We start from the raw sequence: 70,974 nt of genomic DNA, 5'->3' as shown, positions 1-70,974 counted from the left end.
GACAGTTCAGAAGGATTTACAGGTGACCTGCAGTAAAGACAGGTCATGGGACTGGCTGGAGCCACGCACCCACACCAAAGCTACCAGCTGGTGGTATGGGGGTTAACCACACCAAGTGATGTTGTCACGTGTGATGCTGTAGTTCTTCATCCTGCAGAAAATAATAAATGGTCTCCTTGTCAGAAAAAAAAAAATTTAAAAGGAAGGCTTTCAATTGACTCTATTTTAATTTATGGGGATTGGTTCTGTTATCTTGCTGTTTTCTTAAAAGATAACGAGTGTAGAGAGTCTGAAAATAGTATATTTGAGCTATTTTGGAATAGCATGTGAAGGAAATGAAGCAGGGTTAAAAAAAAAAAAAAGTCAGCTTTTTTTGTACACTATGTACCAGATATTCAACTTTAGACACCTGACAAGTTTTCAAGAGAGTTTAACCCAATAAACTGCTTACTCTGAGCTTATCTGAAAGGACAAAGGAAGACAAAAATAGTCTTGAACATCAGCTTGCAGCATAGGTAGTGTTTTCAACATAAAGATTTCACAAGAAGTACTAATTTTATCGCTCCCGCAGGAAACTGAGGCTTTTGCATTTAATGAAGCATTTCTTTGAAGTCACGCTAAAATGATGAGCGTGACTGTGGTGCACATCTCCTGTCTGCACAGGGCAGACCATTTCGACTTCCTTTTCTGAGACGCTGCCGGGAGCAGGCCAAGAGTGCTAACGTATTTACCAAAACTTCATCAAGCGAAGATGGAAAAAAGGTGGCTCTTCTCCCTCTTTTGTTTGCTCTCGGTGCCCAGCGTTGCAGGTAAGCGTGTCAGCGGGATGCCTTGACTCAGCTTACGCCGGAGGGTGGTGAGGGGCAGGGTGGCATGTGCAGATGGAGGTTGGTGTGTCTCACCAGGGCAAGCTGTAGCTACTGGTAACAATTTTCTCTTTCCTGACAACTTTCTAATAACCTAGTTATAATGTGCAGCTAGTAAGGAGTAAATGGCTTGTGCTGACTAGCAGATTAGTTTATTCAAAATGCCTAACCTGTTTTCACCAGAATAATCACTGAGATGAGCTCACTTGTATTTAGGGCAACATGTGCTCGTCTCCAATGGGCAAAAAGGAAAACTGCTTTCAAAGAGCAAATAAAAAATATCTCTCTCTTTCTCTCTCTCACACGCACACATACCTGTGTTTGCAGAGAGAGGAAGGGTTGAAACATTTAAAGGCAAGGATAAATTGTGCAGCTGCAACCCCTTAAATAGATTCTTCCTTTTCTCTTCCCCACCCAGCCTTATGTGCTGCAGTAAAGTCTTGAGAAATAAGTTTGCACTTGGGAGTAAAACTTTCAGAAAAGCTGAGTAAGGAGAACTGCATCCCCATCAGAGGGAGTTTAAAACAAAAATGATCTGAGGAAAACCAAGGAAAAGCCTGACGCTCAAAACCCACCTCACCCCACCCCCCCAGACTGACCATGCTAAATGCAGGAGTATTTATTACCAGCTAGGAAGAATTTTGTAGGATATGCCTTTTTCCAGTTAAGAAAGGAAAAAGTTCATGTATTTGACCAGCATGGTAAGATGCATCTTGAAATCTGGCATAGACTGTTCCTCTTTTCTACATCACCGAGGCAAACTGGATTTTAAAAGAAAGGAAAATATTTCATATGTGTATTCATAGAAAACAAAATTTCTCAAATGCAAAGGAAGAACTAGAACCCTCAAGACATGGACATGCAGGAAAGCAGTACTATTTAGGGAAAAATAGGACTGTTGTTTTTTTTCCCCCCGAGGATAAAATCCTCACTGAAGTCACTCAGAAGTGAAAGTGGACACCGCTAGGCTCTTTGTGGAGATCAGACATCTACATGTCTGGGAGTTACTCTATTAAATTTCAAATGGAGCACAATACGGGCTAATGGACACCATTTGATTTGGAAAAATAAAGTTGACATAAAATGAGACTAACTGTATTGAGATGCTAACAAAAAGTTAAGAACACTTTTGCATTAAGGGGTTTCAGGTAAAATAACCTGAAGTGCTAGGCTACTAACAAACAACACAAAATGTTGTTCCTACGTATGTAACTTTTTCATCTTAATCTAAAATATTCAGGTAATTCTTGGTAGGCATTCTTTACATGGTCCTTTGACCTAATACAGCATCAGTATGAATATGAGAGATAACCTGCTAGGTGTCTCTTGCCTGCTAGTCTGATCACAAGATTGCTAATCCCTTTTTACTTAACTTTTACTGATGCAAAACTTGCAGTGAAATCAGTGATCATTTGCTATAATAAGCTCCTTGGACTGACAAAAATAGTTTTTTGTAATTCAGTAATTTTTCTCACAGCACTTGTCACTCAGACTTATTTTTATTTACCCTCTTACATCATCCCATCACTTGGAAGTCAATTAAAAGATGAACAGAGCATGTACAGCAATAAAAACCAGAGATTAATGTTGGCCACGGCCATCCAGTAGCTTTGTTCTCCATGCACCTAGTCTCTACGTGTTCATGTCACACTTCAGTGGTTAGGTACCAAACCTCAGCCAGTCTGCGGGGATGTGGGACTCTGCTTTTTGTTCTTCCTTGTCAAACCAGAGCTGTGGGTGTGCCAGGACCCTGTCTTGCTCCCAGCTGGGCTGGCAGAACATGGGGCATGTTATCCCTTCTGCGGGCACCGTCGAGGCTGCCTGGCCCCTGGCAGGGCATCCGCTGGCTCAGGCGCCCTGGACCCCTGTACCACACGGCAGAGTAGATGTCAAAGCAAAGAAATTGGTACCCTCTTTTTTCAAGTAAAGAAGGTGAGCAGTGTGCACTTGCTGCCATGGGGAGTCAGCGGTATGGCTGGTGGGACTGGGGGGCAAGGTACCAAAGCAAATTTACAGTGATGTTTTGATACACAGGGAGGATAAAATCCAATGGAGATGGGGGGTGACAAGTCCGTACCTAAGAACATCTGCACAAACTCATTTTTTCTGGGGACCTCCATGTCCTTTTAAAAAAGGGCCTTTTTGTGTATGGCTCTGTGAGTGTGATTGATTACTTGTCTCACTATGACTCCCCCGTCCATAAATTCTTCATCTCCTTGAGTTTGTCAGTGCCCTGCATACAGGGGCTTGGGGACTGTGAGCCACTTGTTTATAGGAGGGAGAAAAGGAGAGAAATCAATTTTACTACAGCAGCAGCAAAACCAAGTATACAGGCTCCCGTTGAAAGCCCCTTCATTTCACCGATCCATTACTCCTTTATATGGCACACTAAGGACCGCCAACATGCTTTATGAAATTAATTGAGGAAGAAACCGTACCTACCAGGGCAGCTCGCTCTGACTGAAACGGATGCTTGTCTAGGCCATGCAGGAGCTGTTTAATAATGTGGAGGTAAAAGAACAGCTTTCTCTGTTGAAGCAGCAAAGGCAATGGCAGTGGGCCGGGGGAACAGAGCAGGGCAGAATTAGCCAGCAGGGATAACTCATTTGTTCTTGCAAAAAGAGCTGGGGAATAAGCAGCTTCTGCTTTACTTATATCACTTGAAAGATTTCCATCTTCACAGGGGCCCTCAGAGTTCCCATTTCTCTCCCATGAGTGCAATGGGAGCTCCCCACCCTCTTCCAGATGAGTGTGCGTTTGCTCTCCTGGTTCTCTCTCCACAGTTTGTGCTGTAAAGCTCCTCACTGGAAAGCCTGTTGTCACAGCTGTAGGGTCTTTGTGGTTGTTTGTGGCTAAGGCACCAAAGCATGTCAAAGACAGCTTAGGAGAAAGCTTTGTTTAAACATTACTTGCACTGAAAACAATCCCATTTGTTTTTAAGGAAAGCCTGAAGACATCATTACAGAAACAGAGGTGGTCCGCGCTTTGCCAGGTACTGACGTGACCCTGGTGTGCAGCTTCCCAAAACCACACACCACCTTCATAATACAGACACAGTGGTCCAAGACTGATGACACCCAGCTTACCAGAATAGCTGTTTATCATCCCACTTTTGGCACCCATTACTTCCCATTTCCTGAGGCTTCTTACAACTTTTCGGTGTCCTTCAGCATGAGGAAGTGCTGCAACTGGGATGCTACAGAGGCTTTGTGTTCCCCTGATCCAAACGTCACATCTGAGTGCAATCAGTGGGCTCTGCATATGAAAAATGTTACCGTCTCCCTTAGCGGGCAGTACGAGTGCAGTTTTGCTACTTACCCACATGGGACAAAGGCTGCAAAAATTCAACTTCTTGTCAAGGCAGAAGGTAAGTGATTGCAAATAAAATATTGCTTTTTAGTAACGGGGTGAGGGGGGTGGTGGAATATCAGAACAGATGACCATTTCTTGTCCAGTGATGGTGACTTTTTTGGAGTTTGCAATGGTGCCACTGAATGCTGCTGTCTACAGTTTCCTATTTACCAGGCACTCTTTAGCTGTTGTTATCCAGCTCCTGATTAGGAAACCTTATTTGTTTGGAGGAATATGAAGTTAGAAACCAAGGAAAAAAGGTGGTGAGATGGGCAGTTTCCACATTTTTTGTTTTGGAAAAACACGGTGCAGAGAAGACTGGGCGAGCAGCTCAGGATATGGTGAGACCAAGGATGCTGGATCTCCAGACCACCCTGTGCTGTTGCTATGGGCGTGCAGCACTGGGCACACGAAAGAGAAAACACCCTTGGCTGGTCGAGGCTGAGGGTGGGCATCTGCAGGGCATGCTGGGTGTTAGCTCAATGGAGGGAAGTGTGTCCCCACCGTCAAAAATGAACTGGAGCAAAGTGGGGGATTGCTTAGAATGATGGAATGGAATGGAGACTTGGCTGCTTCTGTCAGCCAAAAGGAAGGTGGAAAGCAGCATGACTGGTCTTGGTAAGTAAACCTCAGGGAAGACTGTGAACTCCAGGGAGGATATTTAAATTATCCTGGCAAAGGAACAAATGGGTTTAAATAGGATGTGAATGGATTTGACTACAAATTAAACATCAGTGGCAACCATTAGTGCAGCAACTTTGGGAACACCTGTTTAATGTCAGCAGTGAGGGCAGAAGTCCAGACTGCCATGAAGATGGAGCTGGGCAGGGATGTTGGGCAAGCTTGTTGTTGTGCGCATGGGGGACTGGATTTGATTGACCCAGAAACCTCTTCCTGACTCAGGTTTCTGTTAACAAGCCAAGAAGGATTAAAGTAAATGCAACAAACCTGGCACGGTTTCAGTTCAGAGCTGCAAGGCCAGCGTCTCACCCTGCTTGTGCCTAGGGCTGTAGATGCAGCACATGTTCAAGGGTTAGGAGCAGGGTGGGTGCAGGTGACTTAAGGGCAGCAGAGCACTGGGGCAGCAGCATCCATGGGCACAGCGCTCCCACCGCCTCTTTGGCCTGCGTTGTGAGGCCAGACCAGTGGCAGGAGGGACATTGGTCCTCATGCTGGATCACAGTGGTCCCGCAGCAAAAGGAGCCTTGACTCCATGGGGTCAGGGCACAGCTCCTCAGCAGCCGCAGCAGTGGCCTCCCTCTGAGGCAAGCTGGCAACTCTGGACAAACAAATTCCGGGTCCTATGCAAGCCTCATATGCAGGGACGTTTAACACAAGCTGCCACCTCATTCCCTGATGGCCCCTTCATGGCAGTGGCTCCAAGCATTTCAGTGCTGTTATCCCAGAGTCATATCTTGGGGGCGACCCAGCGGTACCTTCCTGCCCTGATGAACTTGTAAAGGCAAAATTAGAGCCAGCATCTCTGCTTGTCCCATAGAGGATGGGTGTGTTTAAAAAGTACATTCTGGATAATTGTGTCAAGGATGAAGCTGCTGCTTTACCTGCTGTACAAGGGTGTGCTGTGGTAGTCTCCCCTTTGGGAATTTTCCTGCACGTCACAGGGCAGAGGGGCTGGATCAAGTGGAGAGCAGTGAGGTACAAACAGTGCTGGTAACTGCATGAAACCCTCCCATGCTTCTGTTCTTCACATGATTTTTCTCTGTCTCTTCCTTAATATAGTAATAGTGCTAATCAGGCATTGCTCCTTTTCTCTTGCTGGTGCCATTGGTTGATACTAGCATGTTCAATGCCGTTATTGCTGTCTATATGTTAAATGTGGGCAGATCTTGTTCATATCAGCATCATTGTGGCTCTTTTCAGCAACTGCATGATGTAGCAAGCTGTACTACTGATAACTGCTTCCTAGAGAGAAGTAAAAGATTCAGTTTGCAACATACCTCTTTCAGATTTGTATTTTAAAGTAACCAGATCTTCTGCAATGAACCACTTCCACTTCAAAGAAGGCAAAAGGCCTTAATCCAGCCTGCAAGTGGGATGAAGAAGGGTACTAGTTATTAATGACATACAGCTCCCAACTACATCAAAGTGAAGTGAATCCAGATGGATTCAACTTGTAGATACTGCAAAAAGCCCACAGGGCAGCAGGCCTGCATAGGACTGACAAACACAGAGGACCATTAGCCAACAGGCTGTTAATGGAGATGGGAATCAAAGACGGGGGAAAATAAGCAGCCGGGACATTGTGACTGTGAGAACTGGCAGTGGCTGTTTGAAGGCTGAGCTCCTGGGGAGACCACTCATCTTCATACTTCTTGTATGCCGCACGGCACTTTTGCATGGTAGCTTGTCCCAGCCAAGTCTCCTGTGCAGCTTTCTACCTGGAGAAGCTACAGAGTTGCCTCCTTTGCCCCTTTTTTTTTTTTTATCCCTTCTGCACTATCCAGCCCCTTTAGGGCTTGCGCACTCTGTGTCCCGCTGTGATAGCCGACTCCTCAGCTGCTTCGCTCTGGTACAGAGGGAAGATGAGCTGCTTCTGCTGCTGGGTCTCCTGGGCACCACTCTGGGCGCTGCCTTTCTTCGTGCCCCTGTGGGCCAGATTGTGTGCTAGCACTGTCACTCTGTGCTTGGGTGACAGATATAAAGGAAGTTACAGTCATCAGAAAGTCCCCACTGACAAATAACCTAACAGTCTGGGACTGCTAGATATTCTCCCTCCCCTCAAGATAAAAAATAAATAAAATATGTATCTATTCTACCTCAGCACGCAGCCAGAGCTACCAGGGGAGCAAAGTTCAAGAGTTTCCCTGTGTGCCTGCCCACAGGGAAGAGGGAAGGCAGGTCTGTGCAGCACAGTGGTGGCAGGCAGGCTGCAGCAGGGAGGCTGGCCAGCACGGCAGCCTGCACGGCGCTACCGCACGCCGCCGGGCTGAGGGTTGGAGACCAGCGCTCACCAAGGCACTTGTAGCATCTCCTGGCCATCACTGCTGCTCCTCCTGTTTAAATGCACACATGCATGCAGACCCCATGTTTCGACCACAGCTGGATTCTGTTCAGTGCATTGCTCTGCCCTTCCACAGATGGACTGGAGCCCTGGACTGGGAATGGGTAGGGCAGGACATGCTGAAATGCTTTTTTAAATAGATGACAAAGGAAAGAATGACAAGTTCTCCACTTCTGGTAGCGGGAAGGTTGGAGAATAATAAAAGGAGCACTTACAATGAAAAGTGGGGTTAATCTTAACCTGCCTGACATGCTGAACACCTTGCTTAGTGAAAAACGGTCTGCAGATATCTTCAGAGGAAAGGAAATACAGGTGCACAAAATTGATGTGAAGGTTTATTGCCGCAGGAAAAAAAAGTAAGAGAAAAACTGAATCTTCAAATTATTCTCAGCTCTAAACGGAGACATCTTGATCCTGCAGTTAAGCAAAGGTTTTTATGAATTGCCCAAAAACTCAGGTAAAGCCATGAATTAGAGTCAGGAAACTGCATCTGGAATCAGATGCAGGGCTTTCACTTAAAAAATGGGTCTATGGCTAATGGTTGAAAATTACAGTTCCCTTCTAACCAAAAAAAGTTCCTGTTCCTTGAACAGAAGACTAGTCAGCATTGGTTTTTAAGGCACAATGACCACGATGTTTCTGATTTTCCTTTCTGGGCTTTTTGTTGTTGTTGTTGTTGCAATGACAAAAGAGGAGCAGCACCACGTGAAGGAAGCGCGGTTAAACCAGACTTTAGAAATTCCATGCCTTGAGGACACGACCTCAGAAAATTTGTCCAATTATCCTTTGAAATGGCTAGTGGTAAGTATTTTTCATCTCAGGTATAAATTTCAGAAGGAACTACAGGGTATTTTTGCAGACTGAAATAGAAATATTAGACTTTACTGTGTCCTGCAGAATCTGCTAAAAAAAAGGTATCGGTTGTGTTGGACTGTGATAACAAAGGGAAAAAGTGCAAACATGGTTGTGCAACATAGACATCACAAACTATAGCTGTTAAAGAAACAAAGAGGGAAAATTCCATCTTAATTGCTTTTAATTTTTCAGGACTACATGTAGAGCAGGTCTGTGGAAAGCAGCAAAGAACTTAGCAAATGTAACAGAGCTAAAATATTCCTTGCATTGGATCTCTTGGGGATTTTTGCTGTAGCGAAGCTTCAATATCTCTGAAAAATACACAGTTACTGCGTATGGTAGTGAGATATCAGGCTGCTTTGAAACAGGAAAAAAAAAAAGGGGGCTGACTGTAATGTTTCTGGTTTTGTTAACCTCTGTGTCAAAGACGCACGTCGAAGACAGGCAAACCCAGTTATCTAGCTAACCACATAAAAACTATTTTTAAGCAATTTGCTGCAAGATATAAAGCTTGTTAGATTTTTGTACTGCCTCTCACTTTCTGGATAAATATTTGTATGCATGTTTTAGTGTAACCATTTAGCATTAATTTCAGTCTGTAGAGAAAGGTATCAGCCAGCAGCATCCTTGAGATTTGCCTGTTAATTTCTATCTATTGTCACTGAGGAGCTGTAACTGTTGAGGGTTTTCTAAAGGTGATTTTTCAAATATTTTAGGTTTTTTAGTCTTTTGTCCCAGCTCATCTATTTTGATCCCCTCTTCGCAGTGCATTCTTAATATTAAAAGTCTTAAAATTTTTGTAGGGAACATCCTTCTCCTTACTACTTTTTAGTGTTGCTAGTTCACTCTAAGAAGTAGCAGAGGAAGGGGAAGAAAAAAACCCCAAAGGTCAGCACAATGACATATGTGGGTCGCCATGCGTCATTCGGAGTGTAGCTCGCAAATATGTACGGAGGCACAGATGTCCAGTAAGTGCTGGCTGCACCTATATCTGAGGGTGGCTGGCACACGGGCATTAAGAGATGACTTTTAGCGATTATTATCAGGTTCTCGCTATTTAAAATCTAAAAGAGCAAGGATTTTCTTGGAATGTCAGTCGTATTTAATATGTATGAGATGTTCAGCATAACTTAAAGATTGCTGCAGTGAGAAAGCAGCTCTGTTGCCCTCTCTGCAGGCTACAGAGATCAGGACTCACAAGACACAGCTATTTACTCCATAGTTTATTGGTAAGATGATGACCGCTGTTGGTTTTGAAGTTCTGGGAGAGAATGTATTTGGAAAAAAATAGATGTTGCCAATATCCACTTACTACTACACAATGCTAGGGGTGAGAGGGAAGATTTTCATAGTGGGAATAGAGCTGGTCTACAAAAATATTTGGGGAGGTGTCTGGTCTTCACATGTTGTATGGGTTGCTCTTTTCACAGGGGAAAAACGGCAGGAAAGAGGAACTTGTGACCAAGGAGCCCTCCCGTCCTGCAGTGTACAGGAATGGCAGCGCCCTGTACAGGCAAAGAGTCCGCCTGGGTTTGAATAATGCTCTAAAGATTTTCCCCACCAAAATCATGGATGATGGCAGGGTGTTTTCCTGCCACGTGCTGTACCACCCGGAGAGAGTCCAGAAGAGCAGCACCACCGTGAGAGTATTCGGTAAGGGGCTTATGCCAACTGCCCACTTACTTGCATTTGGAAAGGTAACACTCCTGTCTGGTTCTGAAGGCAATATCTTTTGAAATACACTGGGCTTTTTTATATATACTTATTTACATTGTATTTTTTTCAGCTGCAATGAGTTTAAATGTTAGTAAATCACCCCATAGTTCTTAGGAAGAATTTGAGGCCATTCCTTCAATTTCTGGCATCAAAAACAGTAGATCCATTGTGCATATATCAACACCACCGGCATGCACGTTGCCACTCTCTCACCCTGATGTGTAAGCTTATTGTTGGCACTTTGCGGGTTACAGGCAAGCACCTCCGTCATCAAGATCTTTGTGCCCTGGTTACAAAATGACCGTGCTGCCTGTGGTTAGGCAATCATGGCCAAAATTCAGGAAGCAGCTAAAGAGGTTTGAAACTACCGTCATAAAGTTACATCCTTGAAGGCATGTGATGTTCAACTGCTGCCAAAGGCTCTGGTTCTGAAAAGGAGGTCCTGCCTAGGGGTCTCAAACTGGTCAGGAGTGGCAGGGCCCATGTACCACAAACGTGTGGGCTAGCATTTCATGCTGGAAGCCTTCCCATCTTTAGTTACTTGCTCTGTTCCCTTTCTAGTGGCTTAGGAACTACCCTACAATCGCTGAGGTACAACCGAATAGGAGCGATACTGCCCACTGAAAACCGGGCTGTATTTTCTGCTTATAGAGCAGTGGGTCTGGAAAACATATTTCCACTGCTTCTAAAATGAATGAGTTAAACCGTGGGTCTTTCAACAGTCCCTTGACAGTAGCTGCTTGCCTGAGGAAGCCTGCAGCTCAGGGATGGCACGGCCATGAGAGGATGGTGCTCTGAATGCAAAGAAAGATTCAACAGGGAGCAGAAAAAAGACAAAAAAATATAAAGCAAAACCTGCATTTGGGGCTGTTGGTCACTGACGCAAGAGAAATAAAAATAGAAGTTAATGATCTGAAATTTCCTCTTGCGTTTGCATGATTCGGACATGGGTCTTACTTTTAAAAAACAACATTTGTCAAATAGCTACAGTGTTACCTGGGTAATCATTCAAGTGTACTAACATACTTGAACTCTCCCTCCCCTCCGTCCCTGCTGATGCTCTCACCTTGGTTTGTGTATGTTAGCCTAAGAGGTTGCTTTATTTGGCTTATTCTGTGAATTACTGTGTCCTGTGTAGTTGTCTTATGCGTGCACCCTCATCAGCATATTAGTACAACAGGGAAGAGAGGCAAACAAGCGAAAGCAACCATGGCCCTTGGTGATGAACAGCCTGTGATGCTCCCAGTAAGGGCCGGCTGGCTTTGGACTGGGGTGCTGTGCCATCAGCCTCTCTTGCAAGCGTCCTGAGGGCAGCGTTAGGTGGAGGGGCTCCTTGAGAGCTGGTTTGTGGTGGGTGCTGAGGAAGGTCTCTCAGACCTCAGGCCAATAGAGTCCAGATCTTGGGGGAACTGCATTTTTGTGCTCTTAGCCCTTTCACATCTGATGTTTTGCAGGTAAAATAACTATTTTGCATGCTGTCTCACTTTTTTCTGTTACCATTCATTGAAGTCACACTGCTTACGATTGCATCCTACCAGCTTTTCTCTGTTTACCTCTCTTGTGCTGCAGCGGGCTGGGAGACTGAGAGTAGATGGTCCAGAGCTGCCCCTGTGCCAACCCACACACCCACGCACTGGCAGAGCAGGAGCTGGCAGAGAACAGGCAGGGACAGTGGCCAGAATAATCCAGCAATCTCCAGTTGCCATTTGGGGACAGACAAACAGCCACTTCAGATGACAGCAACTCTGTTGTTCCTTGTGCCAAAGCTGACCAGGGAATGAAGAAATGAACACTTACATCCTAGCAGGTAGACCCAGCCTCAAATGGCCAGGGCAGGATCTAAAGCATGATAGTAAGCATATGCAATGTCAACAGCACATTATATTTGTTATGTCTGTTGTCCTGGCCATTAGAAAGGATATAGCTAGAGAACCAAGGCCAACTGAAACCTGGGGAGATGCTTTAGGTGGCCTGAGTGTGACTGAGAGCTGGGCAGGAGAGGATGGGGAAGGCATGAACAAGTCTCTCAATGAAGTTGAGAGTCTTGATAGGTTGAGTAAAAGCAGACATTCAATCGAGAGAGGTTTTTTTAAGAGGGTACATTTGGACTGAAATGCTTTAAAATATTTCTTTTCTAGAACAGAGTTCTTTTAGATACAAGTTTCTGAGAAAATATATGGCCTTTTCACGTCTAACTTTGCCAAATATTGATTTCTCCTTTTTGTAAGAGTAAAAGCTCAGCAGCAGAAACTGCTATCTAAATATTGAATTTGTGCTAGACCCAAAACATTGGTAAATATCCTAGCAAGACAAATGAATGTCAGCGTGTTAACAGGGGCTGAGATGTTAAATGGAAAAGATCTATTAGGTCAGTCAGAGCTGTGCTTGAAAGCTGCCTGCCAGAATAGTTACTCAGCAAACATGTCTTCTGAGAAAGCAGAGGACAACATCCAATACAGATGTGGAAAAGCATACCCATTCTCATCAAAAAACAAAAGGAAGAGCAGGCACTAGACTAGATGTTACGTAGTCTCCCAGCCAACTTTTAGCTGCGATTAGAAGATCCAGTTTACCAGCCTTTTTCTTATATCTGTAAAAGTATGGTTGTCTTCTGCCAGCCCCACTACAATCTGTACAGTTTTGGCAAGGCAGAAACAAGGGTGAAATCTTGAGACATTCATTTTCTGATAGGAAGAATTTACAAAAAAAGAAAAAAAGGAAATTCCACCCAAAAAGTACCCTAAGTCCGGAAAACTATAAGGCCATGATAATTAAATATAGGTCACTCCCAGGCATAATCCATCAGTAACGCTAGGCAGTTATGGAAATTAAAAAAAAAAAAAAAAGGATGGAAATTAAAAAAAAATGGAAATTAAAAAAAAAAGAAGGTGGGAGAGTCCTTGATGGATTCACTATATAAAACAACAGGGAAACTTGATCAGTTCACCTCAGAAGGGAATGCAGTGAACTGAGGTGACTCTATATCAGTTAACAGGGTTAGGGGAAAAAAAAAAAAGAAAAGAAAATTATCTTAATGGTAGAGATTAGAGTGAGGTTTAGGTGGGAAAGAGAAAGAACTACAGATCTCCTAAGCCATCCAGGGGCTGCACTTGTTTCCAGTCCAGTTTTAAGGCTCAGAAAGGGCCAGAAGCACAATTTATCCAAGGCTTTTGGGATTTGCTATATATTAGCACAGTTTCAACAGTCCTTACTTAACAAGTCAGTTAATATTACTGCAAACCAGTGATCCCAATGGCTAATTTAGAAATGCCAACTTAGAGAGCCTTACGGTATCTCATAGCTCTTATATATAGTCAGCCGTGCCTAGAACCAAAATGCTGCGAAAACACTTTTTCCATTTCTTATGGATGTTGTCATCAGAGACCCACTGCTCTGATGTGAAGGTGAGCTTTGGGTTTCCTGGCAAGGCAGGAAGCATCTGTGGTGTGACACCGTCACACCTCTGCCCAGGCGACAGTGTGTGGAGAGTTGGTACCCAAAACCAAGCAACATTTTTGGCTAAAATGGCTAAAATGGCTAAAGCCTTTGTATATGACTTTGGCAAACACCTGGAGGAACCAACAACTGGGCAGTTTTATTTCAGCAGGCCATGGAAGGGTGGCTTTGCTGCTGGAGCCATGGCTGCAAGATGGTTTGCGCTCGCTTCTCCAGCAAAGCCACCCAAGAGTAGTTTAGATAGGCAGTGAAACACATCACGGATCTTGTGGTAGTAGCTGCTGACAGATGCTTGTAAACCACTTCCTTGACCTTAAATCGGAGCTGTGCAAGCTTTTATCTTGCTAGGTGTGTGGGTGGATGTAGGATTTCATTTTCTCTCTTTTTATGAAACAAGGCTGTTAAGTCTCATTAGAAACTGTTACTGTGACCTTCAGTATCCATTTGACTAATACATTTCTGTTTGCTTTCCAGCCTACCCTGAGATCTCCATTAGCCTGCAAGAGGGCTCAGCTGGCACCTTGCAGAAGGTGAGCAATTTTGGAGCAACCAGTAATGCCCATGACCATCACCGTGCCACCCCAGCAGGGCCAGGCAGGCTAAGCTGAATCAGACACAGGCGGGACCTCCAATCTGACCGACCTCACAGGGCAACAAGCAGGCCAATGAGTTAATGTCAGCCGTTCGTACCCTTTCTTCTGAGCGATTTCCATCCCCGCAGCAGTGAGCTGCTTCAGTGAGCACAAACTGGAGCTAGCTAAGGGCTTCTCCGTGGTTTGGGCAAAATCTGATTTTGCATCAGCTCTTGGTGGTGTTGCAGGGGACTGCAATGCTCCTTTTCCTTCTCCATCTGCTGGCTACCACCCAGCAGCATTGAGTTGCCCTCTCCACATTGCATAAAATCCCTCTCTGAAGAAGGCCACCCGCTACCGGGACGCTGCTGTGAGGGGGTAGGCAGCGGCAGCCCCCGCCTGCCACACAACCCCCCGGGGGACAGGGAGGAGCAGGTGCTGTGGGAGCGCTGCGTGGGGCACCGACGTGGTCTGGTGTGTCGATAGAAAGGTGATGATCTTGTCAGGTGTAATGTGTCATGCTCCAAGCAGAACTCAGCTGGAGCAATCAGATGCTGATGGAGGGACTGGATCTAAGTCTGAGGGTGCCTGTTTATTGCTGAGCACTTAAACATGTGTTGCGGGGCCTTTGTTTCACCACCTGCTTGGCGATGGCAAAACCTAAAAGGAAAGTCTGCTGTACTGCACTGGCCATACTTGGCATAAAACATATTTGTGGCCCATATGTCTGCCTAGCAAGCCACTCTGGCTACTAGCTATGACACTTTTCTTCCTGTTGCATCCATCCAGGTTGAAGCTTTTGATCTGTGAACATCCCAAATAAAGAAAGTTTTCCTTGGAAACAGCACTTGTGGGCAGGCAGAACCTTGTATTAACTGTATCCACCTGTTGTCAGACAAGCCATGAGTCAGTTGGTTCTGCAAAACCACCATTTTCCTGGTGGCCTATTTCCAGGTGTGGTGTTGGACATCGCAGGCCTTTGCCTGCGCTGTCCTGCTGAGCAGAGCAAGGGGTGCTGCTATCATGGGACTGGGCAACGGAAGCTCTTCCAAGAGCCTCTGTCTGTTCTTCACCTCCAAGCAAACACTGATGCCTTTCCTTCTCTTTTCCACCCTTTCTCGCAGGGCTTAAATCTACTTTGGATGTCAGATTTTTATTTCTTCATAGGAAGCATGTATAAAAATATTATGAACGAAAGGTGGCTGAAAAATAAGGGAATAATGAAGAGAAAAAAGGGGAAAGAAATTACACTGCGAGTTCAGAGGTTATTTACTATGGCAAGGAAAGAGTTTCAGCTGGGTAGCTTCAGTCTTCATACTGAATGATTGACTTCTGCTGGCTGCAATGCATCAAGCTTGCTTTCAATTAAATGTGTGAACCAGTTTCTTCCAAAGTGGGAGAAAGAGGGCTTTGTCCTGCATGAGTAGCACATGCTTTTTTCCTTTTTTCTTTTTTTAAACAGACAAGTCAATTTCTCTTAATGCCATAAGCTGCTAAGTAAATGTAATTGGGAACACCTAGGCAGCATGAGGATGAGATCTTCCCATCCTGCTAGTGCCCAACCCGTCATCCAGCCTTGATTTTGAGATCCCTCCAGTCCTTCCTATCTATTGCTTGATGAGTAATTAAATATAAATAAATAAATATAATAATAATAAATAATATAAATAAACAAATACAGACTTTTGGAGCAACTGGCATACAGCCAGGACTACTGCACCTAAAGCATGGAATTCCTTGTGACTTCTGGGAACCTCTTACATATCATGCCCTCTACAAAGGTAGCTGATTTTTTATATTCAAGATATCATTGTGCTAGGCTGTCTTTTTCATGGGATTTGCCTCCTTCTCTGCCTAACGAAGGAAGGATTTATGTAGCAATCAGGAGATGTCTCATTGTCCCCACACACATGTTTCTCCATGTGGGTGTTTGCCCCCAAGGTGCTGGGCTGGGGGCGGGAGTGTGTGGGGGCTCACCTTACCATGGCACAGGACTGGAGGGTGTTGGAGCCCCATCACCCCACACCTGGCCCAGGGTGATGGGAGTGTCCCTGGGCTCTCAGTCAATAGTGTCTCCACCCAGAAAACCTGGGGGGAAACAAATGCAATAAAGAGGAAGCGAGCACTTCCTTCCCAAGTGGGATGGTGAGTAAATAAGCTCTGTAAGGGATTTTGGAAGCCTGCAGCCAGGTGAGAAATGCCAGAGGCTAACGACTGGTTTTTACTGCCCCATAGCCTAACGTGAGCTGCGTCGTGAGGAAAGCATTTCCCAAGCCGAGCCTCCTGTGGTACGTGGACAGAACAAGCCTGACGGAGCAGCCTGGAGGTAATGCAACCAGACAGTGGTGCAGCTGTAGAAGTGTTTCCCAAGAAAAGCGATGGTTTCTCATCCCCTCCTACTGTGAGGAGCCTGTAGGTGTCCATGGGGGTGAAGGGGAGGATCAGACCTCCTCAAAGGGAACAGCTGGCGAACAGCTGTGACCACCGCCCCCTGCAATTGCCAGTGATGGGAACAATGGCTTGGCATAACTGCGCTGTTCTTGCCAATTCTTTGATAGTGGCTCAGCAAAGAAACCTGCAGCCATATGAGCTTGCTTTTCAGTAGCAATATTTTGCGCAGCTCTGATTTATAGTTTGGAGTGTAATGAGAGGGTCTTGCAGTTTTTCTTTTTTTTTCTTTCCCCAAGAAATGTCTGTTGAACAAGAAGACTCACAAGACAGCGAAGGTTTCTATCATCTGAGATCAACGCTAATGTTGCAAGGGACCCACCAGACACATAAGACGTTCTCATGTGCATGTCTGTTTTCCTCTTTTGGGAATGAAACGTGGAATATTTCATCAGAAGAAATACTTGTTTCCCTCGGTAGGTTTTTCATAGATAAGATGCATCTCAAATGTACAATGTTAAGAACATTGAACACACGTATTCTCTGTTATTTAAAATAGTGAAGAAATGCCAAGTGTATGGAAGTTTTTTTTTTTTATACAAGTTCATCACACAGCTTGAACTTTCTGGCAGGTTTTTTAGCTCAAGTCTTTGCTCAAGACTCTAAATGAGCTAAGAAACTTCTGCACAAACATAAGATGCTTGCTGTTTGTTTAGGCAGTATCTTGCTGCAATTCCCATACCCAAAAATACACTAGCTTAGCCACATGGCACCAGTGAGCTATTATAATCATGTGTTTCTCACTGAACACTCCTGGCAGAAAGTCTGCATGTGTGCAACAAAGCTCTGTGGAAAATCAAACCCACAGAGTTAGGGATACGTTGTACATCTTCAGTGAAACCTGCAAAAGGCCTTTAAAACAGTTGCATCACTTTGGGCAATGGAGAACCTCCCCTATAACCCATACTGTAAGAATTAGCTACATGACTAGGGAAGTGTGGGGAAGTACTACCATCTCAAACAGTTGGTGAAAGCAGGAGATGTGGCAGTCCAGAGGTTTATGGCATTTCTGAGGATGCAGGATGGCTGGTGAGAAGGGCAGGCTGATTCCCTTTAGCACTCTCTTGTGCATGCCTCGTCTCCAGGTGCAAATGCACAGTTACACCTGGTTTTTCTACTCCTTGCTGCACAGATAGTACAACTGAACTGCTGCCCCTTGGCAACCTCCAGGGGCACGTCATGTACTGTGGTAACTACTTGCAAGTCAACTGTGTTCACTCGTGGCTGTGGATATGCTTGTTGCTATGTTTTTCCACAAAGAAAGACTACATCAAAAGCCAGAGCTTACTCCCCTGGAAATATAGCTTCAGAGGGAAGGGAGATAAATGATCATTTTTCTCCAAAATGACTCATTTCACCCAATTTGCAGTTTTGTAGAAATGTATTCAAATTGGAGAGCCATCAATTAAAGAAGTCTACATTCTTGCCTGCAGGGTATACTGATGTTAAGATAGATCCACTCTGTATAAAAATGTTAATGTATTTATATGTGACAGAAAGGAAAAAATTAAATTAATTCTCAGCTGTGTTCTATGAAGGTGCCATACTAATGCTCAGTATGACACAAACCCCCAAATAAATTTTCAGCCTTTATAACAAAAGCCCAACTACTTTTAAGAACGGATTTTACCTTTGGGTTTTTTTTTTTTTTTTCTTCACAGACAATAAGTCCAATGAAGCCTCATCCAAAGCTTTTACCACCATGGCTTCAGAAGGTAGTATAAATTAGCGAATGAAATAAACTTGGGTTATGTTAGAGGTGCATCTGTAAATTCCTAAAGAATGGAGAAATGGTTTTGCAAACTTGTTTCTGGATGGGTGGCAAGGTACCCCTTTCTGCAGCTATGACTTCAAAGAAAATACAATAAACAGATATTTTGGTGATGTAATCTATCATAATTAAGCCCAAGCATAATTAAACTCCAGCCTTGAGGAGCACTTAATGTTATTTCTGATGCTTCAGCTGGCATTCGAATATAGCTCTTTCAGCACTGAACTGATAATTAAAAATAACAGCCTGCTAACAGTTCTACCTTCTGCTTAAGTACATAGCCAAGATCCTCAACACTTTTGCCTAATTATAGAACTGATGGGATGTTTCTTAATTTGTGTAAATTTGGTAAATCCGCACTCTGTCCCTGCAAGTTTGTCTTATTATCAGTTTATTGCAGACAGATAAATCGTTCCCTCCACACCTTAGCTGAAGCTCTTTGGAGACACCTCTCCTGGGGCGGCTTGCTCTGCTCCACACAGGAGGCAGCTGCATTTTAAGTGGTGGGTTACATGACCATGTCCAATAAATGCTGTAGACATATGGCATGGAAAGAAGTGTGTCTTTCTGTGCAAGCTTGCTTCTGCGAGTGCAGGTTGAGGCAGACCCTGGGAGTTCAGCCAATACCCTATTGGACACAAGAAAGCCATCCCAGGTACCCAGGGTCCCTGAGAGAGAGGCTTTGTCCTCTGCTGGCCTCTGCAAGGTGATCTCTCAAAGCAGCCCCTGCAGCTTGCGTCAGGTCACCACCCTGCTTTGCCTTGCACACTCTGCAGTAACGTTCTGGGAGCTGGGCACACCTCGAGGTGCCCCACTACCCTGGTTTTAGACCCACGGCGTCTTTGGTAAGGGATCCTCTTATGTTAGCCAGCTACTGCGAAATCCCTGTTAGCACAGGTGAGGCTAAAATGAAGTGCAAATGGAAGAGCAACACTCAAAACAGTCAAAGAAGGTACAAATGCTTGCAAAAGAAAGCAGCTGGAGAGTTGATGATTATCTACTTATGCTAAAATCCTGCCTGCAGAGGGTCAGTCCCTGTCCAGCACCCTCCCAACATGCCTGGCCACACAGAGGTACTTGGGCTGCCCTCCCAGACACATTTTTTATTGAGGTGTGCAGGCTTTCATAGTTCACCTCCTTCATGGAGCCCTTTGGGGAGATTTAATCCTTCCTCCTAACCTACTCAGGGGGTACTTTGCCTCACCTCCTGGCCAAAAAAAAAAAAGTGAGATAACTTTTACTTAGGATGTAAATACTGCTGGGGCAGGACAGTGTCTCTGCTGTGCTTGGCCGGCTGGTTAACAGTCCTTTAATTACAAGGACTAAATCACTCTCTCTCCCCTTCTTTGAGGACTTGGAAAGCACTTTTCAGTGCAAAGTGTCCCTGAAATTTCCTGTCAGGGTTGCAGTCTCTGAAATGCCTCATGGATGGAGCTATGCAGGTGCCACCGCTGGGTCATATATCTTATTTCAACCTGCGTGCCAATAAGATGCCTCTGTTTGTATGGGATAAACCCAAGTAATTCACTTCTGCTTTTTGAGTTGAGGTGCAGACTGGAGGTGCCTGGGGCTCCAAACCTTTTTCCCCCAAGCCTTTGTTTCCCTAGGGATTTCACAGGACAGTTACCTCAGGTGCTTCTTTGTTTTTTGCTGGACCACTTGGTTGGGTTGTGCATTGAAAGATTATTTGGAAATTAAGTGTAATGCACCCTTTCTCACTCTTGAACCCTTGAATGACCCACTTTTCTATAGCAGAATAAACACCTTTCTCACCCTGAGTAAAAGTGTTTGCTTTGATTTGTTATAGACCTTGGAAATTCAGCACTTCCATCAGCTGTCATGACTACGTCAGGTAAGGGGGAAAAAAAAAAAGCCTTTTTTATTACTCAGTCAGTAGATGTATGATCTCTGCTCGACCTGTGCTTAAATGTCATGTACACAGAGCCGGAGACGTGCAGGGAAAGGTCAGTGAGCTCTGGTACTGATGGTACCTGTGTGCTGCTGGATGGGAATTTGCAAGCTATGAAGTTACCCAAGAAGAGATCTGACACAAATCCTGCTAAAAGTGTCATGTTAGGACAGCATGTAAAATGGCATGCTGAATGTCATATATTATTCTTATGCCTTTTTATAAAATGGAATAAAATGCCCTATACAACTATGAATAAATTTGTCCTATTATGACAGTGATGTGCATGCGATAAATAAGTTAAAACCACTGCTTTTCCTTGACCCAACAGTAGCACATCATTCCCATTCATTAATGATATAAGATAAATACTACTGCTTTACCAGAGCGTGCATATGGATAACTATATTAAACTATATCTTCAGCAATTGAGAGGAAAATGCGGAAGAGTAGGTGATCTCCTGGGCTTATACGGCTGCTGCGTGTTGTCAGAACCATTTCTGGCACGGCCCTGGCTAGGTGGGGAGGCACCACCACCAAGTGCATAATCCACCCCACAGCAGTTAAATTGAACCCTGTGTACAAAAACGTAAATAAATAACTCACACAGCTAGCCCACGTGAGAGGGTCTGCCTTAATAAAGTCAGCCATCTCTGGTTGCTCCTCAAATTTGTGGGGTGTTTTGAGCATTTAACTTTAACTCTGATAATGGGATTTCTGCCGCAGAGTCTGCGTTAACCCAACAGCTACTGCAAGCTCTTTGATACAGGTTGTTTTATGATTTATTAATATTATTTTTAAAAGATCCTATCAACTAAATGTGATACCGTTTAATCTGTTTGTCTCAAGAGCATCAGTCAACACCTTTGGCCTCTCTAGATTTCAAAAGTCAAACAAGCTTGCCTCCTGCTTCCACGACACAAGGTAATCAATTCAGCCAAAATGTTTCTTGTATTGTTTCATAGACGTACGAGAAAGATATGTAAACACAATAACTATCTTGAATTTTTTGTAGCAAACTATTTAATGTCCACTGAAGCCCTTTTCCTAGTGCTTACACCCTAGGAATTCCACAGTTCAAAAATAAATATATGCGAAAATGCTGTCGGTTTCATCTTTTTTAATGCTCCATTCAGGATAGATGCATTAGTTTCAGCCAGTGAATAGACATCGAGTATATACCTTTACAATACTTATTCCTTGTATTTCTTTAATGAAATACCATACAGAAATAGAGTGACATTAGAGATGAGTGATAGAAAAAGTGCAATCCAAACATTAGAGTACAAGAGTACAAATACAAAGCACCGATAAACAAAATATTTACAGCAGATGACTCAACTCAGTGATTTCTTCCCGGGGCTGGTGGCACGGGGGCCAGTGGAGGGCAGGGTGACTCACTTAGAGCGGTTTAACCTCGCTTCCCCGGGGAGAGGTACGTGCACCAGCGGCTGGCATGCACTTGGCAGTGCAGCAGCAGCCTGAATCGAGAGCAGGTGAAGCTGTGAACCTCCTGCTTTCTGATCCCAAAATAAAGGGTTGATGCCCGCCAGGCCCAGCAGAGTGCATTTTCTTGCAGCACAGCCTGTCTGCAAATGCTTTTTTCTTTAAAGCCTCCTTCCATTTTGAAGCCCAGCTGTTGATCCCTGTAGGACTGGTAGGTTTTAAGCAGCAGTTAGAAGGGTGTTGGGGCTGCCCTCACTGGCAGCAAGGTGTGCACTTGCTGCCACGTGGCCTGAATAAATGCAGGCATGGCACACGCTCCTATTTCGCAGACAAGACAGCCCATGAGAAACAGCAGCGCAGGCAGCAAGAGGAAGAGGCGATGTGGCAAGTTGTTGTCAAACACTATCTTCCTCTCCATAGCATCACCAAAGCTTTGGCTCGGAAATGATCCACCATTGAGGCAGCAGCTGGCAAGTGTGAATTTGGCCCTTGATGTTTGTGGCAGCCTTGTTCTCCCAAACAAAAAAAATCAATTGCAACAGACTAACTTTCACCAACCTGTGGGGCACTGAACGTCCTCCTTAAGCTGTGCAATTCAATCCTGCAGTCTTCACTTAAAGTAACCTATATTACACTTTAGCAGTATTTACCCAGAGATGCACGAGTAATGCGCTGAGCAGCGTGTGGGGTAATGCTGGAGGAAGACACTGAACACAAGGCTTCGTCCTGCCCCAGCAGAGTGCTGGCTGGGAGCTGAATCACTTAATGTAAGGCCCTGGGGCATGAAGAGGCTAGACCAAGATATGCCAGGGCAGAAACGCAGATTGCAGCCGCACTGAAATTGAAGTTTGCTGCTTCTCAGACTGCCTTCCGCATCCCCGAAGTAGAGAGACTTGCCCAGCCTGGCTGACAGTGGGGCAGCAAAGCGCTTGTCCAAGTGGACTGAAAGCCCTTCTGTCCCAATAAACAATTTCATGACAAAGGCTATAAATACACAATGTGACCAGAGAGGATTCTCCTCACTGGATTATACTTCTTCACTGGTTGAGGAAGTATGAGGTCAAAGTCATACTGTAAGCCAGAGCTGAGCCATTTCTCTTCTGTAAACAGCCCAATAAACATCTGCTTTTTTACCAATGCCCCTGACGTGTGGCAGTCATGGTGTGCTGACCATGGGTTACTGCTTCTCCTCTCTGACCCGCTGCTGGTTCCCACACCGGTGCCACCATCAACTTCTTGAGCAGATCAGTTGGGCTACAGCCAAGTCAGGACGCCAAATCTGCCATTGTAAAAAGGGGGTTGATTCAGTTCCTGTTATTTTGCAAGTTTTTAATGAAAATCCAAGAGACAGCTGGGAAAAGAGTGCACAGATATAGACAGGAGAAGGAGGAGGGGAGAGAAAACCAAGGCTGTTGTTAAAACTGCAGCCTGGTCTTTGCTTAGCTTCCACGATAGCTCCATCTCTGAGCCCAGAGATGCTCAGGCTTTGAGAGCTGGGTTTACAGCTGCATTTCACCTTTTCAGGTTTGTTCAGATGGCTTAATGGTACTTTTCCAAAAATGAGACAGGTGTTAGGAAAGAGGGACTCTTTTTAGTAAATGTGAAATAGTCCTCTTGGGAAAATAGAGGTCTACTTGCTAACCACCATCTGTCTGTGTTTGAATATCAGATAAATAGCTAGTTCAGCTCTAGAATACTTAGCACTTCAGAAAAAAAATTAAAGGAAAATGTTAAATAAGTTGGTATTTGGCGCCAGGCAATGCAGGTGTGACTCCTGTACACTGACTTCTTCAAAATTTCTCTTCACTAGATGGAAAACAGTTTTGTCTCATTGGAGCTGGTGAAACCCTGTTTAAATTCTGATTTATGTACATTTGCTCATCACACTCTATTGGCTTCAGGTCAAAACAAGCCAGTGCACTCAGAACTATTGAGTTTCAGCTGAAACTCAGTTAAAATCCAAAAATGCATGCTTAAATGCCCCATATGTTTTCTCAAAGTTTATTTATCCATCTCACCAAACTCCTCTTGAGTTTCTAGCTTGTGACAGACTAGACACAGAATTTTGTGTACTTGTCTGAGGGAAGCCAGCATCTCAGGTAGTAGGTTACAACTCTTTGACCTCTTTAGTCAGGAAACAGGGAAGAAAGAGGGGAAAATGAAGAACGAGTGATAGGGTCCTCTACAGCAATTTTTACAGGCTTGTGTGTTTTTCAGCAGGAGCACCGACTTCTACCTCAGAGACAAAAAGCTATACCAGTGCCCCAGCATTCAATGAGAGTTTGACAACAGCATGTGAGTAGATGATGCATCTCCTTTGCTTCATAGGACTGTTAACAGGGGAGTTATGTACCTAAATGTAGCTAAATACAAGTGCTGCAAATGTGGCACCAACCCAGCAAGTGTCGGGTTGCAAATCGACAGTGCCCTGGAGTACCTTGCAAAAAATATAGCAGCAAGTACTCAGCTCTACGTGGTCTTCAGTTTGTGATGCCTTTGCCAAGAACATTAGCTCTGCGGTGTTTATTTTCAGCTGCTAGTTGATAGTTATCACATCGCTATGCAAAAATTATTACTAAAGATGGAAAAGTTGTGTCCGAGCAGAGGCCAGAAGTCGTGTGGTATAATCTGTACCAGCTTTTCAGTACTGCACAGAACCAATTCCCCTGCTGCGTTGCACTGAGTTAGAAGATAAAGACTTGAGTCTTCCAAGCCGTCAAGGATTTGCAACAGCAAAAGAGGAACAAAAAGCGTTTGAGTATCCTGGTTTTATCAGACATATTTAATTTAATAATATTAAAATTGAGAAAGTTGCTAGGCAAATGTAGTGAGTACTGAGGGTAGCTTATAGATGAAATAAATTACTGGAGAAGCTAAATAAAATCACAGAGCAGCAATGAAATCATGAGATAATGTGGGGCAATAAAGGCGGGCTAATAGAACATCGAAAGGCGGCCTCATTAAAGATCAATGAATCAATAAAAAAACCCCTAGGGGTGGACCCTTTTTCACAAAGCTTTCCCTTTAGAAAATCTCTGCTCAGCAGCAGAAAGCCAGAAATGATTTTCTTTTTTAACATCTTGGTTTGTCTTTGTGCTTTCAGAACAGGCAGGACCTGTTAATGCACTTCTGCATTTGTATGGCAGTCGTCTTTCGGCTGAAGCGCAAATGTAGCAGCCACTTTCCATTTTCTGAATATATTTGGCAGCACTCTGGTGTTTATTTAGCAGCGTATGATCCACAGCCGCGCGTTTAGACCGAAACCTTGTGACAGCTTCTAAAGCTTCACGATCCTGCTCTTGCACAGCTTGCTGGTTGCAATTTTTGCTAAAAGCATGCTGAATTACGCTACGATTTGCGGGAGGCACCGTGCGTTGCACCACTCATCGGCTTCCCGACAGCCGTGCCTGCCTGACCGCCAGCTGAGGCATGGCCTTCAAGGGTCCTCAGTCCGGCGGCTGTAATTGAGGGCAATTTCAGAGCTCACGGGCACCGGCGCGCCCGCTGAGGCATACCAGTGTGTTCCCCTGTGCCCTCCCAGGGCCACCAGGCTCTTACAACAGGGATTACCTTTATCAGTTCAATCCTCTGAGGCTCTAACTCAAGCCATTATGTAAATAATAATAAGTAGTGCTCGCTGGCATGCTGTATAGAGAGCACTGTTACGGGATCTCTAAGTGTATGTCCTTTTTTTTAATATAACTTTTTAAAACGCCAGATCTACCATGCTTATCCCCGTAAAATTAAACACCTGATAAACAAGGAGAAAAGAAGAACTGAATTGAATTAATCTCCAAAACTCTCAGTGAATTTTTAGAGTGCCCTAAAATTGGACTTATTTTGGTAGGGCTTTTTAATACATACATATATATATATACATATATACACACATGCTTGAGTGGTCAATTTCAATCAGAACAAGCATCACATGAGAAAGAGATTTTCCTGGCTCTGTCCGGTTACTCATTTACATAATTTAAACGATGGATTTTTTTTCTCGGATTTATAAATCAGCAATTATACTAGAGGCTTTCAGGTGTCTCTGTTATTTCATTTGTTGTTTGCATTAGAGAAAAGCAAAGGGTATAAAATAGCCACAGTTAAACCTAATGAAGCAGTCATGTACAGGCTTGTAAGATAATTGAACGATATTATTTCTTTTTGTCCAGATTTGAACGATTCTACCACCGAATCCCCACAAAGCCTCAGGAATGCCACACGCTCCTCTGAGAATACAACCCTGGCGCATCGTAAGTGTCGTGGCAGCTCTGAAAAGATGTGCACTTGTCTAGTCACATATTTTAGCTATTATTTTGATGCAAACATAGAGATGGCTAGAAAAAAACAGGAATGTATCCTTAGGCAGCACTGATCTCAAACGTAGGTAGCTTAGCTGTATTAGGAAAGAGAATATATCTGTCTACAAACAGATGAAATATGATTTTTGTGGTTCAGACACAGTGCTTGACAGAGGAGACTGAGGTTTCACTCAGTCATGGCAGAGGCAGACTCTTTGTGTTGCTGCTAAGCCACTTAGTATCTTTAGCTTTTTCATTACCATCAAAGAGGCAAAAAGCTTATCATTCTTCCAGACTGCTGTGCAGCTCAATGCTGGCTTGCTGGAACGTCTTAATAGATGTTTTCTAATAGTCTTTCTTTCTTTTACTACCCTTTAATTTGATAAAAGCATATTTTTTGTCTAACACTGGGTTTTATGCCAAAAATGTAGGCGTCCCCCCAAGTGAAGTCTGACACCTGAATTCTGGAATTTAATTTCCAGTCCTCAGCAGAGTGAATAACGGCGGCTTCTGAACACAACCTTCATTAAAAAAAAAGAAAAAAACAAATAAGTTACTAAAAATGTTCTATGCCCATATCCTTTTAGGTAACCGGTCCTTCAGCACCACAGACCAGACAATTCCTGTTACCAAGGGGAAAGATTTCTTTACTACCAGCAGTCTGCTCAATAGTACTGGTGAGACACCATCTTACAAATCTCCGTCTTTCAGCATGTCGTTGCAGTAAGCAAGAAAAGTAGAGAAGCACGAAACCTGGACCATTGTGTAAATTTGGCCAAGGAATTTCAAAAAAGGGGAAAGGGACGGAGTCACGGCAGCTGCATCCCCACACTGCGGGTTCTCACAGGCTTTTGGCATTCCTGCTTTCTCCCTACCTCTGCAAGCAACACCCCAGCGCATGTTTTCTTCCAGGAGCAAAATTTGGCTGGTCACACTCCCGCACCCCAAGGGCCACTCATGGCTCCTGCAGCGTGGTGGACTTGGTGCCCGGCCGTGGCACTGGCTGCCGCTGTGGCTAAGGCCCAGGCTGGGTGACGTGCCAGTAGGACTGACCTTGCAAAGGGTCGTGACGCCAGCACAATGGGAGGTGACACTGGGGTGGTATTGCCCGGTGACACTTGTGCTCCAGCCCTCTCTGGCACCCAGCCTATGGCTGCATCCTCTGCAGTGGCTGAAGGAGGACCATGTTCCTCCTTTCCTTCCTCCCCACAGCCAGGACCCCGAGGGCACCTCTGTCAGCCACCAGCACCCCTGAGGGTGGTTGCACAGGACAGGGCAGTGGGGGGATCCCAGCACCGCGATGGGGAGAGGCAGCTGTGGCGAGGCGGGGATGCTGCGCCGCCAGCGAGAGCCCACCCCAAAGGGCGACTGCACCCTTGGCCAGGCATTTTGGCAGGGTTTGGTGTCAGCAGCATGAAAAATAAGCTGGCGGGAAGGAGGGCTGGGGCAGGCAGCTGTGCCCGGTCCATGCCATGCCATGCTTCCTCTTCTCGGAGAAGCTCTCGAGGGAACAGAGAAAACCGATGGTTTTTGGATGAAATGCTTGCCGGGTTGTGCCTGAATAATCTTGTCGTGTGAACTGATGGGTGGCTGACATCAGCCTGCAAACCCGGTCAGAACAAAAGTGGTTTAAATCCACAAATTAGAGCTGCAATGCTCAGAGTTTGGGATCCTCAGCCTGGGAACCTGGCAGTCCGGTATTGATGTGGGCCCGGGTTGTCACCAGTCCTGTGCCTGGGGGAGCAGTGAGCCACAGGCAGAGAGCAGGGATTTCCCTCCTCCCCGAGGACGCTGGGCTGAGCTCTGTCTTGTGTGTCCCTTCCAGGCGGCGTGAGGAACACGACAGCCAGTCGCTTCCCCTGGCCAACAGTGGTAGCCGTCCTGCTCCTCTTCTGCAGTTTTCTCATAGCTTTAGGCATCAGGAAATGGTGTCAGTACCAGAAAGAGATGTAAGTACCAGGGAGGGGAATCGCGGGGGCGGGAGGGGTGGCACAGGGGACAGCACAAACTCTAACCCAGCTCTTCGGATTTATGCATTTTCATTTGAGACTACCCACACCGCACAAGACCTTTAAGTACATGGATCGCTAATGCTGTTTTTTCATACAGAGGTATGAAATGTGGAGCGTTCTCAGTCCTTTCATCTGTTCTGTGGGTTATCTATAAAATAAACTTTAAAAAAAAGTGCAGCTTCAGGGTGTGAGGGAAGAATACAAGTCAAGTTTTTCCCCAGAGCCCCCCACTTCTATTAGCCTCCCTGCCAGGTGCTTTTGCTCTCTCATTTTGCATGGTTACTTGAGGACATGTTTTAATGAAATTGTACTTCTAGGGCAATACAGACTATTTGAGTTGTGAATAATATATGTGAAAGCAGGCTACCTGAAACTTAATCCCAGTCAAAGAAGCATTGAGTTTGTAATTATTACCAAAGTTTAATTCCCTACTAAAGCACTCAGAGATCTACTGATGAAAGCAGTATCTAAGAGCCAATTATTTTTAATCTTACTAACATTACTAAAATGTTTGAAAAATCATGGTGATTATGAATCATTTGCAGTTCTAGAAAACCCGTTTGAAACAGGACTGCAAATCCTGTATATCAAAAGTAAAAATGGGATTGACTTTTTTCACTGATTTGGGACAGGACCTTTCTTTCTTTATCTTGGCCTATAAAGTGACAAAAAAACCCTTACGAGTCTTTAAATATACCTTCAGAGAGCTGTGTGAGCAAAAGATCTCTGTGAGGGTTTTGAATGCTTCACCAGGACCACGATCTGTTTTTTTGAAGCATGAAAAAAGTAAAATTGTGAGATGGAAGCTGAGAAAGCCAAATGAATACCAGCAGGTGCACTGGGGCTGTAGAACAGAAACAGGGAAGTTGCGGTACGTAAGAGCAAATGTCAGGTGCTCGTATAATGATTTAGTGTCCATCTACCTCCTCCTGTGAACATTTTACAACAGTCTTTTATACGGCTTTTGTGTGACAGCACGTTTTTTCTCCTCTGTTTCAGTATGAACAGACCTCCATCTTTCAAGCCACCGCCACCTCCGATAAAGTACACCTCCATGGTGGAGTCCGATGGGACTCCCCCATCCTGCCACGAACTGGAAAACCTGTAACATCGCCTACACCCCTTGCGCAGTGCGCAGAAGACTGACACAGTTAAAAAGCTCTGTCTTTAAAACAGTGACTACAGGAGTTTGGTGTTAATGACCCCTATTAAAATTCAGAGTGCCTAAATGACATTAATGTTGGAAGCTGAGCACTCCTGAGGACACTTACTTCATCCCGTCTATCTCTATGTATGCATTACGTTAACACCGTTGTGAGTGTCACCGTAAGATTACACGTGCTTAATTTGAATTGGGTGATCAACTGGGAATTTGCTGTCTTGTTAATGGGAGCAGATTAACACATCACTCCGCCAGCCTGCCTGAAGAGTGTTGAAGCTTTTTGTTTTACTAAGTGTATAGAGATGACAGCTCTGCCGTATGGACACCACGATTACATGGGAAACGTTGGCTTAACACAAGCTTTGTGATACCTACATGAGCCATTCTTACAATTATTATTTTTTACTGTATAAATATTGACTAATATGACCCAATATATAATTTCCTATCAATCACTGTGAAACTAAACAAAAAATAATCAGCACTTTACATGGAAAGAAAATAGTCTGCATCTGTCATCACCGGGGTTGCAGCACAGGATCACGGGGAGGGGCTGGTGAGATGGAAGGGGACTGTGCCAACAGGTGGAAGTGTTCACGAAGAAGACTCAGTCGCTGCTGCTGAAGTCAGGAGAAAGAGTCGGCTTCGGGCTCATTTACAAGCCACCTGTGGACCAGAGACTTAAGGACTGAAGTGACTAAGGGCCCCAAAGATAGTGGAAAGTGCCAGCCCTTCGGAAGTGCTGTGCCTTTGAAACAATAATTACTCTTGAGCCTGCTTTTCTGAAATTATATTTACGGTACACGTGAAGAAAAAAAGGAATGTAATCATTTTATCCTCCTTTGTTCTTAATGAGCTTCTGTCATTTGCTGTCTTCACATTTTTCAAGACCTCAGAGGCAGTTTCCCAGGTGGCTTAAGCCTGTGGAAGGGACGATCCAGACTTACCCCTATCCCACCCGGGCTGTGTATTTCTCTGCATTGACGCTAGTGACTAAATGTCCGTGCCGAGGGTGGGATCAGCTCCACCCGCTGCACAGTTCTCAGCCAGGTCAGCAGCTGCGTGATCACTAATGCAAGGCACAAGAGATGCAGCAGGAGCACTGCTTTTGGCAGCAGCGCAGTCTTACGCTGCCTTCAGCCAGCCAAGAAACTGTCCCTCCAAGCTTGTTTGAAAATGTATTGTTACCACAATGGTATTTCTGTAATTAATGCAAATCGACTAAAATTCAATCATGGCAAGCTTAAAATTGGTATTCTGATTTAGGAATGGGATTTGCCTCATTTACTGCTAAACACCAGTCAATGAGTATCAGGGTTCAGAGCACTGTATTTCCCGGGACTTTAGATGAATGAAGGACTTACTTACTGGAAAGAATGATTCGACAGACCTTTTTAAAGTAGTTGGTAGTGTTATTTACCTTATAGCACAAGCAGTTCTAAATCCATCACCAAGAGAACATCTGTCCTCAGCAGAAAACATTTTCCTTCCCACAAAACTACACAGACTTTGCATGCACAGAAGGCTCAATATTAACTTAAGCATTTCTTGTCCGTATAGGTTTGTAGAAGTAAAGTAGTTTAACTTTTGTCATACTATCAGCCACTGCAAAAGAAGGCAGCTTTTTGTTCTTCAAAAAAAGAAATCAGAAAAAAACCCAGCTGGATAGCTGTATTCCGAGGGATGCGGAGAGCCAGGACTTTCTTCCTCGTCATTAGGTGAGGATGTCTGCAGCATACCTGCGGAAGAAGGGTTATGTTATCATCTCAGATATTTTAATCCTCTCGGTTGCTTCGTGTCAGAGATGTTCCCTCCGACACTAAGGCGTTGCAGGGCGCCTCGCAAAGCGTTGGGGCTTGCCATCGCGCTCTGCTGACGGAGCCAGACTGCAAGGAGCGCTGCCAGGAGCTCTGTCCCGGTCCCTGACCCGTCCATCCCCGAAGGATGCTGCTGCTTCCACAAATCTGGATCAGCAACGTAAAGCTCTCCAGGCGACTCCCGCCTGGCCGAGGAGCACCTTCAGCCTCCTCAGGGGGTCTTCCTCATCCCCCCCCCCGCGATGGGGAAACGCCGGCGGGCCCCGCGGCCGCGCTCCCGCCGCCGGCCAGCAGGTGGCGCCGCAGCACCGCAGCCGGCGGCCCGCGGGGCCCGTGCCCGCGCGCCCCGCCGGGGACCCCGGGGACCCCCGGCACGGCGCGGCTGGCGGACGGGGGCGAGGGGGGCTCCTGCCCGCCCCTGCCCGCCCCAGCGAGGGAACCTCGGTCGGTGGCCGCTGGGCACGGCCGTGTGGGACCTGGGCGGCGAAGAGGGAGAGAAAATCCCCACCTGCCAGCCCCCACCTTTCGTTTTTCTGAGCTAAATCGAGCGTAGAATAGTTTATGTTTCTGTTTGACTTCATCTGCTCCTTACCAGGATAAGCATGTAACATAAAGTGACTCGAGAATTGTGATTACGTTCAAAATTGTCCCCTGCTTTAATTTAAGGAAGGAAAAAAAAAAAAACCAACCCTTTCAAGCCGTTATTTTTGGCACCAGCTGCCTCAGCATGTGGGCTTAAATCATTCAGCTTGGACTTGGGTTCTGTCAGCCCTGGAAGAATTTGGCCCAGATTAATGTTTAAGTTATCAGATGCTTGAAGATGGCCATGGGAGTGTCAGATACAAGCTCTTCTGTAAGAGTAGGGTGTGCAAAGCTTGCTGCGTGGGTATGGAAAAGATTTTTTAAAAGAGGCTTGAGCGTTACATTGCTAAATGCAAATCCGTGACACAATGAAACCTGTAAAGCAGACCCGAGTCAGAATCTGAGGTCACGTATAACGCAAATGTAATACTGGGAATTTATCTGGGCCTGCTCTATATGGTCTTTAACATGTGCATTACGCAGCTGTAAAAGCAACACGGTGGAAAGCTAAGCAGCAAGGTGGTTTTATCTACAAGCGGTTTTCATCTGCTTCTGGGGAGAGAGCAAATGGTCCTGGGGGAAAGAAAGGGATAAAAGCAATAAATTTCTTTTCAGCTACTAACATGCCCGGTGAAGTCAGCGGCAGGGCCTGGGGACTTCAGTGGAGCGAGTGATTTTCCCAGCGCTCTGCAGTTTGTATTCCTGCCTGTTGCATCCAGCCAGGTGGTGCTGGGCCCCGCCGACCAGGGGCAGGGGCAAGGCTGCCAGCCCGGAGCCCGTGGGGTGCCTGGGGCAGGCGGGCATCCTCAGCCTCTGCCTGGAGCACCGGCTGCCTGGCAAGCCCAGAGCCAGGCTCATCAGTTAACAGGTGCTGATAATAGGCTTTGCCACCTGGGATTTCCTGGGGAAACAGCCCATATTAATATGGACCCACAGAGTTTTCTCTTTTAGGGAGATGTTTTCCTCATTGCAGCTGTGTTGAAAGCCTTGTGAAGTGCTCTGGCTTCATTTTAATATATGTGTTTGCTTTAAAAAGCTGTGTATAGAAATTACACTTGCTAACCACAGTGGGGTATTATTTACCTTACGTAGTCTTTGTTGGATTTAAAGCCGTCACTTACCAGAGCAGGCAAACATTAGAAAGATCTGTGTACGGTAAAACTCCAGAATAAGCCGCATACAAAGGAGAAATTTTGTTTAATTTATTGTTTATGTTAGTAGGTAATTCTTCCTGACTCTGCAATTAACTTTGAGCAATAAGCCAAGAAAAGCTTCTAAAAATCTCTGCAGGGGGATAATGATTACTTAATCCTGTCTAAGGAGATTTTAATGGAAATAATATAAAATCATATTACACTTAAAATGATTCCTTAAAGACAAGACAAAGCTCGGGGAAGTCCCCAGCAAAGATTATTTGATTTCAGAGAACATCGGATTATGTTATTAAAACTCCTCCTCCATCTGTTTTCTAGCGTATGATGTTTCATCTCTTTCCTTTCAAAGTCTCCTGTACCAGGTTGCCCTGGTAAGATTTTTAATCAGTGGAAAAAAATGTATCTGTTCGTCCCTTGGTTCCTTTCCAAACAGGAGGACTTCCAAATTAACTCTGGCATCCTACACAGCTTGAAACACCCTCATGTGGTGTAAATGAAGTATTGAATAACTCTCTAGTGTCAAACAGGCGACTCGCAGATACCAGGCTTGGCTTAAAGAAATGAGCAAACAAAGGCGAGGGAGAGAAGCAGGTGATGTATTGGTACGAACTGACACCGCGGCGATGAGCGGCGGACAGAGAAAGGGGGGGAAGTCAATATTGCAAAGGGTATATTATATGATAGACATCAAAGTATTTGCAATGGGCTTAGGAAATGCAAAAAGTGCTGTGATAGTCACGGTGTTTTTCTGACTCGATGTAAAATGGGAAATGAACACTGCTATTTGGTCTACTGCACTTGAAGAAGTGGTGTTTTAAACGCAGTGATGGCTGCAGAGCTTTGTGATTGAGTGTGTCTGATGGTTTTAAATGTTAAATAATTCCATTACAGTCAGGGTAAAAATGGTAATGAACAGCTTGGAAGAGTCTGAGTATACTTACATGAAATGTTGAGCAATTAGCTTCTCTCTGTGAGAGTGAATCCTGCAGTTTTCTTCTCATCAGTAGCAAAGTGACCTTTAAAATATGTGGATGACACAGAAGCTCTTTCAGTAACTTACTTGATCTATCGTCTGCTGATAAATTGCATGTAAGGATTTGGAATTTACATGGCACAGTAGATTTTGGACTGAAATGGAAGATTTTGAAAACATTAACTGACAGCTTTTTAACAGTAGCACTGCGCCCTGTTGAATAATGGGACATGTGTTATTAGGGTATTCAACGTGGCAAGGAGAAGGAGACTGCGTGCCCGGTAGCAACTGATGTTAGCAACTTGTTTTCAGTTGCTTTAAAGCACTTTTAAAAATTCATTGTTCTGGCTTTATATTCTGTATACGGCAGCCCGAGAGCCACATGTTAAAATTGAAATAAAACACATTTGTGTGTTTGGAATCGGCTAACAGCGAAACCCATATGCCTCTTAGTGCTTAAATAGCATCAGCCTGATCTGCACAGCTAATCTTTTTACTATGCCTTTGAAAATAGGAGGGTTAGGGTATGGGAAAGGGATTTGAGCTGCTAGGTTGTCTGGGCTGCCCATGACATTGATTTGTACTCTGCACCGAGGCACAAGGGAATAGCTGAGCCCTCTCTGTATATCCACATAAGGCATAAATATGGCTATATAATCCATGGGGAAAAATGGATAGTAAATTTTTAGTCAGGCCATCCTCACTGCTGAATGCGATTCATATGTGAATACTCCAGAAACCTGGAAAAATACAACAACCTACTGACCTTCATATAGAATTAAAAAAAAAAAATGTCAATAGCATGATGTTTTTCCTGCCTGCTTAGGCCTTCATTTCTGCAGCCACTTAAACACATGCTTGAAGTGGAGCATTTGAACAGTCTCAAGTGACAAGACCCTAGATAATTTGTCGGTTTAGTCTGTGGAAAATAAAATTGTATTATTAATGCACATTTGTTCCCTCTGGCCATTGCAATTAATGTACATCATTGCAGGGTTTGGTACTGATTACAGAATGAAATTACAGAGTTTTGCAGAGATGGAAAGAGGTTATAGAATAGAATCATAGAATCGTTTAGGTTTGAAAAGACCTTTAAGACTATGAAGTCCAACCGTTAATGTTGAGGTTTTGGGGAACAGGCAATTTAATGCTCTTCTTTTCAAGGAAAGCACAAGAAGGATTTTTGGATAATAACAAAATTCTTCTAGCAGTTACTGATGGCAAGTATCTGCGCATCGCAACTGATGCTGACAGCCAAAGTCTCACCCTGCAGTGCTGAAAGGACGCATCTCCTCATTCTCTCGTCATTCTCGTTTCAAGCTGTTGGCGTCCCGCATGGTCTAAACATCCTTTGCTGCTTGCAGGTCTAGAAACCATCTTAACCACAAGAGCCAGGGTGTACTCATGCTGCACGTCATTGCATAGGGATGCTGAAAGTACCTGTGAACAAGTGAGAACGTCATCGTGCTGTGGGAGCACCGGAGTACCCTGATGCTGTCACATGCTCCAGTACTATTAAAAAGTGATGGCAAAGGGTCAGAGACTTTTGGGAGGCTGTGAAGGGAGTGGGTTTGAGACTCTCCCCACTCCAGCTTTAGCCCCCCCCTCTTTTCTAGCTGATCTGAAGGCAGAGGACTGCTAAGACCTACTCTCCTGGTAGAGGCTGCTGCCCAAGGTAGTGGCAATTAGACTCCTTTTCCCACACCAGAGCACACCCTACCTGCTCCCCTTCAGGCTCTGCTGTCTGTCATACGCACTCCATCTTCTTTATGTCATTTGAAAGATGGGAAATGTGGGATGGAACCTAGCAAGAACACCAAGAGTACCATCTCAGTGCTCAGCCCTAGTAGTTTTGGCTCTAGACTACAGCTTCTGTGTTTAGTTTCAATGACCACAGTGAAGTACTGCCCCAAATGCACAATGATGTCCTTGAGAACATGCCAACCTCGGTGAAATGGCTGCAAAGCTTTCCCGTCCTGTAAAGCTAAGCTGTAAAACAGCCATGGTTGCCAACGCTGTTTAAGGAGTTCACATGCGCTGGTTTGCTGGGCGGTCACAAGCTGCGATGGGGGGGAACGTGAGGCAGAGAGTGAAGTAACGTAAAGTAGTGATTGAAAGAAGATAGACTTGCAGGGACACGGACGAGTAGTGTCACCAATGAAAAATGTTGGAGTGCCCACATAGCAATCCCTCTTTCAATTCAAAATATAAATTTAACTACAACAGAAAATGTTTATGAACTCATACCTATGGCTTCAAGTAGCATGGCCTGGTCTCTCCTACACCAGAAGCAAGTGTACTTGGGGGTCTTAACAGGAAGGGGGAGCAGAGGCGCAGGACAGATGAAAGCATGCCAGACTTGTCCTCCATGTTCCGCCTTGAGCGTGAGGAGTCCTAGGGCAGGAGCGCTTTGTGAAAACCTGTTATTGAAATTGCACTATTTTTAAGGTTGTTCAAGATCAAAGCTCGAAACGCAAAATGCCTTTGTTCCTTTCCTTGAAAAGGAAAATGCAAATTTATAGAAGGAGATAGATAGATTCTGGTTGTATTAGGTGAAAATACATACTTAACATATACATATTTACAGATACATTAAGTTCATACATACTTTAAATATATAGTTCAATTAGCAGTTTTACTGTGTATTAATGAAAACATTCTATGACTAATGTGCAAACTTTAATACACCAAATGAAAAATACCTGTTTATTTAAAAAATACTTCCTTACAGACAAAACAGAGGATTTCTGAAATATATAACCTTGGTATTTAGTATTCAGCTTTTAGTAATTTGACAGTGAAAAATTATCTTTCAGAGCAATGTTTGTTTTTTTTTTTTTCATTAGCATATGATGGAGTAGACTTCAGGCTTGTATACCTGGTCATCTCTATGTCCTGCGTGAAGAGTATGGAGATAATATGTTTGTATGTATTTGTAAGAAGCAGTTAAGAGAACTTGCTCACAAAGCATTATCCTTTGAAGATATGTAATAACGCAAGGGAGAAAAAATATTTTTTAGAGGATCCATTTTTTGTATCACAGCAAATCCAGGAATTGTTTCGGACAAAATGCTTTACCCGACAGCTAAATGCAGTGTAAGGCAGAGTGTGAGACTGTCAGGGAAAGGGAATTGCTAAAAGAGCAGGTGGAAGGGATTGAGGCTGCCGCGTCTTGATCCTTAAATCTTCCGCTGTGGTGTTGACTCGTCAGGTGCAGCACGTAAACTGCTCCAGCTAATAGACTTACTAACCTGTTGACATCGTAAAACCACAGTGTTGGCCCTCTATGTTGGGGGTAGCTTCTCTGGTGCTACAGTAGAGTGGATATCAGCACCTGAGCTCACAGCTGTTCCCTGGTACCCGCGGGGCAGCTGCGTGTGCGTGCGTGAGTGCCCGCACACACTCGTGCACACTGGACAGGTGAGCACATCCCCAAGAGCGTATCACCACACAGTGCCGTAGTAGAAAGTCATGGGCATGTGCAAAGCTTCACAGCTGGTGCCATCAAGAGTAAAGGGAGAGCCAGCCGGCTCAAAGGATTTTGAATTTCAGGTGACTAGCACTGCAGAAGCCCTGTGTGGTGCCACCTGCAGCAAGAGGACACTTAGGCCCTCGGCTGACATTTCTCTAGTCCCAGACGACACTCCCCCTCCTCTGACCTGGTCAGACATTATGCAGGTTTCATCGGTCAGGTGGTGCAGAAAGAGAAAAAAAACGATGGTAATGGCTACTTCAGTTGTTGCAAATGTACTGGGATGAGTACTTCCCACGACAGGGTCACAGAGAGGTGGTTTTACCTTCTTCCTCACGGACAGACCCATGCAATGACACCAGGACGTGCATCTCCAGGTGTCAAAATGCATGTGCCTGATTGGGTAGTACAGAGGGAGCCTGGAATGCAAAGTTTGTTGTGCTTTACTTATAATTCCATATGATGGCTCAAAGTATGTAAATGTGGTTTAACCTGGCAGGTAGCTAAGCACCACACAGCCGTTCGCTCACTCCCCCGCAGTGGGACGGGGCAGAGAATCAGAAAAAAGTTAAAACACCTGGGTTGAGATAAAGACAATTTAATAGGACAGAAAAGGAAGGGAAAATAATAATAATAATAATGATAAAAGAATATACAAAACAAGTGATGCGCAATGCAATTGCTCACCACATGCTGACCAATGCTCAGCCAGTTCCTGAACAGTGTCCCCGCTCCCCCGCCAGCCTCCTCAGTTTTTGTTCAGCATGGCATCATAGAATCATAGAATGCTTTGGGATGGAAGGCACCTTTAAAGGCCATCTAGTCCATCCCCCCTGCAACTGGCAGGGATATCTACAACTAGATCAGGGTGCTCAGAGCCCCATCCAGCCTGGCCTTGAATGTTTCCAAGGATGGGGCACCTACCACCTCTCTGGGCAACCCGTTCCAGTGTTTCACCACCCTCATCGTGAATAATTTTTTTCTTGTATTTAGTCTAAATCCACCCTCTTTTAGTTTAAAACCATTACCCTTTGTCCTGTCGCAGCAGGCCTTGCTAAAAAGACTATCTCCGTCTTTCTTGTAGGCCCCCTTTAAGTATTGAAAGGCTGCAATAAGGTTTCCCCACAGCCTTCTCCAGGATGAACAACCCCAGCTCTTTCAGCTTTTCCTCACGGGAGAGGTGCTCCATCCCTCTGACCATTTTTGTGGCCCCCCTCCGGACCCGCTCCCACAGGTCCATGTCCTTCCTGTGCTGAGGGCCCCAGAGCTGGGTGCAGTACTGCAGGTGGGGTCTCACCAGAGCAGAGCAGAGGGGCAGAATCACCTCCCTTGACCTGCTGGCCACGCTGCTTTGGATGCAGCCCAGGCCTTCTGGGCTGTGAGAGCACATTGTCGGCTCATGTCCAGCTTTTCGTCTACCAGTACCCCCAAGTCCTTCTCGGCAGGGCTGCTCTCAATCCCTTCATCCCCCAGCCTGTACTGATACCGGGGATTGCCCCAACCCAGGTGCAGGACCTTGCACTTGTCCTTGTTGAACCTCATGAGGTTCACACAGGCCCCTTGTCATATGGTATGGAATATCCCTATCACACAGGCCCCTTGTCATATGGTATGGAATATCCCTATCACACAGGCCCCTTGTCATATGGTATGGAATATCCCTTTGGCCAGGTGGGGTCAGCTGTCCTGGCTCTGTCTTAGTGTGGCGCTTAGTGCAAGCACTGCTCAGCCACACCTGCAACATCAGTGTGTTATCAACATTATTCTCATCCTAAACCCAAAACACAGCGCCATACCAGCTACTAGGAAGACCATTAACTCTGTCCCAGCCGAGACCGGGACCGCAGGCTACTGACGGGCACAGGCCCGGTCCGCCCCGCTCCCCGCCCCGCTGCCGGCCCCGCCGGCCGCCACCCGCACGCCCTCCTCCCACCGCAGAGCCGGATGTTGCCAGCGCCGGGGAGGGGCGGGGCCGGGGGCGGGGCCAGCAGCCGGCAGCCAATGGCTGGCCGCCGGGCCGCTGTGACGGCACGGCGCCTGGCCGGGCCGCACCTGTTACATAAGGGGGGGGGGCGGGCGGCCGTTGCTGGTCAGGATTCCGCCGCCCCTCGCCGCTCCGGCCGGGCCCGGCCCCGCTCCCCAGGCCGGGGATGAGGCCGCCGGCCGGGAGGGAGGGCGGCCGCCGGCGGCGGCGGGCCGCGGGGGCCATGGCGGAGAGCAACGCGGACTGGATGGGCTCGCTGCCGGCGGCGCTGCGCTCCTACCCGCTCTCCAACCTGGCCATCCCGGGTAGGGCGGCGGGCAGGGAGGGAGGGAGGGGTTGTTTGGGTGCCGCAGCCGCCTGGGCCTGTCCCCGCCGGCGGGGCCTGGCGCTGCGGGGAGCCGTCTTTCGGCGGCGGGGTCGCGTCCCTCCGTAGTAAAGTGCTCGGGGCCGCCTGGGCCGGGCCCCGCTGTGTCCGGCGCTGCCCGCCGAGGCTTGGCCCGGAGGAGTTTGCCGGGCTGGGGGCCTCTGCGTGAGCTGCGGTGGCCGGGTGGGCAGCCTGGCTCCGGGCGGCGGGCTCCGGGCACCCAGCTCTGAGCGAGGGCTCACACGAATCCGTCGCAGGAGGGGAAGGAGGGCTTAGTCTTCTGTAAATACAACTGTGAGTCTCCAGCCCGTTGACCTGCTTGTTTTCATTGGCTTTAAAAAAGGTATCTGTGACCTCGGGAGGTCCTCTTGAGGTTTCTCACGTTGTTTAAGCAAGGCTAAAAGCAGATAGGGTGAAAAGTTTGTTTATGTTGACCCTAACAACTGAAGGTTCATCAAATGGAAATGTCTTTTGTAGCAGACCCTATGTATGGCCTGTCAGAGGGAAACATAGTACAGCACGGTTATGAAATACCCCAGTGTATGATGTTATGCTGAGGACACTAAAATACTGTAATTGCTTATAAAATCTACTCCCTTTCCAGCTGAACTTAAAATAACTAGCTCCTGTGTAGAGCTCCTAGTTTAATAAATTGCAAGGGTAAGTGTCATCATTTCAGGTTTACGGTTAGATAAACAGACAAATGAGGAAAACAACAGATGACCCTAAAGTTACTCAGGAATGAGGCTGAATTTCCATCTGTAAATAGCAAAAAATAATCTAGTATTGCTTGTAAATGTCAATAGGGAAGACTTTGGGGGTGGCTACTGTAGCAGCTCATTCCGATACTGGATGTTAGACTGGCCATTAGTGGTACAGGCTTGATTTTCATGGTATTGCCTTAGCTTATAAAAACTCTTTGGGCATGTGTTACATAGAGGACATGCGGAGACACTTCCTAGAAACAGAATAACTTCCTTTTCTGTGCCAGCAGAGATAACCGAAGGACATTTGAAGCAGTAGAGAAGGGCCTACTCACCTTCTGTGGGATATCACAGCACTCACTGCTGTATTACCTGAAGTAGAACAGTTCAAATGCATTGTTTTAATCAAAAGTAACACCCTCCCCGCCCCCCGCCCAGTAGCAAAACCATTTTATGTTACCCACTTCATTTGAACAGGGAAGGGGGGCAGAAAGGCAGTTCAGTGTTCATATAAAATTCAAGCAACTGCAAATTTTGAAACTTCTGGCAAAGCAAACATTCTCTGTTTTAGTGAACAGTAATAAATCAACACATCAGCTTTTTGTTATTGTAGCACTTAAGGGCTGTGAAACTTTGCAGAATGTTATTGTAGATTGCCTTAGATGCATTGTCACAGTCCATCACTTAACAATACTGGTTGCATGATGTTTGTAGAAGAGGAACCAAGGAAATGAGTTGTTTCAGTAATGCCATGGTGCTTTTAAAATAGTGGTGTTTTTTTGAAAATCTTGCAGTGTACGTTTACTTGTGGTTAAAGTTAGTGTATTTTCCCACCCCTTTCCTGCATGTGCAAGCAGGGAAAAGACATTTTGGATAGATGTTTTGGGAATTTTATTTTTTTATTTTTGTCCAGTGATTCTTTTGCTGAAGTGGATTGTTGGTGTGGTGCTTGACCGAGCAACCTTTTTGGGAGCCAAGGTGATGTTACTAGCAGTGTGCAAGGAAAGGATTGTACAAAATGGGTTGCAGTTGAGGCATCTGTTTACAGGTGCTGAATAGCAATGAAGGCCAATGCTATCTTCAAAAGAGAGATGAAAGGTGGGCTTTAGCTCAAAGGAGAAGCATTTTTGTCTGTGCTTAATACCTGTGTGTGCACATGACAGGTGTTGCCTGCTTTTGTCCATCTCCAGATGCATTTGTTTTCACTGCTGGAATGATGGACTTCACTGTTTTTTGGATTTTTGGTTTTTTGTTTTCCCCTGCCTCCCAGTCATTCTTTATAGGTAGGAGCAGAGATGTAATTCTAGTGAAGGTGCTGGAGCAGTTGAAACCTTAAAACTTGTTTTAACTTTAAATAAAGTCAACACTCAAAAACCTGAAACTGTTGTTTGTTTTGTGGTTTTGATTTTTTTTTTTACCTAATTGCACTTTGGAGAAATGCAGCACTTGAAGAATAAAAGATTGTGGTTTTGGTGGTGTTTTTTTTTTTTAAAAAGGGATAAAATGTTGGGGAGATGGGGTTATTTAAAGTGAAAGAATTGATAGTATACACAGAAAAGAAACTGCTTAGATTTAATTAATTGTATGGTATTGTAAGCAGGAAAGTCTTAACCCTCATGTATGATGCTAAGGATGCCTGTATAGAGTTCTGCTTCTTTATCTGTTGCCAACAGTTGTGCTTTTAGAGCTACTTGTTTTCACTGGCTTTAAAAAAAAAGGTAGCTGTGACCTCTGGGGGTCCTTTTTAATTTACACTATTCTGTGATTCCCTGAGCTATTGAATGTGGTGTGAAACATGCTACCTGAGGACAGAGGAAGTCATTATTTGCTCAACCTTTAGAACCAACTGGTAACAAATAATGTTTAAGATGGGTATTTCATGAGGCATGCCAGTTTGGTGTTTACATGCTGCTTTAACTCTGTGCTCAAAACAGAGGAGAGACTTTGAAATCTAGGTCATCCTCCAAGGCTTGGGTGTGATCAGTTCCAGAGCTCAGGCTTTTCTGTTGTTTCTATTAGAAAAACTCTAGGCTAAATTCTAAACCAGCATAGTCTCATCTGATGAAAAGAGATGAGGTTTCCTGTGCGATGTCATGAGAGAAGGAATCTTTCACAATGAGAAATTGTGAAATATGAAGTAACTAAAATGTCAGCTTACATGCATGCAATATAGTCAACAAAATTAACCACCTTCAATAAGTGGTGACCTTGTGTGGAAGTCTAGAGGGTTTTCCCTTGATTATGCTCCAGACTAATCCTCTTTGAATGTGGGTTTAAAAATGAACTCTTAAACATTTTGATTGTGAGCGTGACCCTCGGCAGGGTAATGTATATGATAGTATGTGTTTAATCTCAAGCTGTTTTACTTCAAACAATTTTATGAAATTGTGTACAACTGTGACACTGCTTTCCTTGGTCATCTCTTAATCTGCATCTGTTGGTTTTCTTCCCCCCCTGCCCTGAGAAATGAAACATGAGGAAAAGCTGCAGTGCAGTCACTGATCTGCTTTCAAAGTAAATCAGCTATTTAATGAATTTGTTGGAGAAGCCTAACCTGTTTCTTGCTTGTACTTGTATGCTCATAAGTCATAGCACTGTGGCATGTCCAATTTGTACTGTTTTGTTTTGACTGCTTGCCTTTCTAAGTCATTTTTGCAGTATCACAATTAACTAGGTGCTAGAGTCCGAGAAGTTTCTCTGCTTCTGAAGATACAGCACCGCTTTCCAGTTTCATTGAGCTTTTACATGAATACTTGTATTAGGACAGCTGATTCAATTAGATCTACTTTCTGAGATCAGGATAAGCTTGTACCAGTTGTCTTTAGACAGCAAAGCAATCTAGCAGATGTTAACTGCCAACTATCAGTGTTTGCTTATAGAGTGTTTTATTAGTCCAACCTCCAAGGTGCTGGATGAATGTGATGAGCAGAAGAGTAGGCAGTTCTGATTTCCTTTGGGTCTTGGTAATAATGTATTTCCTTAATCTTGTCTGGGTTGTTCCATCTTTGAATAGTTAAGAGCCATGACATAACTTGTAGGCATACTAACTGTTCTGGTCAAACTGTATTCCTGGATTGGTCTCCCATTTTGGTCAGGATAGTTAGCTGTGAGTTTTTCCACAGTGCTGATTTTCTTTCCTTATCTTCTAAAGGAACTTTATGGTTACTTAGGTAAGGTTCCACTGGTATATGGGAGGGTAAGCAAGCTCCTTCTTGCAGGAGCACCCAGAATAGTTACGGGGGCCACTTCATAAAACCAGTAAGCTAGTCAAATGCCTCCTCTGTCCCCTGCCTTCCCTCCTCCATTCCCTTCCATCTCCCATCACCTAAAAAAAAGACCAGGACTCCCATTTCCCTCATCAGTGCTTGTTTTGTCCTACAAGTGTAAAGGAGTGCATTTGGCAAGCCTAACCCAGTGGAAAGTTTTTCTGTGATGATAATTGTTTGGGGGGATTTTCTTGGAGAAGTGGTTCCTGCCAGAAAAGCTTCCCAAAACAACTGTTCATGTGCTTGGCCAAACTCCAGGATGGGTGGTGGAGCATGCGGCTGTCCTGAGGGAGCATGATGGTTAACCTGGTGTGTCACAGTGCTGCAGATGTGGGCAGGAGAGAAGAGGTAGGATGGCTGTATTTACAAAACATAGGGGATTATATTTTCTTTCACATAGCTTTAGTGAACCTGCTATTGAGGAAAGAATTAAGCTTAGTTGGGACAAATTAATTTGAATCTGAACTAAGTTCAATTTGAATTGAGCCTCTAGAGAAGACAGCTAAAAAATAGAAAAATTGGAAAAAGTAAAATGTTTTAGTTCAGCACTTTGAAATGTAATATTAAAAAGTCATTTAACACCAATATTCATGTCCTAGATTGTAAGGTTTTTTAAATATTGAAATATAAATGTTTCTGTGTTGTCAAATTTTGTATATCTGAGTCTGATTTGAAACACTAAAGAATTTTTTTGCCACCAAAGGTTAATTTTTTTCAGATACTGGTTTGCCTAGAGCTGTATGTAACGTTGGGCAGGGTGCCCTGCTGGTGTGGGACATGCAGGCAGGGCAGCCTGCATCTCTGGGGAGAGGTAGGGCAGCTCTTCAGTCATGGCTTCTGGTGGTGCACAGAGCCTTTTCTGTCATTTTCTTATGTATTAACTCATCCTCTGAAGGTATGTGGAAGGATGGCCAGGATCTCATTTCTGAGCAATGCAGAGCTGTTGCGACGTGGTGCTGCTCTTGCTTTACCAGGCTGGACAATTGGTGGAGAGTTGCCTGTGGGATGCTGGGTTATAGGCAGCTAAAGCTGATGGAAGAGCTGAGTTTTGCAGTTCCAGAAGCATTTTTTTAACAGAGAAAATAACGTTGGCTCAAATATGGCTAAAACAAGACTATATTGGAGAGCTGCAATAGTTATTGAAGTGTCTTTAATTTGTTTTTTCACTGATTTCTTAGGAGAGATGTGTCCCTGGCCTTCTAAAGTAGTAAATGTTGGTCTTCTGCTCCAAACGGTGTGGTTCAGTGTGGTTCATTTTTCCATCAGGAAAAACTATCTTCCTTTTTATTTATTAAAATCTGTGTGCCCTAGAGAGTGACTTCACTGCCTGGTAAATGAGTGCAGAACATGCTTAAGTTTTCCTTCAAACCGAGAAAACCAAACATAATGTTGATATAAATGGTTGCTGCTCTCCTTCCCTGTTGTGTGAAAGTTCCAGTTTGCCTGCTCTTCCAGAAAAGATGTAAAAAGAGGGAAAAGTACTGTGTAATGAAAACAAGAAAAAATTTCCATAGAGCCTTCTTAGAAGAGATTGAGTCCTTGGTCCATGCATTTCTGAGTGGTCACAAAAGAGGAATGTAGGACTCTAAACTGAAGTTTTTTTCTTTTCAGAGCGGGTGGATCCATTCAGGCTTTGAAATGGTAGAGAAGTAATGCCACTTTCTGCTTTCCCAGTGCAGACAGCTGAGGTTGCTGATAAATGGGAATTCATTGCTAAATCGCAAAAAAACCTTAATGGCAATAACTCCAACCAGTGCCAAATGGGTTTCTCCTGGCTGGAAAGAAAAGCAAGCTACCATGTGATATTGTGACTGAGACAGTTTTAAGCAGTCCCTTTCTCCCTTTCTTTGTACCCCTTTTATCCCCCCACTCCACCCCCCACCCTGAAAGGGGCAGTGGGGGGAAATCGGGGTAATTCTTTGATAGGGAGAGGAAGTTTTCCTAAGAGGATTTGGTCTGTACTAGGCTTTGCCCTCCCTAGTGAGACTACATTAAGAATACCTAAAGGATTCTTTTAGGGTTCCATTAGAATATAAATAATAATCTTAATAGTTTTAGATAATTAATTATCAATAGGATGTTTGTTATTCCTGCCTTTCCTCCTTTTGCTGGGCTGGTTAATAGGAACGATTCAATTTGCTTTTCATGAGTGAAGAGGTTTTAAGATGTTAATCTTTTGATTAGAAAATCTGGATTGTTAATGACCTGAATCCTGAGGACTTTTGGGCTTTGAGGCACTTTTGTTTATCCCATTTTTCCCTCAGTTCTGGCACACACAGGACGCTTGGTTTAGAAGAACATTTGCAGGACAGCCTTAACTTGCTAGCACTTGCATCCTGTGTTTTTGGAACTTGAGTACTGTGCTTTTAGGTGTCTTGGCTATGTAATGCTTGCTGTGCTATGTCATGTGTGGTGTTTCCTAATATAGGGGGAATGTACTTTGTGTAGTGAGCAAAGCTTGCTCTAAGAAGTTTGGCGTCCCTACAGCTAGGGTGTTCATAAATGACCCTTTAATGCTTTTAGTGGGTTGGAACAGCATGTTGACCTCGCTTCTTACAAATGTTTAGCTTAACAGAAGAGGTTTTCTTGCACTTTTTCATCCTGTTAACATTCCATTAATGTAAAGATCAAAACAAATTTGTCTATCTAGTTAAACTTGCTGACAGTGCACTCTCCTGCCTTTCTGCTTTTGTTCTTTTTTTCTTGGTTAGACAGATTTTTGCAGAAAGTGTCTCTGACTGCTGCTCCTGGCTAGTCCACAGCCTTGCAACCAGGGAGACTGGTGATATAACTGTAGGCATGCTTGTATCTGAAAAAACAGGAGTTCTCCTCTTGTTTTCAAGTAACTGGCAGTGCCCAAGTGTGTTCTGTGTTGGAAGATTTCGGCACTTTGCATGCCATGTATTCATATTTTTAACAACCTGCGAAGGTAAATTCGCAAGCTTGTGAAAGGACACCGGGGTTGGTGAGATGATGCTGATTCCTATCCCTGCGCTGCAACTGTGTGTGGAGAAAGTACCGATGTGGGAAAAAAGATAATGCAAGGCAATATAGCTAGTAGTTGTTGAAATTCAAGGCTTAATAACATTATGTTGATTAGTGGCATTTGTTTGAGCTACACCACGGGTTAATTTGACTATCTGTGACTAAGTAGCATGACAAATAGACACACTGGAAAGTTAGTTTGCTGCAGATGTGATGATAAAAGGCTGCTTCCTAACAATTAGCACAAAGGCTTCAACAAAAAAGTCATCCTGAGCAGTGAAATACAATCTATTTAACATACAAATTGAATTGAGAAGCAATCTATTTAACATACAATTAACTTGAGAAATTAGTGTAAGGAGAATAAAAAGGGGTTTAAAGATATGAATAAAAATTAATCCACAGTTGCACTTGCTAGGATAAAATTAAGAGGACTATCCATCATTTTAACAATCTGGTGTCTGAAAGATACCTCTTTAATACTACTCTAACCATATTGTAGCTTTTGATAGTTAAATATCTGGGCATCTGATGGGGTGTGACTGCTTTCCTTGAAGCTTCCAATCTTTGGCAGATGAAAAAAATGAAGCCAAAACAGAGCAGTCATTGTCTGTTACTCGGCAAGAGCTGCCAGCTGATTAGCAGTCCCCTAATTTTTTTTTTGAATGTGCAGACTTTCATGCTTAAATTTCATGCTTGCTGCTTCATACTATGCATCTTCAGCCTATTAGAAGCAATTGGCAAATCAGCATCTCTTTATTTCCAGTGCCTAGCTTGGTTTCGGAAAGGGCTGAGCACCAGATTGATGCTATGTCACTGGAGCAGCTCACGAAGATTTGCAATCTGAATGCTAATCCGTTCTCATGTGCAGGGACTGAAGATGGGCGCTGCACATGCGAGAACATGCCCTTGAGGCAGCTCAGGCTGGGCTTCTGGCCTCTGTTTGCCTGAAGGACAACAAAGACTAAGTTTCTTGATGTTTCTGTGCCTTTTGATTTCTCAGTCTGTAAGATGGAAGCTATAAATTATGTTGGTTACTTTGTTCACAATTAACAAGTTTAAGGAATGGTTTTATTGAATCAATACAGGGTGTTACTTATTTTTTAAGGTGTCAGGTGTCCTCTGCAATGTTTTGCTGACAAGACTTCCTGAGCTTTCTTAACTTTCCTGAGAGAGTGGTCAGTATCATTTGGAAAGACCCACACCATTTGGGTGGGGGGGAACACAGACCAGAAAGGACTTCGTATACACAGAAAGGACTTTTCTGTGTATGTCACAGTGAGATTTTTTTGATTCTTGCTCTGTTCAGCAACTGCCAGCCCCGTTGCTGTTACTGTACAGTGTTACAGCATCTGGTGTAGGCTTGTGTCTTTGAAACTATACAGGTTTGGATTGGTTTAGACTATACTTTTTCAGAAGAAATCTTGCATCAACAACTAGCCTGGATTGTGCCATGGCTACAGAATAGGTAGGCCTTGCATGGAGGTTAGGGGTAGAGCGAAGGAGAGCAGGGATTATTTTGACACCATGGTGCAATCAGCTTAGCATGTAGCTTAACATCACAGCTAAGCTATATTAAAAGCCAGTGGCTGAGCTGATAGTGTAACACAGTGATCGTAAATTAAAGAAGGGCCTGGTGGTTGATGTGCATCCTCACCTAGCTCTTACCTCTCAGCCCAACAAGTGTCCAATACTGTTGCTCTAGGTTTTCAGTTTGCTTTTCTCTCTTACTGGAGTAAAAATGTTCTGAGTCTAGGTTTGGCCTAGATATTTCTCCCAGTTGGTGGCTGGCCTTCTGTGAATGACCGCTGGAAAATCTAATTGAACTTCTGCTGCGTCCTCTCAGCATCAATGATGCTCCCCTGTCCTTCTTAAGAGGTGGTCTTCTACCAAGTGTGAAAAGGAGAGCTTGTTTTTTAGATGCTCCAGCTCATGTTCTACATGGTTATATATAGGTATACGTGTTGACTTCACTGTAAATGGGAAGTCCAATTTCCTGGGCTTTTAGGCAGAGCCACAGGGCAGGAGTTTTAAGGATCTTGTCTAACTATAGAAGCATGTCACATACAGTTCAGTTTCTCAAATAGCTGCCCTGTTAAGGAGTGCAGTTCTTAAAGTATGTGTTGAAAAAGTTGCAATGTGCTTGTGCCTTGTTTTTTTTCTTTCTTGTTGCTTTCTAGAGCTAAAAATAGAACTTGGTTTGTGATAGTGCAAGGAGAAATTTACCCTTTGTATCCTTAAATGTGGCAATCTGCAAAGGAAGGGCTTTTGTAGCTGTAAAGTATGTGATCGGACTTAGGAAAACAAGCTGTTTCTTGGCTCAGATTTGCTTAGACAACTGAGTTGACGACAATATATTTGATGCCAGATTAAGTTGTCGTTCCTTCGTGAGTCAGATTTATCAGTGACTGTCTGAGGGAGCATAATGGTGTGACTTCTGTAGACAGCTCTCTAGAGGCTGCTGCACAGTCTTAGTTAAAATGCGAAGAAAATGTTCCTTATGGCCTTATTCTAGCATGTTAAACAATTTTCTACAGTGATCTAAATAGGGGGAGAAATTCAAATGGATAGAATTGAGAACTTAAACACCCAACCAAACCAACCGATGCCCACACAAAGAAACAAAAACCCCCATGACTTCCTTGTGCAAAGTGACTCATTCAGAGGCAGAAGACAAGCCCCTTGTGATTGAAGTCTCCTTTCCAAATATTGTAGAAGCTTGAAAGGCTCATTCTGCTCCATGGGGAGGTGTAGGAAACTCAAACATCTGAGTTGCAGCTTGCAATATGAGCCAGGCCTTCTATGGCTGCTTCTGAAGTGTCTTCACTAGATGTTTGATGCTGTATTTTGTCTGGGGCTTCACGCTTGGAGGTGGGGAAAATCTAGGTGTCATTCCAAAACTGACAGCTACTTTTTGATGTAGTTTACTGTGACAGGTACTAAATAGCTTCTTAAGCTGACATCTTTTAAAAACAGCTTTTTTGTTACTTGTCACTTGTTTCTAGGAGACTGAATGGAAAGCCCCATAAGAGGCACATTTTTACAAAGACTGTAAAGAATTCCAGAAGAGTTGATTAGAATTAATTTTTAGTGTTCATTTGTAAAGCCTGAAAACTAACTTTCACAGTTCCTTTTCAGTACTTTTGAACTAGTTGAAATTCATGGAGAAAGAGTACATTTAAGGTTATTGTGAACTGATGCTTGATATGTGCACAGTCTGTACCTCCATCTGGATTAAAAAATCCTGACAAGATAATCCAATTGAGATCATAATCTTGTTTATAGCTCTGCCCTTGCATCACAGGAAATGCGTCAGTCTTCGAGTAAGCACTGGTACACAAAGAAAACGTTTGAGTAAAGGAGGCTGTGGATGCCTCAAATGTTGTCTTAAAATTGGAAGTGACAAATTAGGATTTTTTAGTGGAGTTGCAGACTGAGGTAGAGGAGGAAATTCTAGAAAAGTCTAGTCCCAGAAGCAGGGACTAGAACCCTGGGGCATGCAGGAAGGGAAAATGCAGATGCTGGCAGCATGGTGCAGGGTCACCGTATCCCTCAGGCAGCTGGAAAAGGAGCTGCTTGTGGTGACTGGGGGTGAAGATGCTTTCCCTGTACTTCAGCAAAGTGGCTGGAAGTGCAGGAAGCGATTGGGGTTTGGCTCAATGGGGAACCTCTCATCTGCTGTCCTGAAGAAAAAAGAGGAGCAGGGCTGTTAGAGCTCCTGTAGTGTTTTTCCTGGCTGGGGCTTTACAGGTAAATCACACCTGGAGCGACTGCAGCTTCTTGGCCAGAATGCAGGTGCCTGATGTAAATGGTTAGAAAGCCCTGGTAAACATCAGTCTGTGGTAGATCATCTTCTGCCTATCTTGGCTTTATGCTGCTCTGGTGCAGTGTAAACTGAGATACACTGCCCTGTTACTCTTTGTTCTGTTACTGACTTGGCTGTTATTTTGAAGGAATTTTGTTACTTCTCTGTTTGTTTGCATTTACCACTGAATTTTTCAGTTGGAGTTTTTTTTCTAGTAAGCACAAATTTTATACTGGAGATGCAGTTCCTCTGCCAAGGTACAAGTTGTGTTACAGGAGCTTTGTCTGATGTGCATTATTTTGGCAGGCAATGGGTAATTTTGATTGTTGGTGAATTTCGTGTTCACCATAGCTGTGGTCACTCAAAAGCACTGCCAGGTAAAAGACACATTCATGAACTTGTTTAATGTGAGCTGGGTATCTAACCACACAGTAACTGGTGGTGTACTCTTGTTCCACCTTTAAGTTCAGCCAGTTGTTGCCTACTGTTCAAACTACTAATAATTTATTTACCATCTTGGGGCTAAAGTGAGATGTGCTGGTAAGGCACATGCATGTACAGATCCCTCTGTCCATCACGTGAATAAAGATAACTGTTCCAAGAACTGTGGTCTATTAGGTCATGATTGTATTTACCAGGTAGAATGAAAATAAAACCTCAGGTTCTCTCAATGAAGCTGGAGTCTCATCTCAAATCAGTGATCTACCAGGCTCTGGGAAAGCTTTGGAGGTAGATTGATAGTTTGTAAGTGAAGGAAGGTTAGAAGGAAGTTTCCCTGTATCACTGATGTTTGTCTTATGGTCATGATTTTTCAGAGTGCATTGAAATTGGGAGCTCACACAAGAAAACAGTTTAAACCGAGAACCTTAAGCATAGCTCTTGTACAGTTAGGGAAAACTAAGGTGTAAAGCATAGTCTGAAAGACTCACGCTTGAGCATAACTCTTCTGCAACCCTGCCATGCATGTAGGACTTTTTTCAGTGTACAGGGCACATGGGTATATGTGTTTTGGGGGAGTCAGTTTTCTAAAATAAAATATTCTTGGCTTTTGTTTCTAGGGTCGCATGATTCTTTCAGCTACTGGGTTGATGAGAAATCTCCTGTGGGACCAGACCAAGCCACAGCCATCAAACGTTTGGCCAGAATTTCTTTGGTTAAAAAGATCATGAAGAAATGGTCAGTGACCCAAAATCTGACTTTCAAAGAGCAGTTGGAAGGTGGGATCCGCTACTTTGATCTTCGTGTGTCTTCCAAACCTGGGGAAATAGGACAAGAGATTTACTTCATACACGGCTTGTTTGGCATCAAAGTATGGGATGGACTGAAGGAGATTAACACCTTTCTTGAGCAGCACCCCAAGGAAGTAATCTTCTTGGATTTCAATCACTTCTACGCCATGGACAACAGCCATCACTTCTCCTTGATCAACAGGATCCACTCAGCTTTTGGATCTAAACTTTGTTCAGTTGAATGTGTAGAATATGTGACGTTACAGTACATGTGGGAGAAGAAACACCAGGTAAGGAAAGGATGTGTATTGTTTTTCAAACCCAAAATGTTAAGATTTAAATAGAGAAGCTGGGTGTGGTTCCCACTCACAGGTTTTGAACCAAGGATGCTGCTGACACTCAATTTAAAGCCCACTAAGGCCTCCTTTATGTAGTGTGCATGTCTCCCTTCATTTGTGTGCAGCTGTGTAGCCCCTCCATCCATGGTGTGGCTACTGTGCCCTGCTCCCAAGTGTGTTTGTTAAATAATTAAATAATAGTATCCTCGAGCCCTTGTGCTCCTTACAAATGGCTTTCTCTTCTGGGAAAGCATATTGTGCTGATGAGGATTTGATAAACTGTCATCTTTTTGGCCAGTGTGAAGTGTGTAAGCTTTAACATGACTAAGCTATGGGTACAGAATTTATTAGCTCCTTTGCAGCCATCCAGATCTATAGTGGCAAGATTAAATGCTGCTTCTCTGTGGTAACTGCTCCCATGCATACACGCAAACCAAGAACAGGGTTTCAGCACGTAATTCTTAAACTGTGAAATACATGAGGCTTTGAGGAATTCCTCTGAACTGATGCTGTCAGTGCTAGGGTCCAATATGAATCATTTGTAAGTTTGAGTGTTAATAAAAAGCGCTGCATCTTTGTGCTGTCCTCTTAGAGAACCACCTTACAAGGCATGAAATACTGACTTGATTTAGAGAAGATTTTGTTGACAGCAAGACTGACTTTGGCATCTCATGCAGTAAGTGCGAGTGGAATGCCGTTACGCTGGTCAGCTCAGTACACTTTAGCTACCTAATAGGAGTTATGCAGAAGATGGCAAGACTGCTAAAATCCTTAACTTCAAGTACAGACGTAATATACTCTGACAGTGCTTTGAAATGCTTTTAAGCTGAATTCTTTGAATGACATTTCAGTATACTTCTGACAACTTTTTCATTTTAAACTGATGATTCTTAAAGCCTGAAGCAATCCTGTCCTCATAGCTAACAAAAATGATCCTCATCTCCTTTGTTGGCAGTAGTGCAACAAATTTACTGACACTCATGACTCAGGAGCAGCTTTTTTGCTTGGTCCTCTTTTCACTGTTATGCTAGCTGCAGCAGTACAGTATAAGCATAAGCCAGTGCAACATCTTGTTTAAACAGAAATAACATAGTTGTGAATTTTTGTTGATTTTTTTCTCCTTTTTCTTTGTCCTGTTAGGTTCTCATATTCTACCACTACCCTTTGTATCAGGAATACCCCTTCCTGTGGCCAGGGAATAAAATGCCAGCACCATGGGCTAATACAACCAATGTGCACAAACTGTTACAGTTCCTGGAGACCACTCTTGAGGAACGAAGTCGCTATGGGACTTTCCATGTTTCTCAAGCAATTCTCACACCTCGAGTGAAAACTATTGCACGGCATCTAATTCGTGGTCTGAAGAACACACTTGTTCATAGGTAAGGACTTGTCTTGATTTTTCAGTTCTTCACTTACCATGTTTCATGTTGAAAGAGGCACTGAGTAAGCAAGAAACTGGGAAATGTTTGCTTAGATGTAAGACTTGATGAAAGCATGCAGTTTTGCTTCATTACTATTGTTCGTGAGAGATATTTGCAGTCATTAAAAATAAAGAATGATTGAAAACAATGAAGTAACAGGGTATATATGTAACTCAAGAGTGTTTCCTGGTAATTGGAGCTCTTTCTGAATGTGATGTGATTTCATAGAGCATGGGCTGGACCTGTTGTTTCAAACCAATAATTCATTCCAAATTGGCTGAACTTGAATTTAGGTGGGGGGAAAAGCTTGTGCCACAGAGGAAAATTGCCTATTTGTGGGCTCAGTTTTGCTTACGTCTGTACAAATCTGCCTCAGTAATGGCCAAAGATGTATGACCTAGGGCAGTTTTTATTTGTTTTTTTACCAAAAATTAGATTAACAATTTGACTTTTTTGTACCACTGACTGTTGTACAATGATTTGCCTATGAGTAAGATCAGTAGAAGAGGGTTTTGCTTTGAGTAGCACAGAGAGCGATTTTTAAGTGTTAACAGCATGACCAGGATAGGTTCCATGTGACTTTATTTTATGGCATTATCATCTTGTAGCCTGTTTGTTAGAAACTGACAAAACTGTAACAGTCCTGGTGGGATCTGGTCTCCTGGCTCACTGTTTAATATTGCCTGTTTTGATGTCACTAACAGTTTATCTTGTCATAATGATATTAAGTTATAAATTACACTTGTAGACTGGTTGTGACCACCTTTAATTTGATCAGCAACTGAGCTTAATGTTAAGCAGTGAGATAAACACACATCTTCAGTGGCCAGTTCATGTTCCCTTTGGGAGAATCACTGGTCACTTTAGAAGCAATTACAGTATTACTTGAAGCCAAAGTAAATATAACTTACTTTCTTAAAAATCCTTTTTAAAAATAGCAAGTGTCCTGCTTTTGCAGTCACAAAAGTCATTGATGGAAGTAAGGAAATTCCAGGTGAAATATAAATCATGGAGTCTTCAGTCTCCTTCCTGTTTACAGCCATTAATCTAGCAAAAGATAATTAAATCCGAATGATGTTTGCCGCAATATATTCAGGTCTGCACTCTGGCTTGCGCTTTGCCCACATCTGTGCGGTCAGCATTAGACACTAGATGGTGCTCAGGTGCTTTAAGGCTGGTGTTTGCTGTCACAAGTTGCACAAATGTAAATATCTGTGCTTGTGGTGGGGATACTTCACAGAAAGCACAGCTGTAACTTATGTCTGTGTACTGTATATTAAATGTACTGTTGTCTCGTGATTAAAGGAAAGATCGTACTGAATTTTTGTTGTTAAACTAGTAAAGGATCACCTAATTTCATGGAAGGGGTGATCAGTTTTGTTTCATGTGACTCCTGGCGCAGATCTGGGCTGTAAGCCACGGGTAGGCTGGAAGCCTGCCTTCGCTCCATCTCTTTACCTCAGCCCCGTTGTTACCACTTGCTTGAAAGTAAACTGAAAATTTAAAATAGGTGCTGCTGTTTGCTAAAGCATGATTGCTCATATGCATTTACACATGCTAGCTGATTTGCATGTGTAAATCTGCCTTTGCAGTTCTGTGTAGATGTCTGCTTTCTCATATGGAAATTTTGCCCTGAATATGAATATTTAAGTGTTCTTGAGCTCTTGCTAAAGGAGAAATGTGCAACATTCACAGTTAGCTGGCTGAAGTCTGGTGTGTCCCTTGACAGGGACAGTAATTATGCTTTCACTCAAGTTCTCTCTTCTCTTGGTTCTTGGCAAGAGATTTTTTTTCTGGAACAAGAGTTGTGGGGTGCTCTTATGATTTTTTTTGTTTTTAATTCCCCATCCTGTTAGCCAATTTGTTTGCCTACCATCTTCTCGTATAATTTTGTATGCATATTATAGCATACTATATTAAATATACAAATTTAAACAATTCTGATATATTTAGTCATTTGTCTCTAACTGTGCCGAAAACCTTGGTGTTTGCATGTTAGAGTGCAAAAAAGCCTGTGCAGACTCCTGACTTGCACTCTGTCCAAGAAATGACTTGAAATTTCTCCCTGTGGTAGAATTTTTAACTCCATTTAACTCCGTTCCTGACACACCTCACCTTTCTCTGGTTAGTGATGTATGGTGGGTTGTTCAACCCTTACAGAGCTGAGGGCTTGATTCTGGGTTTGGTTCCCTTGATCCCGTTGCTTGGGGTGGCCCTGGAGGCTGACAGGAGTTTGGTAGAAATGCAGCGTGCTGCCCCAACAACTTCTCTCCTGCCCAGCCGAAGGCAGAGGTGGGCAGGGGAACATCTTGGGCCAGATACAGCCTTGCTCTGTGCTACACTGAAGTCTGCTGTGAAATTAAGCTTTCAGTTCAGCGCATGCTTCGGTGAAAACAAACCAGGATGGAGGAAATTGTAGTGCAGCGTTAAATCCTGAAGCACAGTCTGCTCAGTGACTGTAGAGTTCACAAATGTTATTTTGTATGCTTGGTAGTTTGAATTGATGACTGACCAATATTTCTATTTGATAGCTAATAACCATATGCTATCTTAAGCACTCTTCTTGTTAGCTGGTTGCATTTTGGGTGGCAGTCAGGACCTGATCACAAATGTGAGGTGATGACATAATTTGTAAACAGCATGTTGTATTTCAAATAAGAGAAGTATGCATAGAGCAGAATCTCTTTTAAAATGTTTATCTTTATTTCTATTTCTCTAGGAACCTGCCCATGATTTTGAACTGGGTGAAAGCACAGAAGCCAGGTGTTATGGGTGTTAACATAATTACATCAGACTTTGTGGAGCTGGCTGACTTTGCTGCTACAGTCATTGCACTGAATGACCTCCTTCTGGAAGAGGATGAATCTGCAACTAAATCCTGATTGCTGTGTCCCACTTGTGCTCCTCAGTGGACATCTACGCTAAATGTCTTAAGTGAAACCTATTGTAATCTCTGTTTATTTAAAAAAAAATTCTAGAGGAAATGTGGTTAAACATATAGAGGCGGGTCCCTTCTCCCAGTGATGTGTGGATCTGAGTGGAACAGAAAGTGCTGTCTGAGTGCTGCTGTGTGTCTGTGGCTACGTGTTTGACTAAGTTATGCACACATCTGCTGCAGTCTGGCGTGGCGTCTGCCTGCCAACAAGAGGCTGGCCTCCGGAGCAGATGTACCCGGTTATGGTGCGCGTCTCCCGGGTGACGGGACTCACCGTCCCCTTGCGTGCGCATCCCGCCTGTTTCTCGACACCTCGGCTCAAAGCGAGGATCGCTGCTGATCCCTCAGCAGCAGTGTGACCAGGCTGGCCGAGGGGGCGTTGTTCTGGGGCCACCTCAGGCGTAGCTGGGCTCAGCTGGAGGTTGCTGCTGTATTCGTTATGCTGTTTTAGATGCTACCTCTGACTGACGTGAAGAAACAATATTGCTGCTGTTCAGGGGAAAGCTGTTACACTGTGGTGAATATCCGAACTGTCCTTTGGGCCTGAGAGGCGAAGGCTTGAGAACCTCTGCCTCTTTGGACTCCAAACTCTTCTTCTGGACCTCTTTATTTTTACTTTAATACATTTACTGCAACCATGTTTAAGTGTGTTTTCTTCTGGCATTAATTTGGAGAATGTTTCAGTCTTTATGAGGATTATAACTCACAAGTCTGAATTTCTGTTGAAACACTTGAGAAACCACAGCACAACCTTTCTCTTTTGCTTGCTGGTCACTTGTTTTTTCCATCTATCGAGTTTTCTCTGGGGAAGGTCTCTCATCCAGACAGCCTTTCTCTGGAAGGAGGTGGGCTAAGGGGGAGCTTGCTTGGTATTCAAAGAACTGGAGCTGACAGGGACTGCTCAAAACACAAATATTGAATCTCTGTGATTTGCAATGTGACAGTGAATTCCGAAATCAGACCCAAAAGCTGTGCTTGTAGTCAGAGAGCCGCAGCTATGGGAGAGAAATTTCCCCAGCCTGTACCCACTTGTGACAAAGAAAGCAGCAGTCACACAAGCACAGGCAGGGCTCACTGCCGCTTCTTTCTGGAGTCATACTCATTTTTGTGTTGATTCCCAACAAAACGTGACCATGTCTGCTTGAGCCAATGCAGTCACATGTTGGGACTTACCAGCACTTAATTGACTTGCTGATAGCAGTCCTACAGTCTGATCTATCTTTGGTTTAAAAAAAGTGACTGATTAGGGGATACTTCTCTGCTCCATCATCTTAAAGCAACTGTTGGTGCACTAATTATTCAGTGATTACAAATTTGTATTAATCTCTAAGCTATTTATAGTAGAATGGATCGTCTTTATAGATATTTTATTCAAAAGAAAAGTGAATCTCTAGATTTCTTATTTATTTTGTTATCGTATCCTGTGTCTGTCATGGTCTGACAGCCCAGAAAAATGTAAAACCTCTTTGCTTGCTTGTCACAAACTCTGAACTCAGGACAAGCTTATTTAAAGGTTTGCAAACCTTCCATGTGAACCTTGGCCGAGTTCTGAGCAGACTGTAATCTGATTTCTGTTTGTTGCATGGTTTTCATTAGAGTTCCTTGAATTTTTTTAACAATCCTTTTTCTAAGGGAGTTGGGGGTGGGGGACATCTCTCAAGCTGTCTGTCTTCTGTTTCAGTGATGGGGAGCAAGTAATGAAAAGCAGTTTTTAAGAACTAAAGCTTAAATTTCTAGTTTAAAATTTCCTTTGAAAACCTCAGCAGAAGGTTTTTTATTTTTGGTATTCTTGTTGGTGAAACTGTTGGAACCTGTTTTGAACAGCACTATTTTATTTGCAAAGTTATTTAAAATACCTGAATTTTTCCTTAGCTGAATTTTGTGTTAACCTACTTTTCTTATGGCCCCAACTGGAACTCCATGATAGAGTTAAATGTATGGGTTTGGTTTCAGTGGTCTTTTAGCTGCAGATTGTCTTAGAGCTCAGAACTCGGAAAAACTTGGTTTGAATGGTGATGAGGCAGAAATAATACACTTGCAAGGTTCCCTGCAGAACTTGAGGACAAGGCGAGAAGGTGAAGTGAGTACGATGTTTGCATTTGACTCTTAATATTTTGTACTGTATATATCTACCTCAAAACAGATTTATCAGGCTTAACCAATACTTATATTGTGTGTGCACAGTAATGACTGTGGTGTTAGTCCTTCTGTTGTATTTATTTGAATAGAGATGTGATGGTTGTAACTCAGGGCTTTGGTTAGATATTTTTAAGTACAAACTCAGAAGTTTTTCGAACATATTTGCTGTTAGCTCTTGCCTCTTGAAATAGGGCAAAGGCACGCTAGGTGTTAAGAGTGTTAGCAGAAGGAGAAGAAATGGAAAATTAGCTTTAGCATTAATGATGAAGTGGGGGGGAAGGAACACTTCTGTAAGTTTGGCCTGTCTGAAGTGACTTGTGTCATTTCAGAAGAGTGCTTGGGTGTTACGCTTCTATGTGAGGAACCTGACAGTCTCAATAGTGAGTTGGGCAATTGACAGATACAATTGCCTGCAGCAGGGTATCTCCTGTGGGTACTCCGGGCAACATTAATGCTGATGTTTAGAATTGGTTTTAGGGTGGTCCTAAACCATCCTAAGCAATATGAGCTACTTCTGTTATACACTATAGCCCTTAACAAAGCTACCTGTATAATAGGCTTATCTCTGACTCAGCACCACAGCATATCCAGATTCCCTCACACCTTGTAAAACAGAGCTCATCTAGACTTGGACTTTGGGCTGCAGACTCTATTTTCCGGGGTTACAAAAGCAGAAAGGTGAGCTGGGCAGGAAGGGAGGATCAGGGAAGTAGGCAGCGGTTTGCAGCCGGTGCCCACAGTGAAGGTGTGGCAGCCTTTAGCCAGGTTTGGGGCAGCGGAGTGGAGCAGGTCTGGCGGGTGAGTGACAGTGGCCGCAGCTCATGCTGAGAGTCAGGCCTCAGAGCAGGCTGCGACTGGGTGCAACTAGCAGCCTGCAAGGTCATGTATGTACAAGCTCGAGGAAAAAAACGATTGGCATGAATGCAGGTGGCTGGGGGTTCCTTGCTGTTGATGCAAACCTGCATCTGTTGAATACAGTGATTGTCTTGCTTCTAGCTTCCCCAAGCAGTAGGGTTCACTTTTAAACAGTTTAGTTGGAAAACTCCCCCAAAAGAATTGTTCTGAGGACTTGACCATTCTGGAGGTGCTGGGAAAGGAAAAGCCAGGAAACTAGTAGCTGCTTGAGGCAAAATACTTAATTTAATTGAATATTCTTGAATAATTACTTGTATGTTTTGTTCTTACAGATTCAGGTTACTTATATGTTGTGTTATGACTGTCATTTCTTGTCCTAATGTGCAATCACTGAATGCTGAGCATGCTGGTGGTATGCCCGTTCACCTGGTACTGGATCACTGCCACGTGCAATTCAAGGGCATACCTGAGGCACAGGAGACCTCTGTATGTATCCCTGATGGGGAGCAGCAGGGAGAAGGCTGTTAAGAAGAATATATGAGTTTTTAGCATCTTACTCGGTGCTCGTATGTGAAAATATAAAGGAGTTATTACTAGATTTTGCAGACTATCAATTGCTCAGCTCCTTATTTGGGAACTACTGTCCTAAATATATTTAACAACTGTGGAGCTGGGAGTCATAATGTTGATTTTTTTTTAGAAGAAAAGACAGATTCCTCTTGTCCAATTTTATCTCAAGAACTGAAGGGATACCAACTTGCATGTGCTTTGCTGGGATGGAGAGGATCCCACTGGAGACAGTGCTGGCAAGGCAAGTTTCAGGGGTGCTGTGGTCAGTGAGAGATGTCAGACTGGGAGTCTTCAGAGCACAAATGCTGATTGCAAAAAGGCCCCTGTCGGAGAAGAAAGGAATAAAGGGAAAATGGTATCTTTGCTCCTGACACACACTGTTACCTGCTGTGTTGGTAGTGAGTTTATATGTTGGAGTTTAGAAAGCACCTGTGCTGTAAAGCTGAAGAAGCACTTTTGAGCAGGGATTGTGGCTCAAACAGAAGTAAGCATCTGCCAAGATGCTTATCTATTGTTCTCATCTGGCTCAGCCTTTGGAAATATTTTCTTTGCATACCTGTCTCAGGTGGAGTTCATTGTATCATCTGGCAGACCAGGGTTTAGGAGTTCTATAGATAAATAGAGGACATGGCTGTTTTGATTCAAAATTAGGTTACCTGTGGAAGCCTGACAGAGCATGTATGACTTGAGGTTTACTTGACTATACAATATTAAACAGAGTCCATATGCAGTTTTATTAAGACTTTCATCTAGACTTGAGCGTATTGTTACCCATCCCTAATAAGCAAATTCTTTGGTCAGATGGCCACTGTTGGGGACAAAATTTTGGGCAAATTTTCAGTGGTTGTTTAAGCACAGAGAAATTGTCTAATGTGAAGAACAGAACTGACATGAAACTTAATTCAAAATTCAAATCAGGTCCAGATGTAGTCCTTTCAGCAGTCGAAAAGATTTTTTTTTTTTGCTTTTCTGTCTGACAAATTCTTATTCTAGCTTTGGTTTTTGACTCGACAGACAGGTAGAAGAGCCCAAGCATATGCTGAAGAGCAAATAAATGTTATGCTAAGGACATGTATGTTGGGCTAACTGTGGTAAGAGTATAGTGATTTCCTTAGTCACACCTTCCGCTGATAATCCTATTAGCTATTTGGCTTAGGTTGTTAAATCAGTCTGTATTTTGTATTAAAAAAAATCAGTCCCACTGGTTCAATATGTCTATCTTGTTGAAGAAATGTGTGTTCTTCTGTAAGTGTATTGATTTCTCTGAGTCTTATCAAGTAAATAAGCTTTAACTTTTAATTGTAGGGACTGGAATAAGAATGTCAACTGTAAAACTGTGCTGAATCTAATTTTATTTTATATTGCTGAGTATTTATGTATTGTGTGGTGTTCATTGAAACAGTACTTCTCTTACCCTTTGTTACACCTGTGATAATTTCTTCTGTATCTTACTTAAATTGAACTGCAATGTATTCTTAATTTGGAAAAAATACTGATCAGTACATCCTATATAAAAGTAATTTTGATGGTTCCTTGATTTTGCTTGATGTCAAATATATTTTGCAGTCGAATTTTATTTGTGCTATTTATACTGTGGAAGGGGGCAGAGGGAGCCAGGTGAAGAGCAGTTACCTACTCTGAATTTATATTTGGTGCAGTTTCTCTTCTTTCTCTTAGCAGTTTGTGCTTTACCCATCCGTCCAATTCAGTTTTGTGAAACCAGGATGCCTCATTGGAACTGCAGATAAACTTGGGTTGACATCTGTTTCTTTCCGCTTTACTCTGCATCTATATCATTGAGGGTTTTAATCCTGAAAATAAAAGTACAACTTGAGTTAATCATCTTTACTATGTGTTCTGTGCTGCTGATTGTTTTGATGTGTGATGATTACATTGTGAGTCAATTAACAATATCAGTTGAGCTCAGCTGCTTTTCTGATGCAGAGTGGTGTCATTGAAGGTTGTTTTCTTGAAGTGCCATGTCTCGCTGCACTTGTGTCCCCTGGCTAGCCAGACCTGGACAACATGCTTATTTTTAGGGTGTGCTGAGAACCTCCCTGTGGAAGTAGTAATGCAAAGTGATTAGAAAACTGTATGCTTGCACTTGCTTGCCTGCACAGGTGCATCTCTGCCTGAACACACTGGGGTAATGGGATGCTAATGCATGGATCCAGTTGTGTTTTGAAAGGCAAGTACAATTTTTGTGCAGCCTCTGTGGCTGTGATACAGGTGATGAATCTCCATGGTAACATGCAATTAGGAAGCAAAATACTGATAACGATTCCCAGAGCCTGGGCTAATGTCAGATGCTTGTAACCCAGTGAGATAAGCGAGACCTTTCTTTTGGGTTACTTTCAGCTTGCCTGGCTTGAGAATGTGGGAGTACTGGCGGCGGGGAGAGGGGGAGAATGGATGACCCCTATTCCCTCATGTTTTCAGACACTGGTAACTGATGGGTGCTGTGTTACTACGTTTTTTCTTGAAAAACCTACAGGTAGAGCTGGGAATTCAGAGCCTAATCGCTGCTGTCCCTACCTATAGTCTCAGACCTCGAGGTAAGTGCTGACAAGCCAGACTAGATTAACAGTGACTCACATATGTAGCTAACCAATGGTTTCACTGGTCTGTCTGAAATGTGCTGTAGGCAGGGAGTGTGCCACTATTTTTTACAGAGTATATACCTACGCAGCATAGATCTAATGTGAATAGCATAAGCTGCCAGCGTGTAAAAATGTTGATGGTTAAATAGCTTGCAGTAGCAGTGTTACTTTTTTATTTTCCCCTCCAGATACTGTTTCCCCAGGCCAGGAATCATATCCCTTGGAGGGGATTTGGGGCACAAGAGTGAGCATGATTTCGTCATATTGCTTCCCTAGGGGGTTTAATAGATTTTTTTTTTCTTCAGTCTGCCTTCCAGCAATGCTGCACAAGGGCACACGTGCACATAGAAGACATCTGCTTTGTGCATGTGAAGCGTGTAAGACTGCAAAAACAAGAGGCATGTTCTGTCACAAATTTATGCATGCCCTTTATACCTAGTTTCGTTGTTGCCACAAACCTGTGATTAGCTGTTCAAACAGAATCCTTCCTGAGTTGCACGTGGCTTAGTATTTGCCTCTTGCAGATACTGCTGAACCTGCGCACGGATTTTGAGCCGCGGAGGATAAACTCTTCCATGCTGTCTGAAGGCAAGCCAGCTTGAAACCTGGTGTATGCTGCCAAGGGCTCGCGTTGCATGTGTAGCTGGAAGGTGAGCAAAACGCTGGCAGGCTCTGGAGCTGAGCAATGGTAACGTCACCGATTCTTCTGATCGCTTAGGTGACACACCAGTCATGTGCATAGACTAGAACAGCGTTTGACCAAAAAGCTCCTCTCCAATTTTAATGTAGTAACTGGGGTCAGTTTGTCAAGTTCTTGGGTGAGCAAATGCTGGAAAAAGAAACCAAGTGATTTTTGAACTATTGCTGGTGGGTGAGTCCAGCTGCTTTTCCCGGGGATCCAGAGTTTGATGCTTGTTTCTCCTCTGCACAGCTGACAGCAGTGCCACTGCCTGAGTCCAGGCAAAGTGGAAGCTTCTGGAGAAGATGGTGAGAGTGACCAGGATCACTAGCAGGTAACTTGTTGTATGAGTAAACTGTTAAGGTAATCATGCTTAAAATCAACTTTCCCTTAATTTACAGATTGCTTTAAATTAAAAACAAAAGTTGCTTAGAGTAGAAGACGGCTGGTTGTTTTTTGCATCTTTTCTCGTAATATCTCTTATCTGCGGTAGAAGTAAATACACCTTGGGGGCCGAACTGCAGGATGACGCAGGGTCTGCTTGAGGTGTAGGTACCGTTCCTTTCAGTGACCAGGGAGAACGCACACCCGTGGCAGAACTGTTTACCTGGCCGAATCTGTGAATTAAAAAGTCTTCAGCATAATAACCTATGGGCTGAAATTGCATACAGTTGTGAATTAGGTAGTACTTCAGAGGTGAATGCTTCTTTTTCTACTTTGTAAATTTTTTTTGTTTTCAGTAGTTTAAAAAAATTAAACTCGTTTGTTGCAAGATAAAATTGCTTAGCCTGGCATCTAATTTAGAACCAGAATTGGTACGGGGGTGACTTTGTGCTGCCGTATCTGTAGTGAGCAGTTTGTGGAAGACGGGAAGCGACCGGCAGTACCTAAGGCACGAGTGCATCAAGGTGGCTAGCCGGTACTTGCATAAAGCGGAAAATGTATGACACAATGTTGGCACAGACTGTCCCTTTATGATTGAGGCAGACACCTTAGCTGCTGGATGAACCTTTCAAAGAGTTCTGGTGACTCAGGAGATGCTGAACAACGAATGAGTTGGTCTTCGTGCAAAGACTTGCAGGTTCCACCGAAATGGCCTAAAAGCTTGCCTGGTGCGTGCAAACCCAGGTGGTGTCTCATGCTTGGGTTTGAGGGGGTAATTTCTGTGTTTGGTTAGAGTTGTAGATGCCTTTAGTGTTTCATCTGTTATAATCACAAGGAAGTTTTGATGCTCTTAGTGGCAGATACTGTTTGGGTTGCCCAGCAGAGGGGCAAACAGCAGGCCCAGCTGCGTCCCCCCAGCCCCTCACTTTATACAGCAAACAGCACCTTGGTACTTAAGATGTTTCTCTAAGACCATTTCCTCTTGGGTTGAAAACTTGGAAATACAAAGTACAGAAGAAATTGAGAGCCGAGTTGTTTTCTATCGTGTTGCTTCTTGCAAATATGCTTTAAGAAAAGGTTAACGAGCGACTGCCTGAGGGGATGTTCCTTCCTGCATCAGTCATCTGGCAGACTGGGTGGAGAAAAACATACACTGTTTGTTTGAGCTCTCTGTAAATAAGAATCAAGGATGGTAAAAATGTTTTTCTTGAACTTTCTGCTACTGAGTGTCCACTTTTCTCTTTGCTTGTAGCAACTGAGCAAAGGGTTGGCTTTTGGTATTCCTGGGTGGTGGTGGTTAACCGCAGCCAGCAACTAAGCACCACACAGCTGCTCGCTCCCCCCACCCACCAGTGGGATGGGGGACAGAATCAGAAGGGTAAAAGTGAGAAAACTCCTGGGTTGAGATAAAGACAATTTAAGTAAAGCAAAAGCTGCGCACACAAGCAATGTGTGTAATGGTTACTTGGGAAGACAAATGCTATCACTCTGAACATCCCCTCCCCCCCCCTTCCTTTTTCTTCCCCCAGGTTTCTGTGCTGAGCATGACATCGTATGGTGTGGGCTATCCCTTTGGTCAGCTGGGGTCAGCTGTCCTGGCTGTGTCCCCTCCCAGCTTCTTGTGCACCCCCAGCCTCCTCACGGGTGGGGAGCAGAAAAGGCCTTGACTCTGTGTAAGCCCTGCTCAGCAGTAACTAAACCATCCCTGTGTTATCAACACTGCTTCCAGCACAAATCCACAACATAGCCCCATAGCAGCTGCTATGAAGAAAACTAACTCTATCCCAGCCAAAACCAGCACATGGGTTTTCTTTGAGCTTGAAATTGCAAAACCTAAAATCACGAGTGTGAGAAGCAAAAAGCATCCTCGGAAAAAGATGCTGGAGCAGTAAAAGGGAGGAGGAAAGGTATGCAGTAGAGATGGTGCTGCAACTTGCCCTTTGGAACAGAAAATAAAGCTTGCTTGGTTTGGGGCTTTTTCTGAGACAGAACAAATTATTACACGAAGTTCAGTCTTTGAATCACATCCAGTACAAAGTTCATCTGATATGCTGAATGCAGATCCACGTTTACAAAAGTGCTGCATTTGACTTGATTGAATCCTTAGAAAGACTACACTGGCAGCAAATAAAATACAATGTGCCAGGCATTTCTCCTGAGAAAAATAACAATCTCTACTATTTCAGCCTAAGTATTTCAAATGCCAACAGTTTTTTTTTCTCCAATTTTGCATTTCTTAGAGGAAATCATGATTGGAACTCTGAAGCATCAGAAGCAGCCAACTCATCCTGTGTGATAGTGATTATTGCTGGAAAATGTGCTTTGGTCATTGCCAAACAAAAAGGTGTATCACACAAAGATAATGATCTTCTGGCCCTCTGTAAATATGTCTTGAAACCTGCCTCCAGTAACAGGGCTGTCTGGGGATGAATGACACAAGCTGTCTCACCATGCTGCCGCCTTTGTTGCACACTGCAAATGTGTTTCTAGAGTGATGAACTGGTATTTCTCAGGACTGATTTTTTTCCCCTGTATGCTGGATACGTTTGCTGGGCAGCCATGCACAATGTTGACGATAACACTTGAAACAAGATAAATCTTTGCAGCCTTTAAGATTCTAAATGAATCCAAAACTCGGTGTTGGTTTGTTGAAATGGTACGTCTGCAAGGGAAGAGCAAGGCTGCTGCAAGGATAGCTCACACTAGCAACAACTAATGCAGTTTGGAGGATCCTAGTAACTCCTACCAGGTAATAATTTGTTTTCGTAGTACTGCGTCTGGAAAGAGATTTGGCAGTGCCATCTTCACGCTATCTGGATTTTGTGCACAAGGGGGATTGTGTTCTCAGATGGTTATTGGACTGCCATCTGGAAAGAATTACTAAAAACTAGACTACTAAAAAATTGTTTGTTTACGTCAATAAACTAGATAATTACAGTCTCTTCTTTTTGCACTTACTGCCAAGAACAAGGACTTTTGAGTAGCCTAATTTCCCTTCTGCATTTAGTTCCTTCCTCCTGTCTTGGGGCTAGGTTTGTTCCCTTTCCAAGGCTGAAGGATAATGCAGGCAGTGTTAATAACAGGCACCAGGGAACTGGTTTCTCAAGATCATGATTATAGTGAAATTCTGTTTACCCAAAAGTGAAATGAAAGAATTGGCCGGTGAATTTGTTCTCTGCTATGTTACTATACTGCAACTCTTGGGGCAGAAGAGGCTGTAGAAGCTGTTACAGCAGTGCTTTTAGCAGAGAATTAAGGAAATGAGCTGAAAACCAAGCCTCTGGAGGACACTGGAGCTCCCACTGAATGCCTGTGCTGCTTCTGTAGATGGCTAACAAGCAGTCAACTTGAAATCCTTGTTTTCCTGCCCCACTGGTTGTGAGTGGTTAGAGTGCTTTAGAAAAGATGAAAAAGAAAATCCTTTTTACTGTCTTTATGCCCACTGAAATGTCATGTTTAATAGACAGGTATGTACTGCTGTCCCTCCTGCCTCCCAAGGGGCACTGGTCAGTAGATCCAGAGGCTCACCAGTGTGGTGTCCCAGGTCTCTACCACATACTTTCTCATCGTTAGAGATGTGCAGTTGCCCTGTCCTGTTCCCAGGATCTTGCTTTGCTGGGGTCTGTATGGTCTTAATGGTCTTCATGCACCCTTTGTGCCTGCTGAACTGATCAATGGGATTCCCCATGTGGGTTTCAAGCCTTGCCAAAATTAAGAAAAGTTCTTAAAGTGATGCACTGAAATAACTTGCTCTGTTTAGAAGAAAAATATGACTACCTTCTAATATGCTGAAAATTACAGTGGTGGTCATTATACCTGCCCAGATCACAGAGGTGTTGCACTACATTCATTAAAGCCTGAGAGACGCTCCTGCTGTGGTACCGAGGACTGCAAATATGTAGACCAACACGGGCTCTAGGCTAAGCAGACCGAAACCGAACTCCCACGTACGGACTCGAGAGTGCCTTCTGCGGAGTGCGGGAGCGTGTGTCCCACCTGGCTCTTCCCGTGGGCGCAAGTGTGACGCGCCTCCCTGGGGAATGCGGACCCCAGGGTCGAAGTTAGGCTCAAGCAAACACTCTGAGATACCATCTCTAACATTTCAGAGCACCACACCTTATTCTTCTCTTCTTGAAGATGCCTGTGCATGGTAGGACAGGAGAAGAGAGGCAAGTTGGTAGCTTCTCATGTTGGGAACTTCAAGCCCATGCTCAGACCTCTGTTGTGCTGGATTCCTGTTGGTCAGGACACGTCTGCTCTGCCCAGTGAGTCTCACCATTAATGCTGGTGCTGTTGTTTTCCTAACTCGGAGGTAGCTGGCGCGTGCAGTTGTGTTCCCCAAGAGTTTAATTAGATTAGGTATGGCTTTCTGGCTCCAGGTTGAGACAGTGTTCAGACTATTTTTTTTCTGGAGCTGATTGGTCTAGGACTAGTGTTGAAAGCTGCCTTTTAGTTTCAAAAGCACTTAACAGTCCTACTAAATTATTAGCATTGGCAAGATGCCACCGAATGGGACGGAGTCCAGTTCCAGTGAGGTGGCAGATCTATTCTCTTACTTTGTTGTTGTTCTTGAATAACAACCACAAAAGACCACCTAACACTCATCAAAGTTTTCCCTCCTGGTCTGATGGGAGCAGGATATACTAGCACTGAGTCTGAGGGAAATGTGGGCTCTGGCTTCTTGTGCTTTTCTTTTGTGTGTGTCAAGTAAAGGAAAAAGAATTCAGAAAATGCAAGGAATTCTTGTGTCACTTTTCTCCCTGTTTGTTTGTAAGTGCCTGAGAGCAAGAAGCTGGTGCCTTAGCAGGCTTTCCAGACTTCTATTCAGAATATAATTACTCCATGATATGTTTCATGCTGGTTTTGATACCTGGGGAGGAGGCATTGTCCCCCAGGGGTATTTTGGACTCCTGTTATCCTGCTGGATATCTGGATTTGCTGGTGTTGGCAAAACTCCATTTGCTGTCCTGTCTGTTAGCTGTTCTGTTTCAACACACCTTTTGCTGACCTGTGCTCTAGAGCACTGTTAAACATTGCAGGCGTGCTAAGGGAAGGAAAACAATCTGCCTTTTAACTTGGAGTGCAGCACTTAAACTCACTGGTGTGGCAGAAGGAGCAGTAGATGTGCTGTGGGTGGTGCTAAACTGGTTTGGAGAGAATTGGGAACGGCATGAAGTGTGGAACTATGAACTTTATACCACGGTGGGATGGGTAAGTTAGCATCCACCTGCTGGCAGACCCTTTTTTTGTGGGGGTATTAGAGCGTTAAAAGTATTGTGGGTTACAGAAGGAGCACTTGGAAAGGGTTTGAGGTTGAGCCCCAGCGTTGCCTTTGCCTTGCGCAAGGAGAAGGTCACCAGAGATGGTTAATAAAGCTTTAGCTGCTGAGCTCACTAAACATTCTTCCGGTTCAATGGCCTATGCAGAATGATGTGTTTAGTCAATGTTTAATTCCTAAGCAACAAATGGTAATTGTCATACTAGAAGGCACTTGTGGTGTTGACTGAAGCAATGGAGGCCAAGGATTAAAAAGGTCATGTGGGGAGATCTCTTCTGCAGCCTCAAAGCTCTCTCCTCTAGGTCAGGTCCCTTCACAGTGGGAGAAAGCAAGGAGAAGTTCTTCCCGCCTGTTGTGGTTTAACCCCAGCTGGCAACTAAGCCCCACACAGCTGCTCACTTGCTCCCCCCTGGTGGGATGGGGGAGAATCAGAAGGGTAAAAGAGAGAGAACTCCTGGGTTGAGATAAAGACTGTTCAATAGGTAAAGCAAAAGCCGTGCATGCAAGCAAAGCAAAACAAGGAATTGATTCACTCCTTCCCATCGGCAGGCAGGTGTTCAGCTGCCTCCAGGAAAGCAGGGCTCTACCATGTGTAATGGTTACTTGGGAAGACAAACGCCATCACACTGAATGTTCTCCCCTCCCTTCTTCCCCCAGGTTTCTGTGCTGAGCATGATGCCCTACAGTGTGGGATAGCCCTTTGGGCAGCTGGGGTCAGCTGTCCCAGCTGTGTCCCCTCCCAACTCCTTGTGCACCCCCAGCCCACTCGCTGGTGGGGTGGGGTGAGGAGCGGAAAAGGCCTTGACTCTGTGTAAGCCCTGCTCAGCAGTAACTAAACCATCCCTGTGTTATCAACACTGTTTCCAGCACAAATCCAAAACATAGCCCCATGCTAGCTACTGTGAAGAAAATAAATTAACTCTATCCCAGCCAAAACCAGCATGCTGCCTTAAGGCCAAAAAAGGCTTTCCAATAAGAAAACAAACCAGCCCTTGTTTTTAAAAAAAAAAAAAGCTGTAGGGGGAAAAAAACAAAAGGAATTATGAACTGTGGGATGACTGAGGGAAGGCGGGGGAAGCAGGAGACTGGGAGCCATCTACCCTTGCCCTGGTGAGAGGAGAGGAGGATGTAGCTGCTGCTTCGGTGGGAGGAGAGGCAGGCTGTGACTGACAGCAGGAGGGGAAAGGTGCAGCAGCAGCTCTCGAGGAGGCTGAGCATGGCCTGTACGGCTCGGAGCTGGAGAGGAGATGCAGAGAGAACTGCAAACAGTGCCTTCATGGAGCAGAGGAGACCTGGGTGGGATGTCAGGTAGAAAATTAAGAAGCTTTCTTGTTGGTTGAGTCAGAATTAAGAGCCCTCTATCCTCTCAGCTGAGAGCCTCTAACCCTGCCTTGCTTTTCTCCAAGATCTGCCTGCTCCCAAATAGATATCCTACCTGCCCTTTTAGCAAACATCGTGCTCTTAAAAAGCTAGAGCCCTTGTGTCTGCACGAAGCACAGACTTCAATGCATGTGCGATCTTTCCTGTAGAAGGTAACTCAACATCACTGCCCTGCGTGCTAGAGTGCTTATCTTGTGTTGGCTGACTCGGTACTGCAGAAGGACTGTCATGACCAGACCTGTGGGCTCTGAGCAGTCACCAGGGCTGTTTATCCCTAAGTCTGGCCTGTTTTTGTCTGAAGCTGCTGTTTTCCAAGGATTCTGTTAGCTCAGGCTTCATGTGGGGGTGTGACATTCCCACCTCCTATGAAACCAGCTCAAAGCATTTGAAGTTTGCAAGTCTGTATATGAAGTTTAGCCCGGGTCAGTGGGACTGGCTTGGCTGGTTTGGCACATGTGCCAAGAGGATCTACAGGGATTCACTTCTGCACAGGTGCTAGGAGGATCAGTGTGATTTGTCCTTTGTTTTCCATGGTTTTATACATCAACATCTATAATAGTAATTATGCTGTGCTTTTGTAATTCTGCTGGGTAGAGTACACTAGGGTTTTGTGATACAGACAGACAAAGAGCAAGCGCCGTTCAAACCACTGCACCTTCCAGATTGTGACTCAGTATTTGGATGGCTTTGTCTTAAAGGCAGATAGAGCTATTACCAATATTTTTTTTGTAGGCTGTTACTGAGCCTGGGCATGTGTAATACAGACCAGAGTTCTGCTTCAGTTTTAGAAGATTCAGGCAAGACTGAGTAGATTATTTTTGATCTACCAAGACTTCCATTGCTTAATTACTAAGAGCAAGACTGCAAGATAATGGCAGGGCTTACCTGTAGCCAAGACACACTACTTCCTTCATCCTAGATATTGACTTTAGCACTGATTTAGGGGGCACCAGGAATAAATTTTCACCCATGCAATTTCCAGCTGCAAGATAGGTTTAGTATTAGATTACTGATCTGTGAGTATTTCAGTCATGGTGGTGATTTATTTTGCTGATGAGTTGATGCTCTTGTAAACATTTAGGGCAGCTGTGCGAAAGTCATCATTGGAGGTCTTTGCTTTATGTTTTTTTAAAATTTCATGCTGTTTACCTTGAGAATAAAGAATGAATGCTG

At 44.1% G+C, this 70,974-nt stretch overlaps 2 protein-coding genes and 1 long non-coding RNA gene across 3 annotated transcripts; all 3 read left to right on the top strand.

The window, feature by feature from the left end:
* Window positions 1–717: 717 nt before the first annotated feature.
* CD96 (CD96 molecule) lies at window positions 718–28,830 on the top strand (the record flags this gene model as incomplete). The annotated part of the gene is made up of 15 exons (XM_082304508.1): window positions 718–809; window positions 3,808–4,233; window positions 7,931–8,040; window positions 9,525–9,747; window positions 13,741–13,796; window positions 16,074–16,164; window positions 16,526–16,702; window positions 17,948–18,001; window positions 19,865–19,909; window positions 20,816–20,890; window positions 23,630–23,707; window positions 25,582–25,662; window positions 26,298–26,387; window positions 27,536–27,659; window positions 28,722–28,830. Exons 1-15 carry the CDS (start codon window positions 752–754, stop codon window positions 28,828–28,830), a joined length of 1,797 nt encoding a protein of 598 aa, XP_082160634.1. The 5' UTR covers window positions 718–751.
* Window positions 28,831–39,011: 10,181 nt separating this feature from the next.
* PLCXD2 (phosphatidylinositol specific phospholipase C X domain containing 2) lies at window positions 39,012–61,438 on the top strand. The gene is made up of 4 exons (XM_082305107.1): window positions 39,012–39,171; window positions 51,049–51,509; window positions 52,698–52,939; window positions 55,701–61,438. Exons 1-4 carry the CDS (start codon window positions 39,033–39,035, stop codon window positions 55,861–55,863), a joined length of 1,005 nt encoding a protein of 334 aa, XP_082161233.1. The 5' UTR covers window positions 39,012–39,032; the 3' UTR covers window positions 55,864–61,438.
* Window positions 61,439–62,402: 964 nt separating this feature from the next.
* LOC309603749 lies at window positions 62,403–66,043 on the top strand. The gene is made up of 3 exons (XR_014230805.1): window positions 62,403–62,730; window positions 63,012–63,093; window positions 64,673–66,043. It is a non-coding gene; the product is annotated as an uncharacterized lncRNA (long non-coding RNA).
* Window positions 66,044–70,974: the final 4,931 nt, after the last annotated feature.

Source organism: Platalea leucorodia (assembly GCF_965183815.1).
Source record: "Platalea leucorodia genome assembly, chromosome: 2".
NCBI lineage: Eukaryota > Metazoa > Chordata > Aves > Pelecaniformes > Threskiornithidae > Platalea > Platalea leucorodia.
The sequence above is the reverse complement of the archived record's forward strand: the minus strand, read 5'-3'. Positions and strand labels throughout refer to the sequence as shown.

Excerpts from the sequence above, each read along its gene's own strand:
- PLCXD2 (XM_082305107.1), top strand. The coding sequence starts at position 39,033 with ATGAGGCCGCCGGCCGGGAGGGAGGGCGGCCGCCGGCGGCGGCGGGCC. Across the intron at positions 51,510-52,697 it reads TGTGGGAGAAGAAACACCAG|GTTCTCATATTCTACCACTA; the intron begins GTAAGGAAAGGA and ends TTGTCCTGTTAG. Across the intron at positions 52,940-55,700 it reads AAGAACACACTTGTTCATAG|GAACCTGCCCATGATTTTGA; the intron begins GTAAGGACTTGT and ends CTATTTCTCTAG.